Genomic DNA, 70,512 nt, shown 5'->3' with positions numbered 1-70,512 from the left:
CCTTTAGGTCACTGACTTAGTAAAACTCCTTCTACAGCTTCTCTTTGTATTAAAACAAATAAAAGATTATCTTTAATACAGTTTGGGTTGAATCTAAAAAAACAACAACACAATACTAAAAAAGTACTGGAATAAAGATAATTTCATCAGATCATAGATTGTTCCTCTCTGCTCAACACATCCTCTGAGTCATGAGCTGGACTGATTAGAGTAGGAGAAACAATACAATAATTGCATTAATCATCATATTTCAGATCATGTGTCCTGCGTGCTACAATGGTTTGTTGTTTTCATGAGTTGGGTTTAATCTTTATTTTCAATCTCACAATTATAATTTCTAAACTGTTTGTTTTGAGCAATACTAAAATTGACTCACATTAGACCATTACATAAGATTGTTGATCAGTTTAGTGTAGTGATACAGCCCAGTGGATCTCAAACTCAGGAGAGGAACCTATTGAAGGGGTCACAAGAAGACAAATGGGGTAATGTGAAAACCAACAATGGGGCACATCACAAATAGATGCCAAATGAGTCATGTGACCATGTACCCCGAGCAAACATTGTGCATGAGGCTAAAAGGTTAGGACACCACTGCTCTAACTGAATACCTGACAGTACTGATGGTGGTGAAAAGTGGACCTCTGCATGTTCTTTCCGTGTTAACCTTTACGAGTGACCTTAAGCTGCCCCTTCCTTTTTTGGAAGCCCTCGGAGCCATCAGCCTGAGTCATGTTCCTCTGTCAGTCCAGCTCTTGCTCCTTTAATCCCACTCATTACCTCAAACAGCAGTTCAACAACGAGTCTGTAGTCAGCTGCTGCATCTATTATGAGGTTAAACCACTTACCGTCCATATGGGAGGGAACAAGGGCATCTAACCTCAGCTGACACCCGTATGAAACAGCACTTTGCTTCACCAAAGACCTAAATCAACACAGGGTAAACAAAATCTGGTGTTTAATGCAGGGGGAGATCAACAGCAGATAGCCGGGGCCACATAACCACATGGGTTGGGAAGAATACAGCCATTTTTTAAAGTTTGAGTGTTAGAATTGCTTTTATCAGCCAAGGGAGGCCTAATTAACTTCTTGCTACTAAGTGAAGAGAAGGATAGACACTGTTGGATGTTGTCGATTGGTATAACATTGTCTATTTAGATGCAAAAAGTCGGTTTGATTGTTAAAAAAACAATGTATTTGTATTTACAAACTTGCCTTCTCATTCCATCGCTTTTAAAATCGCTTGTAACAAAGACCAGAGTACTGCAGTGAATATTTACTGCCCTCCACAGGCCACAGACTATCATTGCACCCAATTACAAAACATGACTCAACATTTTCTACAGACCATTATTGAGTCATCAATCACGGCTACAGTCTCACAGTGCACTACAAAAACTGCAAAGCACTTGATTCAAGATTCCAGAGAGGCGAAACAAATGCTACATTTATTTTTATTTTTGATATTAAAAAAATCTTATTTACAATCATAGATATGGGAATCTTTTAAGATAATATTTTGTGGTCACATTTTAGTTCAGACGTGTTTTTTTCAGCTTGGCGTTGTCGGCTGCTGCTTTGCGTTTACGTGACGGAGTGCCTGGAGTTTCTTCAGTGGAAGCTTCTGTCAGGAAGTACAGCTCGATGGGCGGGGTGGGTTCCTGTGTCATAGGTGCATAAAACAAACCTTTAACATTGAATCTGCTCTTGACAGATGTCATTCACACGCATACATGTCAAACTTAAAAAAGAGGAATTTCAATTAAATCTGTTCCATTTTTTTTAACTGCTTTCAATAGATGAATAAAACTTACTTGGGGCTAATATTTACAAAGCTAATATAACCACCACGGCCCCTGGTAGACCCCCACACACACAACAACAACACAGACTATGCTATAACACCCCCTGTTGTGAAATTTCATTACATGTCACTTGTTAGACGCTTTTATCCAAAGCGACTTACATACTCCTAATAGCTCCTGTGGGCCATCCCCACAGGAGCTATTCGGGGTGAAGTGTCTTGCCAGGCACTGGAATATAAGCCGCAGGTGTTTTAATGTTTCATTACCATATGTAAGGGTTCGTGCACAGAGGGGATTGTCGGGAAAGAGATGGCTGTTTGAGGAAGCTCCCATTTATTAACATTTCAACAAACAAGTTGCATATTTGCATAACGTATTCAAGTGTTACCATTTAGTGCAATAGTAGCTACAGAACATGTGCTGTGTAAACTGTACTGTATCACATAGCGTTTCAGACACACAAACTTTTCAACTTTCAAACTTAAACGGTGCGCTCCCAGCGCACGTACCGGCAGTGATCTACAGCAGTGGTTTTCAACCAGTGGTACGGGGACAAACTGTCTCGCTCTCGTAATGTCTGTCTGTCTTGCTCTCGTTCTGTCTCTCGTACCACTCTCGGTTCCACTTTTACTTTTGCGCGCTACCTGTCTCACTCTTTTCCGGCCTCCAGCTTTTCCTGCTGGAACCCGCCGCTTAAAGGTGGGGGTCCGCGGACCGGCCATAGAGCCCATAGAGTTAAAGGTGTTGGCCGTTAGCTGTAAAAATCCATAGATTAGCCGCACCGTTATATAAGCCGCAGCGTCGAAAAATGGGAAAAAAGGCGCGGCTTATAGTCCGAAAATTACGTTACTTAAGTTGTTACATATACATAAATATTAGGATAAAGGGAGGCAAACCTAGAAATACTCCGCTTCAAAAGCTCCACTCACCTGCATGAGGTAGTCTGCGATGTACTCGGGCTTTAGGCATGTGACCCCCTGCGAGGTAGCCTCTGACACGTCCACTCGGAAGTCTCCGGGCTTCAGCCGACTGAAGTCTGCGAACAGGTGGGTGGTCTCCTTGTACAGGGACGGGGAGGGACTCGGCAGGACCTGGGGAGAGGAATTACACGAGTACGAGGGTCTTTACTATGCATACCTTTTGGCTAGACAAAGATTCTCTGAAAAAGGGCCACAGTTCACAAGATACTGTCAAAAAAACATCTATTTTTTTTTTAGAGACAGCCACCTTTGCCCTGCCAGACTGCAGTAACCGCCTGAAGCCTGATTCTCTGCTCTGATCGATGTTCAGCATGACCGTCCATCCACTGAAGGCTCCCTGAAGTAAAAGAACACATAGTATATTTTACCACTCGAGTAGTAGATGATACATTATTTATGTCGGCAGGACTGTTTTGTTAGCTTTCTGTGTGAGTACCTCCTGCTCTGAGCGCCCTTGCAGGGTTTTTCTCCAGCGCATGGCAGCAAACGCCAGCCTCCTCTGCTGCGAGGTGATGGAGGGCAACGCATCCAGGATGGAGCTGCTGCCCCACTCATACTCATCCTCCTGCAACACACACATAGAGAAATGTCAAATATTTAGGATTATACACTGTAGTAATAATTGAAATGAAGAAAAATGTGGTTGTGCAGCTAATGGAAAAAGAGCATGTCCTAGTTTCAGGAAAATACGAATGTTAATTGATACAGTTTTAATCTCTTATATGCTAGAATTGGAGCTGGCTATTAAAATACTTGTTAAATAGGAGAGGTGATTGGACTGCAGAGCTCCTCATTACTTCAAAGTCTACTTTTTTTAAAATATATATATATTAAACACAAGGTCATGTTAGAAAACTTAATGTACCTATTTCAGACCATTGTATGCTCAATGTTGATACCAATTTCAAGATAAGATCACAGACAATTTTCTCTCAAAAGCTTTGTTTTTGGAACATAAATGAAAACACTTGTGGTCAGTTTATAGGACAGACAGGCTGACATGCTACACATTAACCCAACCACAACAATACTGTAATTGCAATGTGAATAAAACCACTACAAAAGTGTTAATAGTTGTCTGCTAGAGGCACTGATACAGAAATCTTCAGATCCCGACCTGGATGAAGCGATCAACGGAGCGGCAGGCCTCCAGGTACGAGCGGTGCAGGATCCATTTCCCAGCCGCCATCGCTGCCAGGTACTTCTCATTCCTCAGAGGAGTCCCTACGATGATGTGTGAGCAGCTGGGGTCGAAGGCCTGCTTGTCCAGGACTACACCGCCTACAAGACCAGACGGAGCAATGTGAGAAAGCATCTAAGATAAGACAAACTGTATGTATTATAAATGTATAAATAGCTGTATGTCAAAGTGCCGAGTCAGACATTCATCCAAACTGCTGAGTCATTGTAAGCTGGTGTGAGTCAAACATATCCCTTTTCCTTTTTAAAAAGGTAGAATCCAACACATGTTCTACTGTTTTATGCAATCAATGTGTCCCTTGATATGTAACGTTTCTCTTTGTTATTGAGCATTTTGGTTGAAAACACTGTTTCAGTAAAACCTACATTTATGAGGCAATGGTTTATTTGAGAAATCTGATCTCACAGCAGGAAACATCAGCAGGAGGAAAAAGTCCCATGGCCTGCAAGCAGATCCTGCTTTTTATTCATCAAGGATGATCTCCTCTGACTTCATGCCTGTGATGTGTGATGAAACACTGTCAGAGCTCTAATTAGGTGGAGGACTTACCAAGCTCCTCTATGAGGTGACTGTAGTCGATGCGCTCCTGAGGGCTGAGGGAGGAAAGCTGGAATCTGGGTGGCTGCTTCTCTTCCTCCTGAGAGACAAAGGACCTTTCAACACCAGCAGCTTGTTATAGAGATACTTCCACTTCTTGTTGATATGTAAATATGGATCTTCACCTGTGGCTCTGGCGCTACTGGAGGGTTGGCGAGAGGGAAGGCGATGCTGGGGGCTTTAGGAGTGAGGATGTCCATTTCTGGTTCCTCTAATGGAGGTGTGGTGACTCTCTGGCCCATGTGCTGGTCGATGACATCACAAGCAGCTGGGAGAGGATACAATGATTTCTATCTTTAGATGCAGTCAAATAATAATAATAATAATAATAATAATAATAATAATACATGAGACTTGTATAGCGCTTTTCTAGAAACTCAAAGACGCTTTGACAGAGAATAAAAAAAAACAAAAAAACAACAAAACAAAGAAAAGTACAAAAAGAGATAAACAAAACAGAAAATAGGGGGGGGGGGTCGGTGGTTGAATGCAGTGTTGAACAGGTGGGTTTTGAGTGATGTTTTGAATGCTGTGAGGGAGGGAGAATCTCTGATGGATAGGGGTAGGGAGTTCAAACCAATATATCTTTAGTAACAAGATCATTCTCTACAGGAGTCGGTTGCACTAGCTTTTGTTAGATCTCCTTGTTAACAGCCCTTACATGTAAGATGTTAATACGTTGCTATACAACATTCATAGCATATCCAATCAAAAGTAATAACACATGTAGAACAGGTCTCTGTAGCATCACAAGCTGTAACATACATTTAAAAAACAAAATGTAGGAAGCCAAATAATGTTTAACTTTACTGCTAATCCTTTGTTTATATATATATACATATATACATACACATACATACACATACTGTATATACAGCATACATTAAAATAGAACATTAACCAAGCCGCATGATTTTGACATTAAAGCACAACATTCTAAAAAAGCATTACGATAAGGTGTCACGTCAAACATATTTCCTATTTCATTTCATTTCTGCTACTTCTGGATCCAAACTGGTCGTATGTAAGCAGGCGTCACGCAACATTACCTGTCATTTGGTTTAGTTATCAATGTTACAATTAGACCTGGTACCTGTAACTACAAGTGATCTCAATTCACAGTGTAAATGTCCACTTACAGTAGACGGCACACGTTTCTAACTAGGTTTAAACTTTGAAAAAAGACTTGATGTAAGAGGCTTTTGATTGCTTACCCATCTCCACCAGCTCAGAGTCCGTCATGGAGTCCCTGAGCACAGAGACGTGTTCTGCAGGGGGAGGAGGGGGAGGTGCGAGAGGCTCAGAGTATTGGGAGGGACTCCCAGGCCACTGCAAATTATCCGCCAGCTTGGCCCTCTCCTCCCGTGCTGTAGGGTCATCCCAAACGATCTGTTCACTCTGAGATGGCTCCGTGTTTATGTCCATAGCTGCTTCTCTGGAGACCCTGAAAACAGGACAAAGTGAGGTGTATTCATTTGGACGAGGAAGTGTGTGAATGGATTTTATAGCACAACAACAACAGCTGTTAATGATGTTATAAATTGCTGACGTTTGAACCCCTTCTTACCTCAGAGCTTCCAGGGTACGTCGGCTGCCGCAGCGTCCAAACCGATCAGGAGTCTGGGGGCCCGAGTCGGACCCTCCTGATCCCACCCTGCTGAGTCTGACTGATGTCCGCCTCCCTGTCGTCAGCTTGGTGGCCGACATGATCTCCTGGAGCTGCTTTTGAAGGTTCACCCTCATTTCTAGAGTCTCTGAAATATCTGGACACAAGATGATAATCACCCACAGGAATCATCATGTCAATGGAAAACAAATGGTTGGTTCCATCAAAATGTGCAAGAAGCTTTGTGAGAATAAAGCTGAATAAGAACACCCACCAGTTCTTTCTGTATTATCATTCATCTCGTCTTGATTTACGCTTCCATCACTTACGCGGCGTAATGGTGTGGTCTCTTCTGGGGCAATGTGTTCACTCTGAGGGTCATTTCATAAAAATAAAAAAAAAGGTAATTAAACGGGCAAACAGAGTAATTTCACCTCTGCACTTCTTCATTAGATTACACTAAAAGATAGAATATCGATTCCCAGCAAAACATTAACCTTTCCTGAACCTTAAAACAATATTTAGCGATCATTAAACAAATGACAAGGAATTGGCTAAAAGATAATAACTTTATCAACTCACAATGGAAGAACCTAGTGAATGAAATCTATGGACAACTAGAATTAGAAACCAAATGCATTTCTTTGAGGAAAGATGGGGAAATGGGTTGAGTATAGAACACTATAATGAAGATTTATAAGGACCATGAGGTAAGAATTGACAATGAATCTGTACCCGAGTATTAATATTATATCCATCCTTCTATTTGTATTATTATTTCATTCCGGATATGCTAACTGTTATGTAGTTAATTTATGTATCTATATGTGTTTATTTTGTTATGTTTGCTTCGTGATTTTTAAAAAAAAATGCAAATAAAACATAAAAAAACAACATTTAAGGCCCCAGACTTGAATTGACACATTTAAACCCACCTTGTTGTCTTTGGCCTCAGTGATGTCTTGGAGTTGTGGTCTTGTGAAAGGTGGAGACCTCTGAGAGTTGTTGGGCACCTGGCTGAGGGTCAGGCTCATCTTGGGGTTGTAGGTGAACGGATACAGAGACTCTGCGACATGCCTCTGCTCCTCAGCACACTGAACAGGAGGACCAATCAGAAAACAGAAGTTTATCAAAGCAGCAACAATAATTAATTAAATGAATCAGCGAGGGGAAACATAGCCTCAACTGCGATCTGTTTGCAAAATGATCACATCAAAGCTGTTTTTGATTAAGTATTCTGCTTTTGTTTATGGGATGATAATTATTGGCCCCTGGTGAAATGTGCTTAGTGAATTTAAATGGTAACGTAGAAAGCATCGCCTACAACCATGGAAATAACATCCTAAATGAAATTAAGTGTATCTTGACATCAGTTTATGCATCTTCTTGAGAGTACAAGACCTGAGGACTCGACTTCAATCGTTTTCCATAATCCTTTCCTTAGTTTGAAAGAACTGGCTTATCTCTTCTTTTTTTTAAATGTATTGCAGCTTAGTGAATTGAAGACCATGATATGAAATGCCTGTCTGTAGATTTTTGCGTGATCTGACTGTTCAAGGTGTTCTCTGCCTTTTTCCAAGTGCCTACTGAGAGCACCCTCTAGATCAGTGTTTCTCAAACTTGTTCATACCAAGGACCACTTAACCAATAAAAAAAACACTCACGGACCACCTGGCTCCACAAATATCCAAAACCAATAGGCCTGCTTACCACTCCAACAGTATATAACAAATTACAGCCTAATAATGACAGCTTAACCTTCTCTATATCGCCTCGTTCACACATGAAATCAACAATACAAATACAACTACGGATTATATAAGTATTTAAAATGCTCAGGTTTTACACCTCTTGTGAAATGTAGACTACATTTATTACGAGTTTATTTCCGAGCCAACAGACTCACAGATCGTTGGCTACTGAGAGATATGCAAAATACAACGCATGTAGTACGACACAAACCTCCGCTGTGGATTTTCAAAACCAAAACACAGTAAAACTATGGTCGCAGGCCCAAGTTGAACTCTCTGAGGTCCAAGCCATATTTTCATGTTAGGCTCCTCTGGGCTTTTTTTGTAAAAATGCTATTAAAACAAGTAATAGGATAGGAAATATATTTTTCAGGCAATAATGGCAGGTGTTTTTACTTCTCAAATGTTTTTTTATTTTATTATAAACTGCATTTGAAAACTGGCCTTTTTCCCCATCTTCTGTGACTTTCTAAACTAAATGATGAATCAATTAAACTCACAAAACTACCAATCACGAGTTCCAAATCTAAATCCTCTTAAGCTGTGAATGTATAAACTGCTTAACAAATATGTGTGAATATAGTTGTATGCAGTGCATTTAAGAGAAATGAATTCACTTAGGATGATGTTTATATTTGCTGCAGGGAAACGTACCGCCTCCAGCCAGTACTGGGAGACCACGTGCAGTCCTCTCTCCTTCACTCCTCTGTATTCCCGGGTGTTGTCCCCCACTCGGCCCTGGTAGATGTAGTGTGTCACTGTCTCGTCACAAGCCCACCTGAAAACAAGTCGAAAGAGATGGATATTTGAATCTGGGTTCATTTAAATGAGAATAATGATCAGACCCATCAATATTACTGAACACTTGGGCCCATAAGGATTGTCTTATTTAATACTTGAATTCTTTTTTAACCCATCCTCTTTATGTTTATAAAAAGGTGTCAAATACCTGAAGTCAGCTCCGAGCGAGGCAGCGATGGCGTTGAGCTCTCCCTGCATTTTGCTCAGCTTCTTTCCCACACAGATCACAACACCAGCCAGAGGACCAGGTTCCTTTTCTGGGACCTTAGAAACAATTGAAATAATACGTTTGTTTGTACGCCATGTCGAGAGTATATAGGTTAGTCTCATTTTCTGCAATGAGTGAGAGGTTGGCAAACAGGCATATTGTGTTTTTATGTATTTCAGTTTACCTGCTTCTCAGTGGTTTTGGTAAATACGGGGCTGGCAGAAATGGCTTGCATATCTGACGCCATGGTTCGGGAGCTATTGGCAAGAGCCACCTTCAGGTTCCTGTTGATGACATCAGTCAGCGGAGTGTCCACCCTCTCTCCTGGTTTGGATCTCCCCCCTGGAGTCTCCAATGCTCCTAGTGCATCCTGAACAAAGAAGAAGTCCTTGATTGAGTATATGATGATCTCATTGCTACAACCCTTTCGCATAAAGAAAAAAGCACTTTCTACTCTGTGGATTCCTACCTTAACGTTGAAAGAGGGCCTGAACAGCTGGTCTCTGCTGAGGAAGCGGGAGGGGGTGTCCAGCTGCAGAGAGGGTTCCTTCTGAAGCGGGTTCCTTCGGCCGCCTTCCTTGCTGTGTTTGGGGGTGCTGATGTCAACTTTGGGCATCATCTCGTCCAACACGGAGCGGAACCCTTTGCTCTTGAAGCGAGCCAAATCCAGCGGGGTAACGGCCTTACCGCTCTGGACACCCAGCAAAGGGATCTCTGGGGACAAACATGCTGGGGGGGGCATGCTTGGCTTCTGGGACCCACCGACAAAACTCTCATCATCCCTCTCTGTAGAAGAAGAACATAAAATGATTGTCATAACAAAGGAAACAATGAAACAGTCGGCCTTAAGTTATACAAAGTCTAAGTGCTGAAAAATCTAAACAAAATTGAATATTGTCCCACATCAATATTAGATCATTAAGTTGTGTTACTTAAAAACACCTTGCAGAATCCAAATGATCATACCAGTAAGTCATTGGAATTGTATTAACGAATACAAATAATACATGCATTTAAATCCAGATTCAAGCTTTATTCAAGACTCTTTTCTAACCCGGTGAGGGTGGCAGGTCAACTAGGAACCTCCCCTCCTCTGCCCTCCTGCCGGTCCGAGCAGATTCCAGTAACCAGTACATGGTGACGGCTGGAAACCCCCATTTCTTCGCTGCCTGGTACTTTGTGCCTTCAGGGGTCTGCAGCACTAGATGGGAGCTGGCCAGCATGCCTTTCTTCTGATTGGCCAGGCGCACAAAGTAATCTTGGACACTGCAGGAGGGAGGGAATAAAAGAAGAAGATTTAACAATAGGCATGGAGGAAGGAATCGTAAAATGTATTAGAGAGAGAGAAATATATTGGGTTCCAAAAACTTCTGCATATATTTAGCTAACTCAATATAATTGTACTTTGCTCCCAGGTGCTTGGCCAGCTCCACCAAGGACTCCCTCTCTGCTCCTGTGAACTGGCTGACAGACAGAACACAATCTTTGAGAGGAAGCCGTCCGTCCATCACAGGAACAGCTGTGAACAAAGGATTGGAGGACAGCGGCAGAACACTCTCCTTTTCCACACACATGGCCTAAAGATGTACAAAAGCAAAGCATACATGAAGACTAAAGAACAATACAACATGAATTGTGTAAGTCTGCAACAAAATCATATTTTCCCAGAGCTCAGGTCTTTTGCAAACATTAGACCTAAACTCAAATATATTCACTTGTGATTTCAAATTCTATTTTCATACAATGTATGAACTAGATGTAAGCAGCAAACCCTCACATTTGACAAGCTGCAACCAGAAAAGGTTTAGTATTTGATCCTGATAAATCTACCTAAACAATAAACGGATTATTAAAAAGTGTGGATTTTCTGTCAATACATTAATTGCCTGACTCATGTTGCCCCCAAAAACGAGAAAAGCAACACAAAAAAAAACCTTGATTAAAAGAAGATTAACAAAAAACAAACATGGACCCCCTTTGTTAGACCAGCTGACAAATCAACAGATGGCACTATAATTACTAATCATCTGAAGCCTTGCTCCCTACATAGATATTATTAAAACAGTATAACATGGATCTTACCAGCCAGGTATCAGTGACCACCTCGTCCACTGTGGCCTCCACTGAACAGCCCAGCAGTGGGACCACGGCGTAGTCTGCCACCACACGTGTTCGGCCAATCAGAGCTCTTCCTCCGTTTTCTGTCACCATGACAGAGAGCTGGGCCTCGGCCTCAGCGCCAAAGCCCACGAGAAGGAAACATTTCCCAGAGAACAGTCCCGCCTCGCTGGCTTCATGCAGGGTGGAGTCGGGCTCTGGTCCTCTGCTGTGGTTGGGTGCCCAATGATCAGCAGACATACTGATGGACTTCCTGCCGGTGCCCTCTGCTGGTGGGTGCATGTCCACTGGAGGATGAAAGGAAATTGAAATTAGCGCATTTGTATAAAATGATCCTATAAATCTCTAAATGGTGTCCAATTAAGCTAAGCTAACTCTTTGACTACAGACTAGGGATGGGAACGATTAATCGAATATTCGAAATGATTCAGGAATTCGAATATCAGTTATGAGTATTTTTTTTTTTGGGAGGGGTGCCTCAGTTTATTACATATTATCAAATGGAATAATTCAATGTATACGACAGTGCCATAGCTAAGTGTGTTAGGTCTAAAGGTGTGTTTTGCTCCGCTCACCGGTCCCTCACAGCGGGCAGACCTGCAGGTGCTGATCGCTCTCTCGCGTCCGGTTATACTTCACTCCCCCCCCCCCCCTCGCTAAGGACGGTACAGAAAACTCGGTGTCCTGGCGAAGGAATACCTTGCTATACCCGCAACCTCCGTTCCAGCTGAGAGGGTCTTCTCTACAGCTGGCCTGATCGTGAATCGCCTCCGCACCCGCCTCTCCCTTCATTCTTACACAAGAATGAGTATTGAATAGCTGCATTCTGTGCATAGGCCCTGTTATAGGTTGTTGATCTCTGTTGTAATAGGGTTACGTTACCCTAACCCGTTATGTTGTTCGTGTATGATCCCTCTTTAATTTAAAAACCAAGTTATGTTTTAAGAATGAAAGCTGTAGGCCTGTCAACTGTTCAAACTGTGATCACCAGTTTAATACATTTGACACGGTTTCTATACTTATTTGAACATTTATTTATTTATTTTTAAAAATTAAAAAAACATTTTTTTTATAGGATATGCACATTTCGGTTAATCGGTTAACCATTTTTTGGGGTTGAATATTCAAATACACATTTGCTTTCAAATTCCCATCCCTACTACAGACACGTACCTACTGTAGGGTCATCATCCATGTACTGAGAGAGCAGATCTTCCTCTGCTCTTGTTTGCCTGGGTGTGCTGGGACTTGCTGCAAGGGGACCGGTTGAGAAACGGGAGGGGGGGATGTGATGGGCAGGAACGGATACAGAAGGTGTAGAGGGAGGCAGACAGTCTGGGTGGAGGTAGCTCGCTTCTGGGAGTAGACTGCCTTTAGTATAACTGTCCAGCAGCCACTGCACTGTTACTACATGCGGCCTGGAGAGTAACGTACACACACACAAAATCCTTTTAATGATTAAATATAGTGCAAACCTCTTACATTGCAACAGTACTCTTTAAGCAGGGTTGTGTGTAATTGACTTAGTTAGAAGATATTTGTGGCATTTTTGCATTTGTTTAATAGTGCACTAAAGAAACACAGTAAAAACAGAAGAGAGGTGATAGAATGAGGTGTTAGGCTTGATTAGGCAGGTGACGTCATTGTTGTCATTCTAATAAATGTATATTTTCAGAACTCATTACAATTCTAAAAATCTCTACTAGTAGACACATTTTTTCACCATTATTGAGACGTCACATTTATAATGTCTAGCTACAATATTTTCACTTCATTGGAGGAAACTCAATCCAAGCGGTTTGTTTCAATGCCAGGATTACATCAAATGGGAAATTCTAGCTGGAGTAATCATGATGTATATGTTTTTAGGGAATTCATTATTTCATTTACATATCGACGTAACCTTGGGCAAGATACTTAACCCCAGGTTAAGCCCAATGACGTGGCAAATCTTATATCAATGTGTGTGAATATCAGTCCCTTGAGCAGATAGCATCTTGCACCTATATCAATCCAGTACATAGTTCAGCACTTTTTTTAAGTTCTGTGTGTTGAAAGGTCAAAACAGAAAAAATCCCAGAAATCTATTAAGTGAGGACGCAAAAAATACAATGTAAGCTTTGCAGTTCTGACCTGTGTGTTGCCTTGGCCAGAAACACCTTGAAGTCCTGGTCCAGGTCTCCCATGACCACATGTGTGAGATCCTCACTGGGCTGGTTGAAGCGCAGACCTCCTGCAGCATTCACAAGACGCCGCAGCTTCTCCAGTTTCTTCCCCGGCAGGCCGCACAGATACAGCTGCACAACATTCAACAAATGAGAAATAAGACCACAACTTTTGTCTTTCACATTATCAAGAAATTAAAATGGGTTGAAAGGAAATCCACCCATATTTAAAGGAGTATTCTTGTTGTTTACCTTACAGCCGTCCAGTATATCATCAGCCGGGCATACGGTGAGATCCAGAGTATCTATGGGGTCAGGACCTTCCAGGCGGCTGAAGGTGGCGTTGGTGAGGGCTGTGTCATTTATTGTCATGCTAGCATTGACAGAGATGTGGCTCAAACCCAACAGAGATGAACCTTCTGGAGAAAAAAATAGGGTTCTTTATGATACAGGTCACATACCTACACTCCTTATCAGACCATGAGGAATTACTATTTTTTTTAAATACAGTAAACCACAAACAAGTGCATGTCACTTAGTGGCTCACCCTCCTTCTTGTTGCTGCCAGTGGGGGTGGACGTGTGTGGTCGAGTGGTCTTTGACGCGTTACGGTCCACAGTGTACCTGCTCTCATCTTGACAAAAGCCCTTTTCTTTGCTGTCAAACAGCCAGTCTAGAGACACGCAATACACGTTCCACTTCCTCGCACACTCATATTTCTGACCTGCAAACACACATAAAGACACCAGTGTTACTAGTAGCAACAACCAAAGCACACGCAACGATATAGCCAGGTTGATTATTGTTAACGTTGAACAATGACTAAATAAAAATGTCCTTCCAACTGAATCTTGTTTTAAAATGTTGGCAAAAAGTAAAACATTGTGCTGGTATTGCTGCCAACTTACCTGATGGCTCGCTAACGATAAGGTGTGTACACTCATTCATTTTCAGCTGACCGGTGTAGTTGGCCCCGTGCTGATCACATAGTCGCTGCACCTCTTTCCGCTCCGTGCTGGAGAGGCCTGTCACACACACAGTGCAGCCGCGCAGCACAGGGCACAGATAGTCCTCTATGGGTAGGTCTGTATACCTGAAAAGACTGAAGGAGGCAGAACAGTGTGTTAATCACCACCCAAAGCCCAGTATTTGTCATATCATTATTATTTTACCATAAAATTCTCACAATACCATATAACTATTGTATAATTTGATTGCACTTATTTCGGTTGCATTGACTGGAGAACCTTCTTTTCTTTTTTTTAGATAAATTAACAAAAATCAGTTTTATATATTTCGACAGTAGATGTTGGAACAGGAATGTCAATATTGATTAGAGTACATACCTGTCTTGAGATTTTTCCCAGCAGGCTTTGACCCAAGTGGGCAGCAGGATGGGTTTAGCCAGGCTGGCAGCTACCAGGTATTTCTTACTACCCACCTCTCCTGCTATGAGGTGTGTTACAGATACATTTAGATCAAGATAGACCCGTCCTCCCATGAGTTGCACCAGATCCATCACCTCTGTCTATAGAGAGAGACAGACACAAACAACATTGAAAACTTAACAAGACCCTGTCATATAGTTTTGTGTATGTGTTTGGGATCTCAAGATCTTTTTCAGACTTTCACTATTGACAGCAAACAACTGAAAATAATGTCTTTGATGGTTTTTTAAGATTTTATCACAATAGTAGTTGCTGCTTTCATTAAGATAACCGTTTTTTCTACTAGCTCTATTCTGTGTTCCCTCATTATTTATGGGATTACATGTTCATAATATCACCTACAAAAGGCAGATAGAAGCTGAGACAGAGATAATATATTCCCACATCACCAGTATTTTCAAAAAGTTAAAGGGCAGATCTCCCCCCATTTGTATGAAATCCTTCAAATTATATCCCTAATCTTTTTTTTCCAGATGTGTGGATCGTGGATGTTTAAATCATTGACAAACTTGCTGATGTCATTGTCATTTATAGGACTGCAGATTTAAAAGGAACAACAATCTGTAAAGGCTAAGTAAGCCAACCCGTGTTGCTTTATCCAGGCTGGTGCAGGAAATAGTGATGTCAGCCATGGCCATGTTGTAGATGGGCTTCTCCGCTTTGGGGACACAATGCTGCAGCTTCAGGCAGTACAGCACCACCAGTGGACTTACTATACGACAGCCAAGCTACAAAACAAATAACAAAGTGTGACAAAAATAAGAACTACTTGACATATAATGGTTCTGCTAATTCGTATTAAATACAGGGTACCGGGTTACTTAGATGTATTAAATATTGGGTTAGACCTTTTTGCAATGCAGAAAGGATGGGGTGGTGAAACTGCTGAAGACAAACAGAGACTTGTCCTTTTGGTCCATTTGTAAAACAGCATCTTCATCGATTCTTTTTAAGTACTTGTCAGACTGCAGCTTCAGAATGGCCTTTGTAAAGATGAGGAAAATACCATAATTCACGGTAAGCAAAGAGACAGCAAAACAGTGGAAACAATGTAATTATCAATAAAAGATTTGAGAATGGAGTTTACCTCATAAGCCTTGACAGCATACTCTGTTTGGTGTGTTTTGCTCTCCACAAACTTCACAATGAAGACTTCCTTGTCTCCTTTGGACATGGTGAACTGAATAAGAAACTGACTTGACGTTAATATTGGATAAAATAATTTAGCAGTAACATTAGCCGGAATATGCTCTTACTAAATGTGTATAAATACTATACTGGCAGTCAATTGGTACAACGTTATATGTTTAGCATACTAGCAAGCTAGCTTACTTACCTTCTCTTATCAGAAAACGAAAGAGCCAGTATTGATACTCTGACACTAACTATTGTGTTCGCAAACGTGTCATTTGAGTACTAGCTTAACGTCAGTATGGCTTGTCAACAAGAAACTCATCGAAATATAATCTAACGGTGACAAATTATCCAACGCTAACGCTACTTTAAACATAGCCTGCCCTTACAATGGATGTTTAAAGACAACGCATTAACCTTCTCGAAGGGAACTGGTTAGCTAACATTCAAACACGCATATAACGTAAACAATGCTGTACAATTAATAATTAGACATTATCATAAACGAACGGTTATAATTATCCACAGTATTTAACACACTTATAAAAACTTTGTAATAATTTAATCATAGCAGCTTAGTAAACTTTACAAAAATCCTCTGTTGTTGTCATTCGCGCCAACGGCGAAACTTCCGGTGTTACCTTATAATTCAACCGTGTGGAGTGGAACTAGTGTTCAAAAGATCCGTAGGAACTAAATATGTATCGTTTGATAAATATTGTACAAATAGACAAGACGCTAAACCAACACAATTATACAATAGTTTAAAACAGTTATCAAAATAATAAAAGCCAAAAATGTCAAACCAAATTAATAAATGTACTAACTTAATAGATATTAAAAACAATACTCTACGAGAGTCCTCTCCTGTCAGAGAGGCTCAGTGAACTTACTAAAGGACTCTCTGTAGATAGTTATCTCAGTGGGTCTCAAACGGTTTGGTCACGATTAATATAAACAATTATTTCCGAGCCACATGTTTATATAATCATTATAGTTATAAAAAAATAAGAGAATAAATGAAAAACAGGTATGAAATACTATATGACAGTAAAAAAAGAATAAAGTTTAAAAGGGGAGCGAACATACTATAAAAATACAACTTTACCGCTGCTTACACCTTATGTGCCGTGAGCTGACTATCGAGCCTTCATTGTAACAGTCGCGGGTACACTGTGTATTTGCGTGGGGATTGTTGCAGTAGAACATGCCACTGTAGCGACCTGTACATTAATGGGAAACCCTAAATGTTTGAGCACCCTCTATGAAACGTCAAGCTACCCCCCACAGCACCCCAAAATAAATCTCTGGCGCCGCCACTGAGCCTGCAACCCCGTTTTGAAGAAATATGCAGTGCAAAACAGGCTCATTGCAGCCACTAATGCTGTGATAAGAGACACTTTTTGGCCAAATATCAGCATTTTCTTTCTTTTCATTTTTTTGCAGATTGCAAAGTGGCAAAGTAGTATAATGTATTGTTCTAGCAAAGGGATTGCACAATTGTAGTATTATGTATATATTTGTTTTGACCAGACTTATGGAGCATTGTTTTATTATCACTGTTCTAGCAAAGTGATTTTTTTTTTAAAGGAATGCTCAAGTTCATGTATGTATTTTGTATTTGATGTATTTTAATAAACGTTAACTTGGCCCATTACGTGACTATTGTTACGTGTTGTGAGGCCCTACTTTTTTTCCCCTCCAAAGCCTGACAGAAAAAGTTTGAGAACCACTGCATTAACCTAAATAAGAGCCATGTTTACACTAGTTTTTTCTAAAATAATACTTATCGCAGGCTTTTAGGGGGAAGAAAACATATTATAATATATATAGGCTAACCTACTTATAGTAATTAGGTAATATATCTTTTAAATTATACATTAAAATATTTTTAAACATTTAAATCTTAAGTTAATGGTTTGTCCATTCAAGTTTTAATTGTCCTCAGTCATCCACATTGAACATTAAACATCCGTTTATAATAAAGATTGAACTCAAGAGAATTGTCTCTTGAAATAAATATGGCTCCTTAGCATATACATACAAGGCATACTAAAACACATGTTTTAAGATAACTTATTAGGAATATTACTTATTGTAATGTATTGTTTCTAACCTGTTACTTCGACAATTACAAATGTGAACACAAAAGAATAACACTGTGGGTTCCCTTTTATTCTTAAAATTTTATGTACAAGTGCGACAGATTTTTTTTTTTTTTTTGAATGTACATTCAATATAGAAATTATATACGTAATATTACATTGAACATTTCACAAATTGCACTAGTCTTTCACAGATTCATAATCAGTCACTGTCATTCGTAATGTCTTAGCAGAAGCTCATTTCCGGTGGTTATTATTCACTTATAAATATTCTAGTGCTTTTTGCTTTCTGAGGGGGAAGGAGAATTACTTTAAAAAATGTGAGGCAGAAAGTGTAGCCTTCAGAGAGAGAGCAGAATGAACTATGAATTAAGTTTGGAGGAATAAGAGGCTGGACCTTTGGAGAGTAGATTTGTGTCAACTTTGTAAGAGTGGATCGAACTGGACCTGACCAAACCAGACAAGACGTCAGCATCACTCAAGGCAGAGAAATCATACACACATGATTTAGATTTTCCATTTGAGAACCCATTATACAGACTAGTAAATGCCATGTTAATGTAAGAGGTGGATAGGTCCTGTGCACAAATGCGTCTCAAACAAGGCCAAGCATCCTTTGATCATAATTTAGGGTAAGTATAGCCAATTAGGATATGACAAAGAGGATTAAGATAATAGAGAAGAGACAGTTAACCTAGAATACGCCTCAGTCTCCCTATGTCTTTCTCATGGGGAAAAAAAAAATCTGGAGTAAAAAATATATTCATACAAAAAGTAAACTCTTTTGCGTGTCATTGGAAGAAACAAGAAAAGAAGCACAGAAACAAAACAAATGTGGTCATCAGTTAAAACAATTTCAAAAGTGTTCATGAAGACTTGAGTGCCCTTTGCAAGGGGAGAGGAGAGTGATTCTGGAGGAGGTGTTGCAGAGATTTTGGTGACGGTCAATGACGGCCTGCTCTCCTCCGGCTTTCTCTCTCTCCGTCCCCTCGTCGGGGAGCTGGACAGTCCTTCTCTGAGCTGCGTCCGTGTAGCTGCAGGGCAGTCTGGGTGCCTGAGCGTGACTGTGAGGTGTGTCCATCAGCTTTGGTCTCCACTGTCGTTGTCCACAGGGGGTGGGACGTTGGGCATTACCGTTGTTCCAGTTCCTGCTGTAAGGTAGCCTGCTACTCCTGGACCTACAGGTGACAGGAAGAGAGATTCAGTGCAGGTGTGACCTGGAGGGATAGCTAATGGTTAGCTACAATGATGTTCTTAAGACTACTCTATGTATGGAGAAGTGGTCACTACATTGACTCAATGTCAGTTCTGTTAATTTCCTGGAACTTGAGTTGATGGATATGAGCTGGTGGATGGAGATGGAAGGGAAGGTGTTAGGGAATTACATTTAGTACTGAATATGGAAAGGTGGGAATGGAAAATGAAGTGTGGGTCAAGATGGAGGTAAAGAGGCAAGGGATGGCAGTAGGTCAAGGTCTACCTGCATCAGAGCAAGAGAGAGGAGGGCTGTGAGGGCCCAGCTTAGGAGTCTAGAGCCCACCTCGCAGTGGGCTACTGGCGGCCAGGAGAGAAGGAGTGGATACCCCTGAGGAGGAAACGTGGAGGATAAACAGGACAGGGAGGGCAGAGCCAGGAAGTTATAGGTTGTGGAGACAGAAAGGGTCTCTGGGTTTAAGTGAGGAGGCAGCCACAAGGTCGTTTTTAGGATAAAGCAAAGCATTAAGGCTCAACATCAGCTCAGAGCAAGGCAGTAGAGACTTACCTTTTAGACACTGACAGAAAAATCTATTTAACAGCCAAGCTTGTTAATCAAATGTAAGGTGTTGTGAGTGTGCTGAGTGTTTTAATATCAGGCAAAGTAAATGGAAATACTTTACCGGTCAGGTAGCCTGCGGTCTGAGACTCTGAGATGAATAGATCGTGTTTCTGGTCTTTGAAGGCACTCCACACTGAGGACTTGGCAAGAATCTCATTCACCTGCAGAGCAGCGATTGGCAAAGAGGTAAATAAGATTAAGAAACAGCATGATGTCAATTCAACAATTAGCAGCACTAATTGTCCAGTACTTTTATTTAATAATCCTGCTGTTCATGTACTCCTATCATACCTGTTCTCCATACTGCAGACTGCGAGTCATGGACTTGAGAGCCTTTACTATCTGAGCCTTTGTAGCGGAGGGGTTATCCAACGTCTCCAAGCCGATTCCTTCCAGGAGCCTCAGGAGGTACGGGACCAGCTCCACTCTGAGAGCCTGTTCATTCATAAAATACATTATTCATTCATTTTAAACTGTCAAACATAACTGACCAAACAAAATAAATAAATAACAATGGTGGAGGGGTTTACCTGGGCCACTAGTTCTGTCTGCTCTTTCTGGAACATGCGGTTGAGAGCTTCACAAGCTAATCCAGCCATGTCTGCCCGGGCTTTCATCCCCGCCATGAGGGGGCCGATGGTCTCCAGAGCGGCCATAGAGCGTACACACAGCTACACAAAACAAGACAGCTGTGGTTAGCAATTTAAGTGCGCCATAGTACAGAAAGGAGACAAACTACACAATAAATTATTTGTTGGCAAATATTAAAGGTCACATGTCATGGCCATTTCCACTGATCATAATTCCTTTGTTGAGGTATACTAAAATAGAAAAATACTGTGCAATTTTCCAAACCCACATTGGTTTCGCACACAGCATCTCTGTAAAGTATGTGTATTCAGCAGTATTCACTTTCTCCACTAAACGGCTCGCTGCAGCTCCCCCCCTCCCCCCCTATTTGTGTTTGTCTCCTCACCTCATTGTCTGATAGAGCATGTATGAGGCGGATGGAGCTCTTGGGCACGGCGTTGTTCTTGTGGCTCAGTGATGCCAGGACGCGAGGCAGGTGTCCCAGAGGAGGAACCTGGTCAGCCAGCTGGCTCTGCGCGCTGAACAGACACACTGCTGCCATGGTAACTGTCTCCAGGGCCTCACCCTGTAAGAGACCAGAGATGACAGGAAGAAGGGAAATTGCAGGTGTAAGAAGTTGTAGAATCATCAAATACGGTTTGTGTTTCTCTGTAAAGTAACACATCTTACATTGGGGTTGTTTTTCTCCAGCAGCTCAGTCAGGGTCTCCAGGAGGGACACCAGGAACTCTCGAGGCTTGCGCAGCACCCAGCCGGGCTGAGCAATAAAGATGCGCAGGAAGACTCCACCAACTTCTAGCTCGCCCTGCCCTGCTCCATAAGCCACTGTGAAGTCCTCAGGCAACTAAGCATACAAACAAAGAATGTAAGATCACAAAGAAAAATCACACACAACATATCAGGGATTTAATGTTAGTGATATATTATTGCACTTACTTTCCAGTTAACATCAGGATTATCCTTCTGCTGTTTAAAGTGGCTGGAAAATAAAAGAATATGAAAAAAAGATGATATTAAGCATCATATTGGACAGTTAGGGTACTCCAATATTTAAGACTTATCACACTTCAGACTACTCAGCTGGATACTTTTAAAATAAGGTATTGAATTGGGCATATATCATACTCAAGCATCATCTCCCGGACAGTTGTCGACACTTTCTCCCTTGAGTTGTCATTCCAGATGAGCTCAGGGTTCTCGTGCGTTCCCTCGAATATGTGCACTGCTGCCTCGGCGTTGTCTCGCATGGCGTCCATGAACACACCGGGAAGGAAACGGATCAGCGTCAGACGCACCTGGCAGAGAATAGAATACATGACGATGCAATATAACGCAAGGAGGACAGGACAGTTATTTATCTTTTTATTTCTTTCTATTTGTATTCGTCTAGTCTTACCTTTGGCCCCACTAGCTTATCTGAAGTCATCTTGGAGAAGAGCTCTGCAGTCTGTGTGCGTACTTGCGGATGTGTGCAGTTACAGAAGAGGTCAAGCAAGTAGATCAGAGCACCTGGAGAGCAAACAGATGAACATGAGCATCTGTTTGTGTAAAATCTACATAAATGTGGGACGGAAAAAAATATAATAACACTGACCTTTGGCCATAGCCTCTTTGACTATTTTTGTGTTGGAAGTCAGTGCATACAGGGTTTCCAGCACCATTTGCCTGCCTAAATTGTGATAAAAATACACATTTTAGTCCACAGACACTGCAATAAGTAAAAGGAGGCAACAAGGAGCACAGATTGCAAGCCGGTGACTTGTTTTCTGATTTAAAATGTTCTTACTGGAGGGGAGTGAGTGCAGCAGCAACAAAAGGTTGGACAACACCAGCGACTCAGCAATGTTGCTCACGCATTCTTGGTTTGACGTGACTGTATTCACAACCTGCAAAAGAAACCAGAATGAGTGAACTGCAAAGACACTAGGAACTACAGTTTTTAGACATCAGCAGGACTAAGATCCTGTACCTCCAAAACGAGCTGCTGTACTCTGCCCGCTCCGTGAACCCGCAACAAAGAGAAGAGCAGTTTGAAATGGCCGATGCACTCTGACTCCGAACCTGAAATCATACATAGATAACTGCTTAGAAAAAAACTTATGGTGAGACATCCCAGGCAAAAACATTGTTTTTCATACACAGACAAAGTGGAAGTTGAAGAAGGGTGATATCTCACCTGGGTTGTTCTTGATGACATTGCGGAGAGCCTCTAAAGCCATCTCAGCGAAACGCAGCCTCTCAGCATGCTGCTGCGACTCTACCTTATTACTCTGACTCATGGCCAGCAGAGTGTGGAGGTACTGAGCCTGAGAGCCCACGTAGTCCAGAAGACTGGCTGCAAATACTTTAGGGAACTGGAGAAAAGAGACATGGGAACACATTATAGCATTATTAAAGCTTTAAAGTCCATTTGAAAGGATAAATAAACCAAATAGACAATAAAATGGGACAAATAAAAGACACTTAAAACAAGCTTTTAGTCAACACTGCGGTCAATATGCATAGAAATCAGACAATAAACAATCAATAAAAGCAACTTAAATGTTTTTATTGTACTATCTTGTTGTTACACTCACCTCAAGAGGATAAGTTGGTTGTTCATTGTAGACCCGGACAAATATCTCCCCGACTATCAGCTCCTTGCTGTGATCAGTGAACAGAAACTCTGCTCCAAAGCTTTTATCATTCTCTCCCTATAAACAGACCATAGACAAAAACATGAATAACTACTTTTTTTTTACTTTGACAAAGTGTATGAATAATATCTATATACTAATATAAAGGTATGGTTTTATATGATGTTCATACCCTCTTGATGTTCCCCTCCTGTTGAATCTCCAGGAACTCCAGCAGCTCGGCTCGTGTTCCGTTGTTCCAGATCAGATACGGGTTCTCTGAGTTGCTATTCAGCAGCTTCAAGACCTACAAGCACAACATGTGGCGCTCAGCATGGTGTTGGGGATTATGAATGTAAAACATTGACCTCCACCTGCGCAACATACCTCAGCAGGAGATCCTGTTCCCAGCTTCCTTGAGATGTACGGTGACAGCATGGCTGCTAAGCTCTTGCGGATGGTGGGGTTCTCCGGAGGGGTTCCCTCGATGCCATTAGTCTCTGAAACAGGATTGTCCCCATCAGTGGTGGGGGGGGGCTGGGCGTAGCCTCCCAGACGGCTGAGGGCCACCATGCTGAGCTTGGCCAGGCTGTTAGCGACCTCCTGCTGGTTTGAGTCCTGGCTGGTCTGCACGCCGCTCTCCTCCAGGGTGTAGTCGTAGTTGAAGAGGCGGACCAGCAGGTGCCAGAGCACGCCGGCATGGTACAGGTGTGTCTGCAGGAAGTAATCCACCGCGAAGGAGCTCACGCACTGTACAGCCAGGGCGGCGGTTTTTGGGAGACCCTGAGAGGAAACAAAGGGGAGAACATTAAAAAGCTGAAACTAACATCCTAGGTGTAGCATTCACATATATTTCTAAATAACTTGCAAAAACTGCGACCACAAACAAGAAATAAGGATGACTGCAACAGGTAATGGCGGAAAAATAAAGCTTATTTATTTTACTCGTAGACAACTTTATGGATAAATTATTAAAATACTTGAATGGATGAATTGGTTGTGCAGATAATGCACTTTCAGTATGTTTTTTTTATCTTTAGTCAAGCAAAAGAGGAAATCCTTAATGGATACAAAATAATCGTGTCAATGTCAAATAGACATCGTGGTTGCGGGTCCTCACCTTTCCATAGAACAAGATGTGACAGAGGTCCCTGATGATATTTGGCATTTCCACAATCTTTTCCCTGCATTCCTCAAACTGGGCTGCTACACTGTAGCACTTGCAGATGTGCCCGCACACCTGTGGCACAAGTATTGAAAACAAGTTATAAGCAATAGAGCACTCATCTCTGAAAAGGAATGTCCCTACAGGTTAATAATGGGTCATTTACCAGAACAGCCATGTCATCATGCTTGCTGGATGCTGTCAATACACCAACACATCGAGAGAGAGCCTCCAGCAACACCTGATTTGAAAAAAGGAAACAATACATTTTTTATTTAAATCACATTTCCTCACAATGTTTCATTTAGATTGGTTGATATTTAATGATTTGTGTGTATACCTCTATGCCGCTGTCTCGGCGCAGCTCCTCTGCATTCAGAGCCGAGCAGTTGACGGTGTGGAAGGCCAGTTCAGCAGCAGCCGGGAGGAGAGGGGAGGTTTTGGAGAAGAGTTGCTCATCCTCTGTTTCCATGGTAATTGTTTTGATGAGCATGGGGTAACCCGCGTATTTGTAAGGTTCCAGCTCTGTTTAGAGACAATAATAAGGGTGTTCATTAAAAATCTCTAACCACAATGACACACATTCACTCCTATTCAACCTATCTGCATACCTTGTTTGTGCCGGTTGAACAGGATGCTCTGAGCTTTGAGGATGAGGATGATGTTTTCTGGGTCGGGGCCGTCCAGGATTCGGGCAGACTTTGTGCAAAGGAACTCGTAGGCTTTGTTGACTTTCTCAAACATGTCCTGAAAGATTTGAAAAAAATAAATATGTGGATGTAGCTACCGTATGTAGACCCTTGCAAATGAATCATGTCAGTAATGATTGAAGTACTTACTCTGCCCTCGGGGTTCTTGTCTGGATGGTACTTCTGCGCCAGCCTGAAGTAAGCTTTCCTGATTTTACTCTCCTCGTGCCTGACAAAAAAAATTACAACTTTTTTTTTAGTCCAAGTGTTTCAATCCACATAATTCAACAACAGCATCTACATTTGTTGTTACTAAACAATTAAGATAATTTAGGATAAAAGACTAATCAAAGTGGACTCACGGTCCCTGTCCTTTGGGGAGGTTGAGGACTTCAAATGCATCATCTACAGACATAGAGGGAGGCTTTTTCTCCACCTCCCTCTTCCAGGCTTCAAGAGTGTCTTTTAGCAGCTTCACCTGAAGGATTAACAGAGGGGGATCATAGTTTTAAAGAAGCCTTTTTTAGACAAGCAGGACTTTGATAAGGATGTAGAAGCTTGAATAAATGAGAACAATTAGGAACATACCGCATCTCGAATGGGCCAGTTGGGGAAGCGGATAGTGTCACACAGATGCCTGAGGTAGTAGATGTTGCAGAAGAGCTCGTTGTCCAGCTGAGGGAAGTTGACCACTGGGATGGGGCAGTACTGGTAGAGAGCCCGCGTGTTGCTCTGCAGCCTGGGGCTGAAGTCAGCTATGTGTCCAGCTATCTTTTCAATCATCAACCGTCTGAAACAGAGAGTTAAAACACAAACTAATGACATTTCTTTAAACCACAAGTTGACTTTAACTGCTGCACTTCTAAATATCTTCTACATTGACTTTCAAAAGACACTAATTGGACACAATAGAGACAGATCCCGACCTCATCTCGCTGCTCCAGATGGCTTCAGGGGTATCAAACTCTCCAAGGAATATCTCTGAGAAGCGCTCCGCCTCGTAGTTCTCCAGATAACACACCATGGCCTCGGGCAGCACCGGGCCCAGAACACTACGTTGGACTATGTCCGTACCCTTAGACTAATGGGAGAAACCACAGAGGTTAGATTCAAAATATACACTCAGTACATTATTATGTTAAAATGTTTGAAAATAAGTCGGATTGACCTCCTCTGATTTGAAGGCTTGTTTCAGATGAGTGTACTTCAGGAACCTTTAAGAAACAAAGGAATGTCTCTCGGTCAATATCATCATTGCATATTACTAGTGCTGATGTCTTTCTTATTTTATAATGCATCGACATTACTCAAAAGAGGTTTTCTAGACGCCAAGAAACAAAAAGCCAATTGAATAATTAGGATTATAAAGGAAAAGCACACATTTAACTGGCAGTCATCATGAGTCTATGACAGTTCTAAATATAGACAAAATATCTCAAAAAAGACCTTTTAAACATTAGCTTTTTAGCGCTGATGTGTGTGTTTTCACCTTGCTACAGGAAGCACGTTGGAGCCTGTGTACATCATGATGAAGAAGAAGATCCCAGTAAGATAGAGGCGCTGCAGATTGGGGTTGTCCTGCATCACCAGGTACAGAACGTTAGCCACCTTTTCCACCAGGATTGGGTCAAAGGTCAGGAGCAGCTGGAGTAGACAAAGAAATACATTGAGATAATCAACATGGAGTTCTATTCAATTAAGATACAACAAGTGGAAACGACAACTTTGTCAAGATGGAAAAAAAGCTTTGATTACTATGAAGATACCTGAACAATGTGAGGGAGGCAAGCATTGTCACTGATCATCCTCTTGATCTTAGGCAAAGGTCGGATAATGGCATTATCTTGGTCCCTGAGAAAGAAACAGGTATAGTCACAGGTCAAAGTTAAAATAAAAAAATCAATAAGCAAACTACAATACTTAGTAGAATGCTATTGCTTTTTATGATACCATACAAGAGACATTTCCAAAAAGGAGAAGAGGTTTTTTCTAGATACCCCAAAAGAGTTGTCTGCTCTACACACCTGCTGGGGTAGTACGAACACATGGTGATGAGCATGTTAAGGATAAGTGTAGCCAGGTCGGACTCGTTCATCACCGCCTGTCCGGTGGCCAGGAGGCACCACTTTAGCTGTGGGATGGCCTGCAGGGGGCGCCAGCCGTCCATCCCCTGAGCCCAGCAGCGTGTCTTCGCTGTCAGGACTCCTGTGCTCCAGAACTCCTGCATCTGGAGAAGTTAAACAAAAAATACAGATGAGTATGGGGTGGTTTCTGTAAAAAAAAGTACCTGCTAAAGACCAATCAAATGAAAATAACATATCAATAACTGAAGAATGCAATGAATATATTTTTTAAGAGGGACATTTCTATCTATGCGTTATCATATTTTGCTACGCCGGTCTTAGCAGGACTTCAAATAACATTTGAGAAATGCCTGTGCTTGACAGATGCCATACCTCCTCAAAACTGAATGGTCCCCTTCTTTCTTTGTCTGCGTTCCCAAAGTACCACTCTTTCTCACTCTCCCTCTTCATGTCTGGTGATGCCTCCAGAACGTTGCTCTGTGGAAATAAAAAACGCCCTCAGTTGGACACGCCGCACAGATTAAATAAGTCTAGCGTCATGTGTAATTTACTGAATCAAAAGAGACATTATTTTCATATAATATCAGAAGCCATGTTTTTACCTGGAGGGGTACAGTAGCTCTGCTGGTATGCAGATGAGCCATGGTGAGCAGATCCACCAATATACGCACTCCATTTGAGTCCATCACCTCCTTCACATTTTTCTGCAGATCAAAAAATGAATTATTGACAGAGAGATTGAAAGGTGGGTTGAATAAAAAGGCAATTAAAAAAAAAGGCACTGTTGCTCTTAATAGCTTACCTTGTTCAGAATGAGTTTGTTGAGGAAGATGATGATTCTGTCTCTTTCCAGTTTGTCTGTGCACTATAACAACAAAAGTGTATTTTAGATTTGCGGATTCATTCAAAGACATTTAACAAATCAGATCCTGCTGTTCCAGTTTGTACTTACTCGATCCAGCATGCCCACAATGTATTTAGTGTCTGTGAAGGGGCCGATCTCCTCAAAGCACTTTGCGTAGACTATAGCGAGCGCCTGCAGGCACAGGCACTTCATGGATACTTTGGGTGTGAGCAGAAAGCGGTGGTAGAGTTCATTGAAGAACTCGTATCTGAGAACAAAGAGAGGGAGAAGCATGAATCATCTATTTGGATTCTGAACTGACTGAACATAATAGTGCAGTAGGTTGTTGTTTTGTAGTCTTACGATCTCTTGATGGCATTTGATTCGTCATTTTCATCCTCCTCAAGCAGCAGACGCAGGTAATAATCCCCGATCTTTATCTCATCTGAAAGGCACTCGTATTTCACCTGCACATAAAAACATATAATGTGAGCAAAGTGTGTCTTTATATGTATTCGTTTAAGAAATAACACTGTCTTTCTTTGTGGGATTCAAGTATCACTGGTGGGGCCTAAAACTCTAGTGTGTTAAAGATGTTATTGGTTATAATCAAATCATTGCCCAGGCAACAGTGAGTAAAAGATCCCATCCGAGCACAAACCTCAAACTCCTGGTGGTTCCAGGAGATGACGGTGGCACTGCCGAGCTCACGGTCCACGCTGAAGGAGCGCATCTCCCCCTCCAGAGCGTCCCGCAGCTCCTCTCTCGTCCTCAGGTTCCAGATGAGGTTAGACCGTGCGTGGTCGTGCTGGAATCTTGAGAAGAGGCATTTAGATTTGGAAGGCTCAAAGGCCAAAGAAAGTGTACCCAAGCCAAACAGGTGTAAAGTCAAAATAAAGAAGATGCGGCAACAGCGTTTTGGAAGTCTCTTTAGCATACAGAGGCACATCCCTAATTGCATAGACTCTGCACTCTTGAGTATAATCAAATCAGGACGAGCACCACAAAAGTTATCCAGACAATGGGGTCTCAACATAGCTGGATTATGGCTTGGTGTCTTTATTGGGACATGTTGTACCTGTAGTAGAAAAGCTCCCAGTTGACTTCAATCTTTATCCTCTGGCGTCTCTTCCTCAGGATGACAGGCTTTTGGTTTGGGTTCTGAAATCAAAAAGGAAAGACTGAAGCTTAAGGAGCTGTGTCAAGTCAGTCCATCATTCTCAATAGCATTCAAAATGTGTCATTTTTAAATAATAGTATGACAGAGTAGTGATATTAAGATGGCAGCAATATGAGCAAAAGGTTAAACGATGATACCAAAAATGAGATGATGGGGAGACAAATGTAACACAAATGTTGTAGAGAATGGAGAAAAGGTATTAGAAACAATACGACATAAAACCCCCCAAAAAAACAATGACATCAACGAACCAACATAGAAAACAAGGATATAAAACATAAAAAAAACAAAGTGGGATCCCAAAACTGGGTGTGCTCTGTAATTCTTACTGGGCGAGGCGGTTATGATAAGGTTTCTCATAGAGCTGTTAACTTCTCAAGCATTATAACTTCTAATTGCCTTATTATTAGCAGCATTTCTCTTTTGTGGCAGAAGGCAAGAAGTCCAATTTCCTGCACAATCAAATATGGTGTATAGTGTAATATACTGTATGGTTCCAAAGGTGGTACAGTATGCTTGCATTTATAATAGCAACCTTCATGTCTCAACAAAGAGAGGGATGAGTGTCTCTTTTCGCTGAGACAAAGTAAATGATAGGTAATCTGAACATGTCCTATATTGACTGACATATTCAGATGTGTGATTTTATGTCTAGTTTATAATGCGTTAATAACTTCTTATTTGTTTACATCTATTTAAAGACTTGTACAAATTCCTTGTAAATGATAATAGGTCATCGCCCGGCTGAATTTAAAAACACACCCAATGTGTCACTTGAAGATGGAAAAATGGCTTGGTCAAGAGAAAGAAGATGGAAAAACACAGCATGGATCCCATTGGTCAGTCCTACTTACCAGGTTATTTCTGTCCTGCTGCATTGTCATTGACAGCAGAGAAACAAGACAAGGGGAGGGTGGGGCAGATACAACACAGAGAGGTTATTGTTCCTCGGATCAAACAGAGATCAATAGTAACAAAAGGGTGACAGGTCACTGGAATACAGACATACAAATACATTATAAAATCATTCAGATGTATTAGCTGATGATGCTAAAAGATTCATATTTGTTTCAAGACTAGCTTTATGAATTGCTAACAACAAATATGTGATGCAAACATTGATGGCGATTTGGCAAAATTCAGTGAAAGCAAGCCAATCATATTATGTAGTTGATCAGCCAATATGAGCCACTCAAAACAAAAGTTGAGGAAAGGAAGCTCGGTGACATTCAGATGAAGCAAGTTTGGGGGTTATAGCTTTTTTTTTAAAGTAAACACACATTTTCACTTTTGTTAAAACTTCAATGAGCAGGCGGTATTAGTCCATGGTTTTAGTAAACAGTTGTAAAATGAAATCGCAAACCTCAACCCACCCACAACTTTCTGTAAAAATGACCAACAGCGGTTCAATCTGAAAAGCCTTACATCGACTATTTGCAACTTTCCTAACAGAGGTTTTTTTTTAAAAGAAGGGTGACCTTAGAGTTTAAATACTACATGGTCACGCAGCTTTGTTACAGCTTAGGGCAATTTATTATCAAGACATTTTTAATGCCACTCAGAACAAAAAATGAAAACAAACTTAAGAATAACTCTGGACATGGATTTCCACTGCCTTTAATACATATGGTTGCGAGTTTTATTATTTATTTAATTTAAATACCTGAACAACAAAACACATAAAGGTTTTAGTCATGCTGCAAAAACGTTGTTAAATAGCAAGTTTTCATTGACCTTGCACTTTCCCATGTTGTCGCTAGTTAGCAGAAAGTGCATAATGGCCCACAAACAATCCTGCTATCCTGATCTGCATGAAATGTTGATATAGTTTTAATAGATGTGATTTATTAATTCAAAATTATGTCAAAAAAATAATAATAAAATGTCTTGAAATCTTAAGACTCGGATTGTTTGATACCAATAAAACAATCAGAGTATTTTAAGTTGAATAAATTCAACTTTTAAGGATCTGTGGGAACCCTGTCCCATTCAGACATTCCTGCGATAGAAAGTCTTAGCTAAAGAAAACAATTATGTTAAACATGTATGAAAAATGTGCACAAGCATTTTGAACAGCAGATATGCTGTTGAAGAAAAATCTAACGTGATTATATCATGACAAAAGCAGTTTCCGAAAGGTCAGGCACCTCTGCATGCAAAATAACAGCGGCAGCTCTGAAAAGTGAGTTATTTAGTTTGCCTCTGGATACGGCAGCACTGTCTCAGCATCAGCCAAAAGGAGTATCAGTTAAAGACATCTGAGCAGAAACATCAGCAGCAGCAGCTTGTCTTTTAGAAATCAGCCCCTTAGCGATTTTGCAAACTAAAATATATCCTCACCTCCTTCTGAGCGATGCCCATCTTATCTCTCCAGTGCATAAACACTATGTCAGCTTTCTCCTTGGCAAACTTCTCCACCTCTTTGGCTGCTTTGCCGGCTAACCGCTGCCAGTCGGGCACCTTGTTTCGATTTAGCTGGTCCTGTGAGAAAGAAATAAAAAAACGACATTAAGAGAGGGCAAATATAGTCGTATATTCACACTGAAAAGATGTAAGAACGGGATGTGTTTATTCAGATACCGTGGCAATTTTCAAGTTATCCCGGATGTGCATCCTGTCCATATCTTTTTCTGGGACGGGGTCAGGACTGTCGAGGTAAGCAAGCAGGCCTGTTGGCTGAGAGCACACAAGACAAAGCAAAAAGGGTTAACACTTAAACAGGGTGCCTCTGCCGCAAGAGAAAATCATTGGCTCACATTCTGGTACTTTGCCTGCATCAGACTAGTTTGTAGCATACCAGTATTCTTTTAAGCAGGTTCATGGCAACAGAGTTTTCTGCCGTCCAAAGTCCCACCAGGTGACGACTCAACTGCCTGAGGAAGAAAAGAATAGAAGAAGCTGATTTATTTTGCTATGTGTTTTATAGAAGAAAAATATTTGTTGTACGAAACTGTACATGGAGAGAATTATTAAACTATTATTAAACTATCTACAATAACCAACAGATAAAAAATGACTTCATAATGGTGCGAGAGTGTTTGGAATCTATTGAGGTTGGACCTGTTTGTAAGCATCCGCTGGTCAGCGCTGATAGTGAACAGAGAATTGTGCAGATGCCTTGGAAGAGCCCCTTCACTCAGAGCCAGGTCCTGCATCTTGCTGGCTATTTCCTTGTCTCCTTCCTACGTATAACACACACAGGTTGGTAATCATCTCAAAGCATGAACACATAAAAACATTCAGGTTCAAAAGGACATATTTGTCCACCAAACACACAGAAAGTCTTACCTCAATAATGGCCTTCATCACCAGGCCTGCTCCCTTCACTATCGCCATAGAGGGATGCTAGAGATAAGGACAACACAATTGACCACACAGGCATCTACTGAATTTATATCAGTCATATTATAGTTAGGCCAGAAGGGTTTTGATTCACACAAGTCAATTACCTGGAATAGTTTGAACAACGTGCGTCCATCAGAGGCAACCATCTCCAGCAGCATGTCGAACTGCTGCCCCTCGGTGGTCTCGCTGTAGGGGGCGCACAGGGCAAATGTTAAGAAGTCCAGTAAGGAGCTGATGACCAGAGCTCCTGTTCCATGGTCCTGAAAAAAAAAGAATTAAAAAAAGAAACAAGGGTTAATATTTTGCATACAAGAAATTAGGAGCTTTATGAAACTGCACTTAATGACTTTTGTACAACCACTTCTAAATTCCTTAATTTTCTATCTAGCTTTCAGACAGTAAAAAGAACAGTACCACATTAGTGATGAACTTTTCCAGAAGGTTCTCCAGGAACTTCTTGGAGGACAGCAGAGAGGCTTTGTTCAGCTGCTCCTGCCTCAGGTCATAGTCGTCGTGCATCGGCTGCAGAGAAACATGAACGAGAAGGTCTCAGGCGAACGGCACGATGAAAGAAAAGCGGCTGATATGTACTGTGTGTTTGCAGTTGTCTGATGTCTAGATATTCAGGTTATACTTACACACATGAGGGCACAGAGCATGTCTACAGCAGCATGTGTCACACCGTTGTTGTTCCTTTTTAAAGCTTTAACTGTTTTTACTCCCAATTTTTCTCTGAACCTGGAACACACATACATGCATTCAGAGATTTACTAACAGCACTAAAAGTAGGCATAAGTAGACAGAAATATAAAAACATACAAATACGGTGTTATTTAAAAGAGGTCTGGGGTTGGATACACAAATAATTCATTGCTTCAGAAGTGGTTTGCTGTGTCAGATCTTCTATTTAACTTTAAGTGTAGCAATATAAAAGAGAGGATTTCCTCTCAAAAATAAACCATTTATGTTTTTTAAGTGATCTGTGTCTTGTGGTTTTTAAGGGAAACACCAAGCTACTCTAGCAATGGATCTTTCTGTAAAACCAATTCTCATTTGCTTCACAGGAACAAATAATAAACAGTAAATACAGTTCCTCTCATACATCTCAGTGACCCAGAAAGACGTCAGGGTTCTCAGATTGTGATGTACGGAAATCTAAAAAGAGAGAATGGGCAAAGCAGATACTGGGAACGAAATGGACGAAGTATGAGATGTCGAGAGAGGAAGGTCAAGACAAAGAGCGGCAGACAGCTGGACTACTGAGCACAGGGAAGTGACATAACCTCTTGTCTGAAGTGCCTGTCTAGAAGCGTGAGATGAAAGCAGATCAAAGATAAAAGAGGCTGATCGACAGACAGCTGGGAAAGACGTTAGAAAAGAACAAGAAGGATCAGTAACAGAGACAGGCAAAAGGGCAGACTGAGATGTATGGATTCATATTTACGTTGCATCTGTGACTCCAGACCCTTGACCAGACCTTGGAATGACAGAGCATGCCTGTTACCAGCAGCTCAACAGAAAAATGCACTTTAAAGAAATAACCGCAGGTGAAGAGTGACAACGGCTGCGCTCTTACTTGGGAAGCTGGGTGAAGGCCTGGAAGCCGGCCTTGGAGGCCACCAGGCGGCGGATGGCCTGGAATTGGCTCTCCAGCTCGGCGTTCACCGTGGGCAGCTCCATCTCCTGGGATAAAAGAGCCAGGATAGCGTTGCTGATGAGCTTCTCTTTGTTTTCAGAGAAAAGACCCTGGAGAGAGAATAAACAGTTTAGTGTGGATCCTACTTATAAATAAACATAAATCACTTGAATTAAACACACTCACATCTTGGGTTACTGCATGCAGCACTCCACTGTACGATATGTTGGCGTTGAATCTATACACTGCATCTGCAAAGATCCCATCTAAAAGAGAAATGGGGGATAGAACAATTAAAAAAAGAATAAAGACTAAGAGCCTCTGCGAAAAACTGTTAGCACCAGGTGAACCCTGTTTATAACCCATGTACTAGCATTTTATACAAGTAACCATCTCGTTTTATACATTTGTAAAGATACAAACAACAGTGAAACTCTGTATATTATCCAAGTTGTAACCGTTCTGATGGCATTTCCATAATACTCAAAAACTATTTTAGGCGTCTATAACCATCTTGATTTAAAAATGTTCTGCTGCATAATAAAAATGTTGCTTGTGGTTTCCAAAAAGAGCAATGACGTATGTTCTCTCTTAGAACAGATGTAACATTTTTTACTGCAGACGGCCAGAATAATCTTTAAGGATTCTGAAAATACCTTCAAAACAACAGTTGCCATTTTTAGACAACCTTCTGGGTTTTTCAGAGGTCGCTTGGTATTTGTTTTAAAATAAATGTATATATCTGTGACTCAAATGTTAGGGAAATAGTTGAGGCAGGCACAGCAGTGCTTCAAAGTACATGCGAATAATGACCATGCTAGCATGCTGATGTTTATCATCATTAGCTTCTCAATACAAAGAACACACGAGGAGCCTAAAGGGTTTGTCATTCATATGTTGTCTACTACTTGCACCTTATGAAGCTAATTCAAATGAATGAATCTCATGAGAATAAGGGCTCGGACTCACTAGGAGGTGCTGCCAGGAATTTGAGATGCAAACTCTCCACCTCCTCGTCCACGGGCATGCTCAGTAGGCCCCATCTCTGCCCTCGCTGCGTGGGGGCCATCTTGACGCACACGTCCCGGTTGCCTGATGCGCGGACTCCATCAAGCAGGCTGGCTAAGAGGGAGTCCCTACAGACGCAAATACAAATAGACTCAGCTAAATGCATTATAAATGATGCTGTGTGATGGAGGACGAGCAGTGAGCACACAGTAAGAAAGATATAGTTGCTATGCAGCACACACAGAAGCATATTACTCATTTTGTAAATAAGGAGAAACGTTTTAACAAATCCTCAGGGCCCATTGCGTCACTACATACATAAAGACAGGTGTGTACTTCTGCGTACCTTTCTGTGGAGGAAAACTTTCTGATCTGACCTCGGATGAATTCCACTGTAAACACCTGAGGGTTGTCTACGTCACAGATGAGAGCAAACACCTGAAGGGAGATGAGACAAGAGGACAGGAGTGAGAGAAAAAAGGTAGGAGGAGGGGAGAGTTTAGTCATTTCACAGACTCAAGTGCTTTCATCCCAGCTGTTAACTTGATGTAGTTCATACATAATGAATCAAAGGCAAGCAGTTCAATGGACATTTATCTTCACAGGAGTGCAACGAGAGAGAACAAAATGCTAAGTGTAAACATTTCAGCCTGAAATTGTAACGATTGGTGTTGCTTTCGTTTCCTAGTGCTCACCTCTCCAAAGGGTTTGATGGTGACTATGTTGTAGGAAGCCGGGTCTCTCTCCACTAGACAAGTCTCTGTCAGGGCCAGGATGCGCTTAACAGGCTCCTAATGGAGGACATCGTCAAACTTAAAAAACATATTGAATGTTGCTTCAAAAAAGAAAATTATAAAAGCAGATACTATCAAGATCTAATTCATCAAAGCATTAGGCATCACAAAGCATCAGTTGATAACCAAAGGATCATTCATATTACATTGGAAGTAAACACAGCGTGACTTATTTGCTTCTGTGTCATTATGCAAGAAGTGAATTCGCAGAGGAAAGAAACCAGAGAATGGTTCAAAGCTAAAACCTTTCACAGCTTTATTTGACACATTTATTACTCAAATTTAGATTTTTAGATTTAGTTTTAAAGATCCATAAATGTGTTGATTAAATAAACCCCCCCATACAGCACTACGAGGTAAAAGCAGAAGCAGGATGTTCTAACCCGGTGTCGAGAGGTGATCTTCTGCACCACGAACTCGGCCAGTGAAGTGATGCTCTCGTCCGAGCTGTACTTCCCCAACCTGTCCGTCACAAAGTCCTCGAACGTCAACGCCTCCTTCCTCAGTCGTAGGGTCATTCCAATGAAGTTCCCAGCATGCTCGATGGCGCAGCGGATGATGTCATCCCGTTGCTCGGAGGCAAAAAGATGCTGAGAGCAAGGGGGAAAGGAAATATGAAGACAACATTCACACTTAAGCATATTACACACTGAGGAAAAAAACCCTATGAATGCATACCAGCCTGCTGAAGCCTCCATAAATGATGCAGAACCCCCCCTGGTAGTCAGAGAGCTCCACGAAGCCCTCCACATTACGATAGTCGTAGGAACACAGCACCCGATTGGTTTGCGGGTCGATCTGGTCGATGCCCCCCGGTGTCACCTCTAAACTTACTGCCTTCCGTGTGTCACTCCAGTGGTGCTTGTAGCAGTTGTAACGCTGTGAGAGGTCACACATGGTAGATAACATTTATTTGGGGGTCAAGACATACGAACATGTATTATTTGATTTGATAGATTACAGTACTTACCCTGCCAGTTATTTTTCCCTCTGAAAACTCTGTTCTGAATCTCTGTGAGTAAGAAAAACAAAGACATAGAAGGCATTAGGTTTAAGTGCCTATTTACACAGCATGCTCTTATATCATCCCTGTTGTACTTATGTTTAATTTTCCTGCAGGGAAAATAAATCCCATCCTCCCTTCTGTTGAGCACAATGAGCCTTCTCTCTTTACAGCAACAAAACTAATCTGCTGATTCACATTTATGATCAAAACCAACAGGGAGTCCTGTGATGTGCAAGCAGCGCATTCCAAAACACTGTATAATACATTTATTTTAGACAGTACAGCAAAATGTGCAGCTGTGACGCACACTAAACAGCGTGGATCAGCCACTTCAAAACACCCCTGCTGAGACCCTTCAAATAGATATGTGCATGACGTTTGCTTGGTCATTGTGACTGAAGGCAGTGAAGTAATAAGTGTTTGTCCTCACCAGAGCTTCTGTGAGCAGCTCTGTCCGGTGCTCCGTAGAGAACTTGAGCGTTTCAGACTTCTTGCCGCTGCCTTTGCGGAATGTAAGGTTGAACTCTGTTCCCTGGCCTTTCCCCACAGGGCCGATGCCACAGATGTCCCCGTAAGGCCACTGGTAAAACAGACAGCAACAACACAGAGATAAACATGTTAATAGACACACATACAGTACACAGGCAGATTCAACATGAAAAAAAACGTTTCATTACATTACATGTCATTTGTTAGACGCTTTTATCCAAAGCGACTTACATACATTCAGTTATGTGGACAATCCCCACAGGAGCAATTTGAGGTGAAGTGTCTTGCCCAGGGACACAACGACATGCTGACTGCAGTGGGACTCCAACTTGCTATCCCCTGATTTGAAGTGCAGCACACTTTCCACTGAGCCACAGCCTTTCACAAATGCTTTATAAAACGTTATATGTTCTGTAAGGGGATGCATTAGGTTTACATTCATGTATTTGTTTATAACTTCTCCCCTATGCACCAATAAGTGAAATCTGTTGTACGAACAGATAATGAATAACAGAATACCAAATCCAAGCTCTTTATAGGAACAGTGATATTTGCTGACAAATACTGTTCATTATTAAAAAAACAATCCAATCTCTTGTGTCTATAATAAAACGCTTATCAAATACTGCTTTTCAAAGATAAGCAGGGTCATTTTTTTTAATGTTTTCGTTTGTTACGTATGTTTAGGTCATGGTAGTACACAAAGAAAAAGTATTTACAATCAAAATAAACACTATTTACATGTGTTATGACCATTATTAGCAAGGAGAAGAAAATATTTGTATTTGGCCTGCTCATATACTCCCTTACAAAAAGCACTTGGTGTAGTAATTCCTTTAAAACAACCATGACGCGTGAACGGATGATTCAGGATTTGCTGTTCAGCCATTTTCTTGACTGCGGGGGTTATGGCTGTGGTTTAGAGAGTAATGGGTATTGATTTAGTATATGTTTCAAGTTCTTATCATCGTTGAGACATGCTGCTGTAATGTGTGCACAGCAGTGCTGAAAGATGGGAATATTTAAAGGCTGAGCAAAATAATTGTTTCAGCTTTTAGCAATGGAACATTGTGCTTCAAATGGATTTTCAATAGTCACATGGGACCAAGATCAGCATATCCCACAAGCGCCTGTGAGGCACTGATAGCGACAGTGAAGAAAAAGCTCCTGAAGGACACCGGAGTTCCTGTTCCCCAGCCTGCACACACACTGACCTGATTTGTTACTTCTAGCGTGGCCGGGTTGTAAGTGGTAATGCCATGCGTCCCCACTGAGAAGACTCGCTTGTACCTGGAACACAGAGACAGGATGAGTCAGAAACAAAGCCACAAACCACACATGGCAGCAGCAAGTACAACAGGCGGGCAGTCGCTTAACATCAGTGAACGTGGGATAGGAAGCTGAATGTGTGACAGTCTTTCAAAGATGGGTTTCCTGAACAGATGCAGCGAGAACAGATAACTTGTGATCTCAAGATGTACAATGTCTCTGACATCTGCAGGACGAGGGGAGAAGGAAAGAGATAAGAAGCTCCTATTATTTAGGCTTTCTGAGGTTTTGTGTGCTGAGATAAAATCCAGGCAGGTGAAAATAGAATAACAAAATCTATAACTGCCCATTTAAAAGCTTCTATCTAGACAATTGGATAGGAAAGAATTCAAACATGTAGGCGTAACTCTTATCAGCATAGTCTAATAACAATAATACATCATATTAATAAAAGGGCTATTCCCAGTGCTTAAAGATGCCTTACAACACAATACAACAAAAGCAGTCCTGAGCTAAGAAGAAGAAGGTGGGTGGGTTAGAGGATTATAGGTTGAAAGACATGTAATACCAGATGATTTCAGAATAATGAACTTTTACTCAAGAAATGAAATATTCTTTGTATGTAATTGAATCCACATTTGGCCTCTGTGACTTTAAAATAAAGGGTCGTCACTTATCGTATGTCAACTGTTTGTTAATGAGTCACTCTGAAACATCCTACACTTTGTCAAATAGTAGGAAGGAAGTGTGAAATTAGTTCAATGTTGCCAATGTTTCCGCCTACTATGCTGAGTAAATGTGCGTGTGTGTGTGTGTGTGTGTGTGTGTGTGTGTGTGTGTGTGTGTGTGTGTGTGTGTGTGTGTGTGTGTGTGTGTAGTTGATTGCTGTGGGGTGTGCCAACACCATCAGTTGTGAATTGTTGCCAAATTCATATCATTCTGTTTGAAAATGGGTCATTTGTTATGCATTTTTGCGAGGATCAAGTGAGTTTAAGTGTTGAAAGTAAGGGTTTATTGTATTTAGTATACATGCATGCTTAACTATTGTATGGACAACATTTTTTAGCACCTCCATAGCAATTTTCGTCTGAACAGTGAACATGCTGACTTGGCTTCTTTCTTTCCTGCACATCCTCACTGGCCTGGATAACATTAAGAGGTCTGGTGAAGTAACCCACTAGTCCTATCAAAAGGAACTTAAATTGAGAGGTTATTTCTTCATGATGCATTTTGACTTGTATACAGATTCAATAAATTACATAAACAGAGAGGTCAGGCAGCGGCCTGAGACAGGGCCAAAGTGGAATATGACTTTCAGGCTCTTCCCGCAGTCAGTGTACTTCCTTTTTTCGCTATTAGACAAATGTCACGTCCTTTTTGTGTACGTTCGTCATTAAAAAGTACAAGCAATTCTGTCCAAACCATCCACTCCCACAATGCTCTAGGTTCCGTCTTGTTTGGCCACAAAGTCTGAAGCCCTGACTGATCTCAGGTCTCTCTACAGTACATGTCTCGACCTTGCTGCTAAGTGCCTGGCTAAACTGGGTGTCAGCACAAAATGTGTTTATTATTCATTCTCTGCGTTCATTTTCCCCCCTTCCCCTTTAATTCTGTCTCAGTACAAAGGCAATGTTCAAACATCGATGGCTGTGTGTTTGTTTAAAAGGCTAACAATGCATCACCAAGGGCCTCATTTATAAAGCCTTGCGTAGGATTCACATGGGAAGGTTGCTTATGTAGGACAAAGCAAATGTATACGCACAGACCTTTTCAGATTCATAAAACACTGCGTATCGGCGTAGGACTTGCGTGCGGCACGTCCTATGCCGGTTTCCCTTTATAAATCACAATCAACTCGAAATGCGGCGCAGCTTTTGCGGGCTTCACGTAACGCCCATGTTTGCCTATAAATAGTCAAAGAAACGGCCCGTATTAATATTCATTTTGACTGACTGCATGGAGAAGATCGCAGGAATTGACGACAGAACAGCTAAAAAAGACATCTCACACCGTGTCATATTTTGGTTCTTTTGGGAAGGTGGAGACAAATCACATTGTTTGGTGGATGCAGTTTGAACCAGAGTAGGAGCATGGAGGTCGGATCGTCACCAAAATAAATAAATAAGTGGTCCGAAAAAAGTTAATGACAAAATACACATAACCTTCCTCAGGCAGTGTGTCAGTGTGTTTGCGCCGGGGACAGGAGACCCCCCCCCATAAGAAAGTATCGGGGGATCCCTGCTGGAGTGGAGTCAATTACCGGTAATTAGAGATGTCCCGATCCGATCACGTGATCGGGGATCGGAGCCGATCACGTGATTGGGGATCGGAGCCGATCACGTGATTTTCAAAGATCGGAATCGGGAGAAAAAAATCGGGGATCGGGATTTTTTAAATTTTTAAATTTAAATACTTTTTTTGTTTTTTTTTATTCAATGTTACAAAACAAAAATGACCATGTTCAAGTCTTAAAGTCATCCTGAGGCCTTAGTTTTGGTTTCAAATGACACAACATCATGTATGTGTTGCTTCTTTGGGGCTTGTTTCCATAGACCTGGTTGCTTATTTCTCTCAAATCTGGCAACAGAGTGGGCAGGGCGCAGTGTCTAATTGTAGCAGTAAGCTAACGAGTACTGAAAGCTTTATTTTGTTTTGATCCAATGCTGCACAACTGAACTGATCCAATGCTGCTGTGAAAAAAATAAGCTATATCCATGTTGGATAGAATATCCAATTTAAATAAAAAAATAACCTTAAGGGACAACTTGAATGCTTTTTTTCCTTTTAATGCATTGCATAAAGATCGGATCGGGAAAAATCGGTATCGGCAAATTGTCAAAATCAAATGATCGGAATCGGATCGGGAGCAAAAAAAGGTGATCGGGACATCCCTACCGGTAATGTTTATTTTTTGATTTGGTGGTTTGTGTTCCAGCTGTCATCAGCTGTGCGCAGCGTCTCCAATGCAGCCTGTCCTTCTGCATACCGCATCATTTATGAGAATACATGTCATAACATTAAGACAACATATTCGAGGTGGTTTTAAATAACATATCCGTATATATTTATTTCTCCAAGTTAGGTTTTTGTGTGCACTGAGGAGTCTCAAACAGGCATTTGTTTAGTCATTTTAAGATTGGCTTTAATCAATGTTTTCAAATGAATTCTTCATATATGATAAATGAGGTAACATTTTATTTACGCCATCTTTTGAGCGTACGCACCGTTTATAAATGAGGCCCCTGATGTTTATACTGTACGTCTCTTCCTTTGTGATGCAAAATATGGTTTTTGGATATTGTGAAGTGCAGAGGAGTTGGACCCTTGTCCAATAGACACATTAGTCAAATCAACCTGCTAAAACAATGCCTACATTAGCACTCTTTATTACACATACTAACCCTAGGAATTGAAATAACCTTATGAGTGTTTTTACTTCAACTAATGACTTGACATTGCAGCCGACTATTTGAAAACTCATGCTTCTGTGGTTAAGATTTTCATTCATACGAAGATATGAAAATCAGAGTACACCACAGATATAGTTTGTAAATAAGGTTACTCTTCATTCAGTTTGACTGTCTTTAGAGCTTTTCCTTCCTCTCACGGGTTTCATAATGCATCACATTAAGCTACTTCCTGTATCCGAATAAACCCCCTTAACAACTGCCTCTCCTCTTTTAACAACCTTTCTCACAGAGAACACTGAGCTGAAGATTCATTGGACAACATAAAAGAAAGCTAGGACAAACACAACGTAATCCTCCGAATAAGACTCAACAAACATTAGTTTTAGAGATGCAAAGAGGAGGAGAGCAGAATGAGAAAAACAGACCCTGTACTATATCGGAAACAACTGACAGGATCTAAAATACACAAAGAACAAAGTATAGTACACATCCCATGTATGGGGGTGTGTACAACTGCATAGCTGCAGCATCTGTAGCACCAAGGCTTCCTTAATGTTTGGGAACAACATAGAGACTTACGGCCCGTCTACACTACAGGCATGAACAAATCTTGGAGCTGGGCGTGTCTGAAGCTTGGTGATTTTTTGCGAGCAACCAATCACATGAATCTCCCGCCCCCGACATACAAAGCAATAGCAATGTTAAAACGAAGTAAACTGGATATAAACTCTCCAAACAGGCGAAAAAACGACCAGTTTCACCCACTGTCTCTGCCACCTCCCTCCATGCCTGGTTCCTCCGGTTTGTATCCCGGTAAATAGTTCCGGTCGTAAAGAACCGGGTGATTTGCTACCGTAATATCTCGTTTGGAATACGAGGAAATGAACTGCGGTCTGGCTCTCCCAGCTTGCACGCGGTTTGATTGGCTGCGCTTGTACTGGCGGGATTTGCATAAACGGGATTTCATTGGCTGATGCCAAGCATCGAGCCTCAAAAGTTGAACATTGTTCAACTTTTGATGCCGATAGATGCTCGTGATGCTTGCAAAGCCATGCCATGTTCCCCACAATGCAGTTCGGCGAAGATTCAAAATCTTCTACGTCACCCCATTCAAGTGAATGGGCGAAGCGTTGAAAGCATTTTTTGATGCCTGTAGTGTAGACGTACTGTTATGAATGCATTCAAAGAAGATTCAAAAGAGATTGCTATTAGCATATTCATGCTCTGAGAAAGCATAGTGAAGTGCTGAGTTTGAAAACCCTCGAGTGACTGAAAACTTTGAGAAGACTCATTTGTGTCAAAAACCGTGAAATGCCTTTCATTAGGACACAAATCTAATAATCTACAAGTCACAAGACTTGGAAAAAACATAATCATGGGCACAGATGGAGGGGAAAATACTGCTGCAATAAAGAATTACATTTTATAATTGTAACTATTGTAGAAAAATATTTGACCTGATTTGAGGATAGATCTACCCAGATATTCAAGGATTTCACCATTTATTATATCAACATAAACACTAGGGACATCAATTGGGGAAGCAACGACTTATGTATTTTTTCAACTCCATCCAGAACAGATGAGCAATTCTCTCCGTCTGCCGACCAATCTGCCCAGTAGTCCAATTATTTAACATGTGACAAAAATAAGTTTGATCATTTGTGTCAAACTGCCAACTATGAGATGAAGCCAGAGTCATTTTTGTACATGCAAGTTAGTGTAAAAACTGAAAAATCTGCATTCATAGTTCATGTCCTTGATATAGTGTTGGCACATCAAGTGATGCTGAATCCTGTCTAATAAGCACTTTTTATATATGGCTAAGGGGCGTGCTAATTACAGATGCATCTAATTACAGTTTACCTTTGGGATCATGATCTGTATTCAGAGTGAAGGGCTGTGCACCTCCCATCTGTGATACAGTACCAGTTTATAGGGGAACTATCATGCAAAATGCACTTTTGTACGTCTTTTATACATGAATATGTGTCCCCGGTGTGTCAGGGAACTCACCAAGTGTCAGAAAACACAACCCTCTCTATTTTCCTCCATACCCAAATCTCTAAAAAAAGGGGCTGCAACGGATCTGATACAGACTGATCCAGATTTGAACACTGTCCTGACGTCAGGACGGTGGCGCTACGGCTATTGGTCAATTCTCCACCTATCAGGGGAATGTGGGGTTGGGCCACGGCCGGCTCGAAAGCGCTGGAGACGCTGTAGTACATATGCTAGGCCTGTAAGTGGCGCTGTAGTCTGCCACAAAAGCAGCGAAGAAGACTTCACTTGCATGGTTGCCATGGTTGCCCTTCTGTTTATTCTCCGCTGTGGCTCTTTTTCTCCCTCCCCGAGGCAAGCGTTTGCTCCTCCTGGTTTAAAACAAATGAATAATGACTCTATATAATCATATGTAAGGGATAATGTGCAGCGACGCGGTCATTTTGGGGAAAAGAACACCGTCAGGCTGATCAGGAGCCCGATGCGAAGCGGAGGGATCTAGATCGGCATGAAGGCACACTATGCAATGTGCAATGTGCACATTATCCCGCTTATTACATGGCCACATTCTCAACAAAGTAACAACATGACTCCCATTTTTAATTGAATTGCTTTTATGGATTTAGAAAATGATTTTATTGATTTAAAAAATAGTCGTATTGATTTAAATTGACATGCATCCGCTAAGAAAATAGTCCGTTGTTACTGTTTGAACTAACGTAGCAACGGCAGGAACTGCTTCGATAGTGTTTTTGAGGAGCTTTTTGATTACAGATTTGAAAACATCGTTGCTTGCTTTAAAAGTAGCACAATTCATTATGTCAAACCTTGGGAAGTATCTAGATATCCCTGCCCTAATGCCAAAGTAACTGGCAACTGAATATGTGTCGCCGTTTGATGTCTATGTCTGGACCGCTGCGTAAAAAGGAGGGTTTCTGCCCCGTTACTTCTCTTCTTACTTCTATAAGAATAAAACACGGAGGACGGAGATCTCTTTTTCTCCTCCTTTTCTGAGAGCCCAGCAGCTGATCTCAGAGCACGCTCCCCTCTCCTGCAGGGGGGTGTGGTCAGCTGCAGCTAACAGAATCAGCCCCCTGCAAAAACAGTGCTGGAAAGAGCGAAATGAGGCATGGCTAAAATGCAGGATCGTTTTGGTATTTTGAAAAAAAAACGATATTTATATACTTTATATAGCTATGGCCCTACAATATATTGTTCAAATATAGCATGATAGGTCCACTTTAAGTGTGCTTCAAATATGTTTTCTTCGTAAGTTTTTGCTTTGTTTTTAGACTAAAAAGGTTGGTTATAAATCAAATTAGATCATGGTTTCCAGGATTCACAGGTGACAAAGAAGCCCACAATATCTTAGGTTGTTATATAGTAAGAACTGTTGCCTCCTAAAACTGTGTGACTCGTGCCCTTTTCATACAGAAGAAGGGCATAGGATGCAGTTCCTCTGAATTGTATTTGACAGATTCATGACACAACTGTCAAAAGTGAATCCCCTGATGTCAACATTTGTACATTGATGTCTTCAACTGTAGTTACGCTTCACTGAGATTTCACAGAATTGCATTTCAGAAGCAACAAATTAAGTTTCATTTTCCCCTGCTCACTCCCTCTCATATAGTCGTCTGCGTCTTCTCATCTTTCTCTTTCTCTCTTAGGGGTGACAGTTGAATGACATTCAAATTCAGTTTTCATCCCTGATAGAGGCGTGTTCGACAAAACCGGGCAGAGAGCAACCCACTTTCAAGTCGGTAGGAGGGTCATGGAAATCTGTCTTTCCATTCAGACCAATCATAAATGGGGGTTTAAAGTGCGCCACTGTGTCGCTCTGACTCGGCCTCCCCTGTATCCACCACACATACATCAACACTGGTCTATGTCGGACCCTTCAGGAAGCATTAGCAGGATGAAGCCTCGATGATGGCTAATGCTCTGCAGCCCTGCTTCAGTTACCAAAGTCAATGGCAGTCCTTAATGGCACAAAGACATTTAGAGAGCAGGTACTGGTAATGTGATGCCACCGGCTCAAACTGAACATCTCCATCTTTTAGCATGAGGGACACCAAAGTATTTACATCAAGTCACATAGTATGTAATTTAACTATAATCTATCAAATGAAAACAAATACCTTTTGCCTTAGATGATCATGGACATAGGGTTAGGGTTAGCTTACAGCATAAATAAACTTTGCTGCCCTTATTTTTCCTTTATTGTACTCTACCAGTTTACATCATGTTCTTTTCAGTAACTAAAACAAATGAAAAGTGATTTCCTTTTATTAGTGGTGTCAATTGATTGAAATCATAATCTTAGGTTAATGATGATTAATTACAAGTTTCAAATAAACGCACTACAAACTGCTAAGGGAAATAGGAGGATTTGTAAATGTATTATAATATCTGAGCTTAGTTCATGATTTTTGAATTATTGGCATGATGTCTGATTACTTTCCAACACTAAGCTAAAACAACACAGAGAGCCGCTGTGATTGCACCCTCTATATATGTACACACTACACAGCGCATACGCTTGTATGGCAGTATTCCTGCTGTCACATCCATATATTTTTGCAAGCATTATCTTTTCCTTTATTGCTAACCTCTCCCAATCCTGTGCGACTTCAACAAATTGCCTTTACTTCATTTTCACCACATCCATAGCGAAGGTCTTTCAAAATAGTTGGTGATTTATATTCTGTCAAACCACTAGTTGCAGCTGTAGTTTTGTTTATTTCCTCTCAACAAAAAAACAAGTTGCCCCCTATGGTAACAATTATGTGAGTATTGAGAGTAAGAGTAATATTGTGAAAAACAGTTTCATGTTTTGGTGTCCATAAAACACATGAACCATCTCGCTGTGTTTACTGTCAGTATCTGTGTCTTTGGGTCACATTTCAGAAGACATGCAGCTCTACAAAACACAGCTCATTAGTGCTGATCAGGGTCTGCAGACCTCCTATCCCTGTCTAAGATAAGGAATGTCAACAAAATGGAAGAACTGCATCAGGATTTTAAGTGAAGAAGACAAACAAAGTGATGAAGGGAAGACTTTAGGTCAATGTTGCGTTGTAAATCAATACAAAAGAGAGGTAGTAGACAAGGTTCAAGCCCTGAAATGGCACCAGCTCTGAAAAGGAATCAGTGGGCTTATAAAAACATTTTATGGGTCTTACTTTCCCCTCCAGGAGTGTTTGGTGGTGTAGAAGCAGGCCATGTCTTTATTTTCTTTGACGACATTCATCTTTTCACGGGACCTACAAAACAGACGAAAAGTTATAAGGATTAGGGTAAAATAAAAACATAAATAAATATCTTTAAAATGACTTGAAAGGAAATGTTACATTTTTAAATTACACAAAAGAGGGAGAGGATGATTTCCAGTTAAAGTCACTAAATAACCTGCAGCTTCACAGGTCTTCAATACATCGAGTTTATGTAACATGCGTTCCAATATACTGCCACACACACTTCACACAGACATTCAACATTTTGCAGCTTGAAGAGAGAGACTCCCACATGACATTCCATCGACTACAGAACTAATACAGAGAAAATAGCGATTATTCAACGTCCGAGTAGTCCATGTGTATTGCAGCGCTCCATGACTGACTGATTCTAAAATACCATTAGCTTAGCTATTAACCGTAGGATCAATGCAGCTGGTAGCACATGACTTCCAAATGATTATAAACCACTCTTTGATATGTTTTGATTTACTCAGACGAAGAGGAAAACTGATAAGGAACTACTGCGATATAATTTGCTCAGACAAAACCGAGGACTTTCACTCCAGTCAGATTTGATGAATACAGAAATAACACAACAGTACACCAGCTGAGCTTGTGTCAATACAATCTGGTGCAGAGCCAGAGTGGCCTATTGATCACTTCAGATACACAGGGGTTAGACCATGTCTCAGTGTTTTGGCCTCACAAATCCTCACACCTGGATAATGGATAAACTAAAATCCATGTTATTGATACTAAAACCAAACCGAGTGTCCTTCTCCAATTAGCACAAACCATCATTAGGATCGTTATAAGAGTGATTGTTTGTCAAAGATGGTTTCAAACAAAGCAGTAAAAAACAAGATTAAAGCAAATTCCTCTCCTATCCTTAGTGCAGTATTTTGCTGGCGGCTGCACTGTGACATGAGGAACCTGTGTCAGCACTCTGCCAGGATCCTGGAAAAAAATCGGACTCCAGTTTTCCTTCCTCTCCATTTCTGTGTGCGGCTGAATCAAGGGACAGCAGGTCCACCAACACTGGACTTGGACCTTTAAAAATTAGCCAGTGTCTGGGTCTCAATAATTGATGCCTGTGCATGAGAAACAAAGCTGCAAGGAAACGTCAAGAGCCAAGTTTTGCATCAAGAGTTTTTTTTTTTTTCTGACACACATTCACGGAGCTGCATAATTAATTTAATCCAGAGCGGGGGGCTGATGGAATGCACAATAGGAGATGTTAACAGCAAGCAGTGCACAGCATGCTCTTTGCTTCTGCAGAGGGCAGTGCCGTTTCTAATACATTACTGGGTTGAAAGCGTTTTGTGAGGACTGAGGAGTTTAAAAGTCAAGCCAGATTCCAGGATTTAGTCATGTGATTACTCCTCCCACTTCTTCCTGCCTGTATGCAGATCAATAGCAATTTAATGATGGGCTATCCTTGAGCAAAAAATAGAAGACAAAAGAGGAAAGGAAACAAGAGAATAACACTCAATGAAAATGGAACCAGACCCAAAGCAAAGCACACACCATTTACATGAAAACTTGTTCAAGACAGGACTCCCAACTTTTCATCAACATTAGCAAACATGGCTTTTGAAATGGGATCTGAACAACTGTAAGCAGACTATCAACCATATTACTGGTTAGTTACCAAAAAACAGACTACAGACGCAAGTTAAACTCTAAGTTCCACGACAATTAACCATGTAATACTGTGTTAACAACTCCTTTGCTCTCCTTTGCTATTTCATTCTGTTTTCTTCCATGTTTCTCACAGCTGTGAAGAAAAAAAAGAGTTGAATCAGCATTTTCCTTTGAAAAGCACAATAAAAATGATATGTAAACTGCATCAGCACCAGTGTGGGTACAAGGGTCAAATGATCATCTGTTATTACATCATTATATGGGCCTAACTTTTTCTTACATCTCCAGTTAATACCAAGTTGAACATAAACCATGTCTGAACTGACAGCACAATAGAAGCACAATCTATAGGATTTTTTGACATAGCCAGAAGCATTAAGCAAATATCATTCTGGTTTCTGCAATGTGGTTTTCTTCTTAAACGCTGTTTCTGCACTTAAGACGTGTTGCAATGTCCTCCTCTTATTTGCCAATTATGTGAATCATCTCCATGTCAACTTGCACTTACTCTGCTTCATCTTGTATGGCTCTATAAGGATTTAATGAACAACTTGCTTGCAGTTTGTTTACACGTGACAAGAGATATAAACATATAGGTTACACAAAATGCGTTGAAAAAGCTGTCCGTGATTCTTAAATCCATTTGATTTGGAGTGCTGGATCCCGATCTGTCAAGTAAATCCATGACAAACAGAATTAACGTTACCTGGCTTTCAAACGCTTAGCCAAAGTATCCTTCATTGCAGCGGGCCTACACGGTTAACTGGCTAAAAACAAGAACGACAGCACATTATATAGATGTCGATAGTGCTGCTCCTCCTCACAAGAATAAAAGATAACCCAGAGACTATTGTTATCAGCGTTTGTTTGCTAAATGCAAAAAAGGGGCTGTGGCAGGCTAATGTTGGGTTAGCCTCAAGCTAGCGGCTACCTAGCACTGTACTCGGGTTTGGCAGAAGAGCTAGCTAGTCGCATTAGCAGCGGGGTTCAATCAAGCAAACATGGAGAAGATGGCTTGAAGACAGTGGCAGGTGCAAACGGTTGCAATTACCTGTAAATTCGCTAACGGGTAATTGTCGAAGCCGTCCCTCAGCCCCCCACCCTCCTCCGAGTGCGGGTGGTGCTTCTCAGTTTTCCCACTTTGGTGCTGAAGGTGCTCAGTTACGCCGTATTCCCCCCAACAGGGCTCAGGACGCTGCCATATTCCTGATACCAAGAGAGTGCTACTGCGCAAGCGTGAGGCCTGCCTGTCATGCGGCTGTCAGCTGATTGGTTTGTCTCGACGCGGAATTATCGAGAAGCCGACCCGAGATCAGTTCTTCTCAATTTCCTTCCATGTTTGTATTGATACATACAGCCGACAACTGACCTCGGAGCAGTGAATTGAGCGGGGCTTGTGCTGACTTGGTTATATAGAGAATCTTTAGTTTCCATTTGTAAGGAGTGAATAAGCGACCATTTAATAAGCCAGATACATCATCCTGAATGTATTAACCATGCTCCAAACACTCAAATATAGACTCTTACTAACTAATAGTTCGATTTTGACAGTCACTTTGCTTAGAGTAAATGTCTAAATGCCTTTTGTTGAATTGATCTAAACTAAATAACTCCTTACCTTCTCCTATTTTTACATGTGCATTTATCTGCATATAACACTTATTGTTAGCTTACAGTATATTGCCAAATAAAACCCTTAAAGTGCAGGTTTCCAGTTCCGGGGGCCTGCTAAATACAAACAGAGACCTGGAAAAATAAAGATTATTGTGCCATCTAGGGACAAAGTACTACCAATGCAGCAATACTTCCTATTATTATAACAGTGAGCACAAGTTAGGCCTAGATGAAAATTGAGACCAGAACAAAAATTATCTGGCCACACATTTACTGGCACAAAGTGTCATATCGCTTTGATATGAAATGGCAACTTGAAAAAATAAACACCTGCATACACATAAGCACTTTTATAATAATGTTTTTTTCATGTCATATCATTCTTATACAACAGTTTACTTTAGATGCATCTATTACAACGCATGGTTGTAGGTGCCTACAATGTTTTAATGAAATGCTTCACATTGCTTCATTGTTTATTAAACATTACATTTGTCAATACATTGATTTATTTTAACACCTTTGCTTTGCAATGATCTTCAGTATTGTACAATCTAATATATTTGAGAGTTTGCTAGTTCCTAGGAGGAGGTCTAACTGACCACTGTGGACAGGCAGCCCCAGGGACTCCTAGGGCCAAAAACTGAAAAGAGTAGCCTAATCTCTGACCCTTCAGAATATGGTTTCAAGGTGTCTAGTACCTGTTTCAAAATGTAAGTGACTCACCGCGATTGAAGGTAAAGGGGAAACATCTTGGTCCCTGTGTCTGACTGATGTTGCACAGTGAAGCAGGGCAACACTGAGTGGTCACATTCTGATGCATCTGATTAGGTGACCAACCATGTGCTGCCTGTTAGTCTGATTTAATTACAGATAAAGAGACATGAGGAAAGTTTCCTCTTTTTTTTCTTCTTAAAAAAACCTTCTTAACACAATAGATAGAGATGTCCTTTTGGTTTCAGTGATAAATAACAAGTAGCCATTCAATTTCTACTAAGTTTTCAATTGGCTCACGTGAAGACAGATTAGTTTTTAATGATGAAAAAGCAGCCATTATGAGTCCAATCAGTAGATTAGTTAAAACATGTATTGAAGAAGAATACTATCAACTGGATAATTGTATTTAAATTGGTAAATAAATACTGCCATATGCTTAATCTAGTAAACCAAACTTGTTGTTGTGGTGCTAGCAGCCATTAGGAATTTAAATAGATATATACATGCTCTATTAGGGCGGGCCATACCATTTTTCTTTTGTAAATCGATCGAGAGGGGTGTTCATATAACGTATTTTGCGTGTAGAACATAAATCTGAAGATATTTTTCAATTCTGATGATCCTAACCTACATCAATTTGCAGTTGAATATTATCTATTTTTCGATTATTTGCTATTCTTCTGGGAAAAAATACTAAATTGGGGGTCTTTTATTTTGAAATCAGGGCTTTTATTTTGAAGTCAGGGGTTTTATGTTCCTGTCTGAAGTGAAATGTACAGGAAATGAAACGTACTTGTCGCTGGTACTTGTGTATCAGTGTTTTCAGTGTGAACTAGTTGAAATGGCTCAAGTCCAAACAAGGGCAAAATCGACTTCTCATTTGAGTAATATTGTTGGCACTGGGCGAGAGCTGTTGGTGTCTGAACTGCCAACTGTGATCCTGAGGTATGGCATCTACTTGAGGGATCAAAGTAAAGATGATAGGAGGAACTACACAGTGTGGACCAGCTGGTGGGTGATATCTTCCCTGGTCTGATTGGTCAGTGGAGCAAAGCGAATGCTCTTTTCAAACCACCTGTTATAAATGAAAAGGTGACCATCATGTCCAAGCTCAAGGAGGTCTGGAATCAGGCAGTGAAGTGTTCCCTTGGGAAGGGCAAACTTGATGCCAAAGAGAGGTTCAGTGTGAAGTTAGACCAATTATTTGATATTTTGACTTGCAAGTGTCAGATTACCAGTTGTGAGAGGGGAGGCTGTGATGGCTGTGTGATCCAAGCCCACATTAACTGTTCCTGCAGCAGAGAGAAAAGGATTCCTTTAAAAGATCTTGCATACATCAAGGGACAGAAAGAGAAGGTTGGAAGTAAAGGACCCCACCAAATGGGGGTCCCTGATCTGCAGGAGCACAGACAGGTGAGGAAATTGGAAAGGCAGGGGATGGAAAACATGGCTGAGGAAAGGAGAAGGAGCAAGGAGGAAAATGCTGCATTGTTCTATGATTACCAATGAAACATGTTAGAAGATACAAAAGAAAAACAGTCATTGTTTACTTTAAAACATACTGTCATTGTTTTTATGTGACTGGTAAATGTACTCAACATTGTGGCAGTCAGTGTCAAATATGCCATCGTGTTTTGGAAAAACGTTTCATTTTAAGATCACAATCAAAAGCTTTTATGTCCCACTATTATGTCAAACAAGGACCCATTGCTAAAACATATACATGAATATATGAGATTATACATGTCATGGGTGCAACAGAAAAAAAGGAGATTTTCTCAGAGGAAGCTACTGATGAGGAGCAGAGGTCCATTAGTTCCATACTGCCATCTACTGCTTAATACTATAAAGTGACGAAGACAGAAAAAACATGCTTTAAAATAAATTATATTGACCTTCTTGCACTTATGACCTGTACAATTAATTACTTAATAATTCGAAATTAATGAATGACGGAGACTTTTACAAGAAATTAGACAAGATTTAATATTGCTTGATTTTTTTTTTTACAAAAACATGTTTTTACAAAACGTGTAATACATGTTTTTAATAAGTATGCACATTTCTTTTAGGATGTTTCATTAATATATATTATATTATAACAATCATTCAACCATAACTTTCATGTTGCACGCAATACGTAGCGCCGTTGAACGCACCCCTAGTAACCAAGGCAATGACGCTCTTCTCCGTTACCAAGGCATTCTCAAGGCAAACACTAGCTGGAAAGCTCGGCTAGCCAATCTGCCAGATAATCTTATAGCTATGATTTAACCTGGTTTAGCCTCCTCACTGAGTTGAACTATTACTACAAAATAGTTTAGTAGAACCCTCGACTCCACCACCTTTCCGTTTGCTTCTAGTCTGTTTGCTGCGTGGCCTACATTATAGGCTGAAACACCCATTTATCTTTTTATCACCAGTCTACAAGCTAAGCTAGTAACGTTAACATTAGCTGCACAGCCACCATGGTAAGTAGTTTCGTTCATTTGTGGTTATGGGGGTAGCCAGGCCACCTGTTTGCTTTTGGAAGTTAGCATGCTAAAGTTCTCGCTCTGTTTTATTAAATGACGGTTAGACAGTTAGCCCCAGAGTTAGCACACAGTATGGGCAAGCTCATGTGAATAGGCCGACACATATTAGCAGGGGGAAATCCTCTTCAAGATAGCTCATAAGCTAGTTTTGGTTTTCATTAGCTTCTCTCTCTGTCCATTGTACATCAGTGATGACAATCTATTCTCTGTCCATGTCTCCATGTAGGCTGAATTTGGGTTCAATGAACAGCATCAAAATGAAGTCATCAATTACATGCGATTTGCACGTTCAAAGAGGGTCTTGAGACTAAAGACTATTGACTCCTGCTTTGAGGAACTCAAAGATAGCAGGTAACTTGTCAACCTTAACTTTCTTTTATCATTGTTTTTATGTAAATCCCACTTCTAATTTAAAATATACAGTATATAACAACAGGTGGGTTGGAACTGTAATGTGTTTATGTTTCTCTCTGAAGGCTGGTGGAGGAAACCTTCACAGTGGACGAGGTGAAGGAGATGCTGGACGGGCTGCAGGTGGTGGTGCGTGGGGAGGTGGAGATGGAGCTGATCAACACAGCCCACACCAACGTGCTGCTGCTTAGGCAGCTCTTCTCACAGGCCGAGAAGTTCTACCTCCGACTGCAGAGTGATATCTCAGAGTTGGAGAACAGGTGAGCAGGGAGGAAGGAGACACATTCAGGTTCAAGATTCAACGGTTTTATTATCATGTGCACACTGCGCAGCTACAGTGTAGTTATGGCAATGAAAATCTTAGGTCCCGAGCTCTACAACAGTGCAACATATTATATAAAAGACATAAGACAATAAAATAATAATAATAATAATAAAAAATAAAAAATAGTGCAAATGAACAGAGTATGATAGATTTGAATAAAATAGAGCAGGTGAAACAGAATGTAAGATTAAATATTGTAATGTGAAATACAATTCATAATAATAATAATAATAATAAATGTAATCCTCCAACAGTGCAACATATTATATAAAGGACATACTGTAAGACAACAAAATAACAATAATAATACAAAAATAAAAATAGTGCAAATGAACAGAGTACGATAGATTTGAATAAAATTGTGCAGCTGAAAGAAACAGAATGTAAGGTTAAATATTGTAATGTGAAATACAATTATTAGTAATAATACATTTAATTTTTATAGTGCTTTTCCTGGTGCTCAAAGACGCTTTACATAAAATCAAAAACAGTACAAAGAAAAACAGAATTTAAAAACAAAATGAACTATAACTATTATGATAATAAATTAAATAAATTCTAAAGATGCAACCAGATGAATGCTTTGGTTTATGGACGCAAGAACACACAGAAAACATTTGTCTTAAGGTCAATATGATATTTACTTCCACAGTAGTATATGATGTTCTTATAGAGATATGATGTATTATACAGCGCCTTATAAGTCATGAAAAGAAAAAAGGAAATCTTATTCGCACTTGTTTGCACCTAAAATAATCCCATGCCTCATTCTTCCACATTAAATAAGCTGTGAAAAAGTTGAAATTAAAATAGTATGGAATGATGTTACAGTTCAAGGTCAAACAGAGTACCACACCAAGGTAAGAAGCGAGAAAGGCCCCTCTAAACATGTGATACACCTTCGAGTTCATGAGAAAAAACTACTTAATTTTAACCACTTCCTCCTGTTTAGGTTTAGATATCTCGCATGTTAGAGTTTATGCCACGCAAAAAGGTCATTGCCAAGCCACAAGCTCGCATACAAAATGTGAATTTAACCCTTTTTTTCCATTCCCTTTTTTGCAGCTACAGTGGGGCAAAAAGTATTTAGTCAGCCACCAATTGTGCAAGTTCTCCGACTTAAAAAGATGAGAGAGGCCTTTAATTTTCATCCTAGGTATACCTCAACTATGAGAGACAGAATGAGAAAAAAAAAAATCCAGAAAATCACATTGTCTGATTTTTAAAGAATTTATTTGCAAATTATGGTAGAAAATAAGTATTTGGTCAATAACAAACGTTCATCTCAATACTTTGTTATATACCCTTTGTTGGCAATGACAGAGGTCAAACGTTTTCTGTAAGTCTTCACAAGGTTTTCACAGACTGTTGCTGGTATTTTGGCCCATTCCTCCATGCAGACCTCCTCTAGAGCAGTGATGTTTTGGGGCTGTCGCTGGGCAACACAGACTTTTAACTCCCTCCAAAGATTTTCTATGGGGTTGAGATCTGGAGACTGGCTAGGCCACTCCAGGACCTTGAAATACTTCTTACGAAGCCAGTCCTTCGTTGCCCGGGCGGTGTGTTTGGGATCATTGTCATGCTGAAAGACCCAGCCACATTTCATCTTCAATGCCCTTGCTGATGGAAGGAGGTTGTCACTCAAAATCTCACGATACATGGCCCCATTCATTCTTTCCTTTACACGGATCAGTCGTCCTGGTCCCTTTGCAGAAAAACAGCCCCAAAGCATGATGTTTCCACCCCCATGTTTCACAGTAGGTGTTCTTTGGATGCAACTCAGCATTCTTTCTCCTCCAAACACGTCTAGTTGAGTTTTTACCAAAAAGTTCTATTTTGGTTTCATCTGACCATATGACATCCTCCCAATCCTCTTCTGGATCATCTAAATGCTCTCTAGCAAACTTCAGACGGGCCTGGACATGTACTGGCTTAAGCAGGGGGACACGTCTGGCACTGCAGGATTTGAGTCCCTGGCGGCGTAGTGTGTTACTGATGGTAGCCTTTGTTACTTTGGTCCCAGCTCTCTGCAGGTCATTGACTAGGTCCCCCCGTGTGGTTCTGGGATTTTTGCTCACCGTTCTTGTGATCATTTTGACCCCACGGGGTGAGATCTTGCGTGGAGCCCCAGATCGAGGGAGATTATCAGTGGTCTTGTATGTCTTCCATTTTCTAATAATTGCTCCCACAGTTGATTTCTTCACACCAAGCTGCTATTGCAGATTCAGTCTTCCCAGCCTGGTGCAGGTCTACAATTTTGTTTCTGGTGTCCTTTGACAGCTCTTTGGTCTTGGCCATAGTGGAGTTTGGAGTGTGACTGTTTGAGGTTGTGGACAGGTGTATTTTATACTGATAACGAGTTCAAACAGGTGCCATTAATACAGTTAACAAGTGGAGGACAGAGGAGGCTCTTAAAGAAGAAGTTACAGGTCTGTGAGAGCCAGAAATCTTGTTTGTTTGTAGGTGACCAAATACTTATTTTACAGAGGAATTTACCAATTAATTCCTAAAAAATCCTACAATGTGATTTCCTGGATTCTTTCCCCCCATTCTGTCTCTCATAGTTGAGGTATACCTAGGAAGAAAATTACAGACCTCTCATCTTTTTAAGTGGGAGAACTTGCACAATTGGTGGCTGACTAAATACTTTTTTGCCCCACTGTATGTTCATTCAGCCTGAAAACCACAATGCCAATTGAACCATATTAGAAAAGATCATATTTGAAAAATGTTCCAATTTAAAGGAATTTCTTTCTGCATTGCTTATCACCAATAGGGATAATTAGTCTTTTGTAATTTAGAAGAACTGACTATGTATCTGTTTCCTTTTCGAATACAATTAAATGATTTTATTTAGAAATTGTTACACATTTATTACAATAATTACAATTGAAAAGTTACTGCTGTTTCAGATGTTTGAGATTAAGTTTATTTTAAAAACACTCTTTTTCTTTTTTGCTATTAGAAGCTTATTAGCTGACAATAACCTAATAGGCTTTTTTTCAGGATCATTTATCATCCTTCTTGCTGCTGTAAGAAAGCAAGGATGCCAAAAGTGCCTCTTCATATTACAAGCCTGAACATAAAGCAATGCAGGCATGCACCTCATACCACTAATATAGATAGATCACGGTCAAACTGTTGTCGGAATGTACTTTGCACTTTTGGTGTATTTAAGCTTTTGGCACAGATAAAGTCAGGGCTTATATACCTGAATGATAACTAACAGATTTAGAAGAAATAAATCATTTCGGTATCTGTTTTAAAAATGTTGGCTTTGATATATAACTAATGTCAAACTAAAGCTTAGTCTTGTCATCATGATCCCTGTTTTGAAGGTGAAATTGAGGAAGCTTTTCCATGTTCCTCACCATCATCTGTTTTTATCTGAGTAAAAAAATCATAACATATTCATGGATGCAGCTTAACATGTTATTAACTTATGCTATTGTCCATTGTAATGCTCCACAGTACACACGTTTGAATGTCCTTGGATATTCAGATGAACTCAACCTAACTTTTGACCTGTATAACCTTTTACCTTGTCAACACACTGAGCATGTTATGGAACAGTCTTTTGTTTGTAACATGCACATGAGCCTCAAAGTGTTTTGTTTTTTCTCAGGGCTCAGCCATACGTGACTGATACGGTGTTTTAAGCAAGGAATACGCCCCGTGTCACGACCTACGTGTGTTCACCTGCTTTTTAAAAACCACATTTAAGCTTTTCGGAGTGCTGCTCTGTTCACCACAAACATATCTTATAGCTTAAGTGCCAAACTGTCATCTAAAACAAGGGTGTTTATTTTCCTTGCCAAAGCCATATAACTGCCATATAGTAGATTATTTCAATGTCTCAAAATACTGCAGTGGTGAGGTGACAGATGTGAGAGGAGATAGTACACTATTATCAGATCAGTTTTACTTAGTGTTGCTCACAAAATATATTTTTAACCTTTGTATTTTATAGACACATTCTTTATAATTATTCTTAAATCAGTATATAATATTTCAAGCTTTTTTGTATTCCTTTCTCTGTAATTTAAAAAAAAAATTCCACCCTTCAATTATTTTCTCTTCTCGTATAGGGATCTGTTAGAACAAGTGGCTGAATTTGAGAAGACTGACTTTAAAACCCCTGATAAGGTGAGTAATGTGCAGCTCATGTAGAGCGTCACACGGCACAGTCAATATAAAAGTTACCATTAATCATTTGTTCAAAGGATATTCAAACCCACATGGAATGCAGTAGCTAAAGAGCGTTCCTGTTCCCTTTTTTAGTCGTTTTATGACAGGCCGCCTGCCCTTCACACGTATCTGCGGTTTAAAAGTCACACATCAGTGTGGTTTCATGATATCAAATCAACTTTGTAATGCAACACTCTCATTGGTTTAACTTTTTCACACCTTTTTAAAAAAAAAAGACAACTACCAGATTTACATTTCTAAGAAAATCTAGATGTTTTTTTTTTACCGTTAGATCTTGTACAATAATAGGGAGGTATATTAAACTAAGAAATGAAAACCGATCTGTCATTTTTGCCATTAATTGTTTACTTTATTCCCAGAAAAACCAAGAAACAAGCAAACCTAAGCTAGCGCCACTCAATGAAGGTGGGGTGTCTGAACTTCTCAACAAGGTAAAGGAATGTATTTCATGAACTACAAATACAGATTGCTTATAGAAAGTTGTGCACTCCTTCATGCTTGTCTTAAATGTTTCTCAAGGAGATAGCCAGACTACAGGAGGAAAATGATAAACTGAAAACCAGGCTGCGGACTTTAGAATCCCAGGTATAGTCATTTTTCATAAATGTTTCACACACAGAGCATATTTTCTTATATTTGATCCACTAGTTAACATGAATTATCTGCTATATATGTATTCTCCCAGGCAACGAGTGCACTGGATGACAGAAGCAAGGCAGAGAGAGCTCTGAAAGACCTTCAGAAAGTGCAAGGTGAACAGCAGGTACTGTTGCGCTTTGGTTCGTAAAGTAGCCTAATCTTTTGTGTTTGCATTTCATTCATCAATTTTTTTCTCCCACCTTTTTATTTGTATTTGCTGCATCTGAATATTTGCTGTCATTTGGTTTTATCTGCTAACTTGGACCTGGAATGGTATGTACCAAGCGGACCAAAGTGTTGCTTTTCTTACTGTGGCTCAGCGTAGGAATAGATTCTGTAGTGATAGTGATAATTGATCTGAACTTATATGCTGTGTATTTTTCCTTTTTAAGTTTGCTGCTCGATCCCAGGAGATCGGTAGTCTGGAGGACACCGTGGCTGCTCTGAAGGTGGACTACGAAAAGTCTCTTAGTGCCAACTCTGTGTCCAATAAGAGTTTGCAGGAGAACCTGATCTCTGCCAAACACGACCTGCTGCGAGTGCAGGAGCAGCTGTCCCTGGCAGAGAAGGTACTTCAACTGCAGTGTTTATCTGCAGCTAAAATGCATCTTTAGTTAACAGATGGTGTCAAGTTTGGACCAATTGTGTCTGAGGCAGGTATATCACGTGTTATGATTGTGTTTGTTTTGCAGGAGTTGGACAAGAAGTTCCAGCAAACTGCAGCCTACCGCAACATGAAGGAGATCCTGACCAAGAAAAATGAGCAGATCAAAGAAATCAGAAAACGATTGCAGAAGTGAGTGTCATCATCATCCAGAATATTCAATTTCTGGCTGCTTGAAAAATGCAATTGGAAAAACTCTATTTCGAACATTTAAACAAAAGAAACAAACAAATAATAGTTGACATTTTAAACTTTCCGTAAGCAAAATACATAAAGATGATCCAAAATACATGAATATTTCATATCCAAAATGCACCAAGGAAGACCCCTTTACGATACAAAAACCAGAACTCAATTGGTGTGTAATAGAAAATATTTGGTAGCAATTTAAAAACACTATATGGCCCTTCATGATGAATCTCTTCTGTTCAGTACTTTTTACTATTAAAATGGTCAAAGATTTACGTAGATATTGATATAACTTTCTAATTTGTGACACTGTTATTGCTTTTCTGTTTCAGATATGAGCCCAGTGAATGAGTCCAGAGGATAAGACAGGACCAACATGTTTGAATGTGTTTCAGAGAAGAAATCATCCGTTCCATTGCTGGAAGACGAGAGACGGAAAAAAGCCTTTCCACAGGGAATCGCTCTATCCATGCTTAATCTGGCATCTTCAGTAGTTATTGGCTTTAGTGAATAGTGTGAGGTCGGCAGCACAACTTCTCACACCAATAAGGTCCTGATAAATGACAGCCTTCTTCAGCTGTGCTTTTTTTCTACGTCTCAGTTTTAGGAGCTCACTTACAGTTGCTAGCAGACTTCCCTCAGCGCTCTATGCAATTTCTACCACGTCCCTGTTTGAAGAGGCCTTGTCCATTTGCTGAATTTGACAGTTGCTCACTGTCTGCCTGAAGCGTTGCAGTCTTATCTTTCAGATGGTTAAAGGTGCTGTTTAGCTTTCTAGCACAGGGTAATTGATCAATATTTGCTGATTAGGTTTAATTATAGCAGCCCAATTTGTAGTTCAGTGAAATCAGTGTTCGGCTAAACCCAAGCCAGTTTGTTTATTGATAGTGACCACCTTCAAAGTAATGTCACATGCCCCATTTGGTCACCCCTGCTTTAATTTGTTACCTAAGACTTTAATTGCATTTCACTCAAAAGTATTTTCAATCATCTGACATTCTGTGAAAAGTCTGATTATCGAGAATAAACCAAAATGTCCTGCATTTATTTGTTCTGCTCTTGCATATTGAATGATGTGGATAGTGATCTAGAATGATTTCCCCTACTTCCCTGCACAAAGTCCATAGAATATTTTTGTCTCTTTAGCTGTGTACTTTTCGTATTGCTGTGGGTGATGGAATGTAAGAGAAAGATAATGAATATTTACATGATGTTCATGAAGTAATGCTCTTGTAGAGTATAATACATCTCCCCAAAACTACACTAGATGTGCATTTGTTTGTATTGTGCAAAGTATGGGGTAATAAAAGCTGTTAAATAAACGTGCTGTCATTTTTAGAGCTATCATCCTCTGGTCTTTTACCCCTTAGGTTCACAGTTTATTTTATCATATAAACATCCAGTGAATAACAATAAAATAGATTTTCCGAAGTTTAGCCTTATTTAAAAATTAAACTGTGACAATGATTAACAATATTAATGAATGAATGATGATACATTTAAGGGTTATTACATTTACTGTCTCTGTAACTTACTGATTCAACAAGGGGGCGCCAGATTGCAATAATACATTAATTATAACAATCCATGAAAGACAAAAAAACACAGCAGGACAATAATAATAAAACTGTACACTAACAGTCCAGTAAAACTTTAGACACACTAAGATTAAATTCAGTTGTGTAAAAGTAGACAGACTTTTTAAGGCTGCATGCATTCACTTCAGTAAGCAGAGATATAATCATGGCGTTAAGTAATATTAAGTGGTGGTGTTTGACTTCATGCTGAGAATGATCAATGTAGTTAAGTTTGGACGGATTGAACATCAGGAAATCAGAAAGGAACAAATGATTTTGAAATGCATCCTCAAACGGTTTGTTAACTTCAAACTCTAAATTAGGATGTCATTGTATCAAGTACATTGGCAAATTTTTTCAAATTCAACACATACAGTCACTTCATGTGTTCCTTCTGCTTGTTAAAGTGTGTATAGAAAGATTTTGGCCTCGGCTGTTTTAACTTGAGCAGATTGAGATTGTAGCACTACAAATGGTAAACAGCCAGCCAATCGTCAACCACCTTGTTGTTTTCAGTGAAACTCTTCAAGCCACAGTCTGTCCTGACTTAAACTTGGGTTGTTTTTTTTGCATCATGTGCAGGAGATGTGTGCATGACAAAGGGGCGGGGGCAAAGGGCACTAATGACAAAAACAATATTCTTTAAGATCCTTTTTGTTCTGCTGTCGAAACAGATACATTTCTTCCCCGCCTGTTGCTGTATCAAAAATAAAGATCATAGGGAAGATTTGCATTTTGTTGCATTTTTTTTGCTTGTAAATGTGAATTTACATTTGCATGTGTGCATGCATCTGTTTTTTCTATTAGTAGCACCTGAAGAGAAACTGTCATGGGAAAACTGCTGATATTTTCAGATAGGATGCAAATACTGAACAGTTGTCTATCAGTGCAAGAAATAAATCACTGCGAGCAGGTATACAGGAAGTGGTGACGAGGGCCTCTCGGTACCAAACTCAATCTCTCGCAATGCTGACAGCAGTGACGGTGACAGTACTTTCCCACAATATGGGGTGACTGTTAATACTTGTGAGAGTGATACACATTCACACTCGATTCCTGACTACTGACTTTCTGAAAAGGCATCATAGGGGTTTTCTCAGTTTCACTCGCACGACAAAATGCCTTTCAAATCACCAAGCAGACTTTTTGCTTGCAACAATAACACTCATTTCTTAATTTCAGGTGATGTCCAAAAGGCTGTACGTTGTTTAAAAACAGTGATGGTGGATTATTTTTAGCTTTATTCTTTCATTACAAATGCATATTGTGTGGCTCAAGCTACTATCATCCTGAGTTATAAAAGTTCCCTTAATATCAGTATCACACGGTTCAAAAGAGCATTGAGAGACTATACAGTATACAGAACGACTTTTGTTTATCATCTAATTTCTGAAAAACACGTTATCTTCCATAAAAATACACTTTTTAGTTTGTTATCAATAAAACTTCCCCATTTGGTGGCTGATGTTAGCTAGTAGAAACTTTAGGTTATATAGTGGACTTGGTATCAATAACTTAAACAGAAAGAAGAGGAGAGCATAATAGGACATATGGGTTCACCCTCAATTCTATTAACTTTATTAGCATGACCATAATGACATACAGTATTGCCAAAGCTTTGTAGCCTACTCTTTGTCAAGGAGCACCATAATAGAGTTATAGACAGTTTTGAAGTGAAAGCTGTGACTACAGGGGCTTTTTTGATGAGCAAGCACGGGAATCCTCTGGTGTTAAACCAAAGAAAGGGTCATACTGTAGGTCAATTTGGATTCCAAACGTCTAAACTAAAAGCCAGATGGCGCAGGCTGCTTTAGGTCTGCTGGCTAGCCTCCAAATATAAGGACAACATCAGTGTTGTTATAAATATTGCCAATGTATTATCTCCTCAGCTTTACCTGACCATTATCATGTCAGTCTTAGCATGAAGGAAAATCCAATAGAACTGAAATGGTCATATATTTGAAAAACAGGGCACATTTTTTATTAAAAGTTATATTACATTAAACGAAGTTTATAATGCAGTTACAGACAACCCCTTTTTCACTGGCAGTTATTTTTGTTTCAGGATTGGCCATTGAAACTCTCTGTAGCGGATCATGAGGACACACATGACTTCAAGATCACAAGTGCTTTTGTCATTCTGGTTTGTGGAGTAAAACCGAGGTCATTTAGCAGTTTTACTTAAAACCACTAGTTCAAAAAAACACTCTCTTCAAAGATTAAAAAAACACTGTCTCTCTTCAAAGATTAAAGGCCTAATCGTGGAGCTATTATCTTTAACTTGGGACCTGATGCAGCATTGTATGGTACGGAGCCCCCCAGGGGACAATAATTATTTAAAAATAATAATAATAATAATAATGTTTTGCGAGATATCGCAAAACCTTTGCGAGATCTCGCAAAACTTTTCATTTAGCTCACTGTACTTCCTGGTCAGTTCGGCTGCTACGGCAACACAGAAATCACAACAATGGAGTGGGTTCATCAATTTTACTTTGAGCTTGGCCTTAAATATAAAGATATAACATTAGTGCTTGGCAATAGGCACAGGTTTCACACTTGGACTGTATATATAAAGGGTTTCACACAAGTGAAGACACCTCAAGACAGAGAACACTCAGAGCGACGGGACATGCACGTCCCTCTGAGCTGAGTTATTGACAGATTCGAATTTCGCGGATCAATAACTCATGAACATAACGTTGTAAAAATACAAACAACATGACTCTATAATCATAGCAAGATAGACAACGAGCTACAGAGTCGTTTTTATCAGAACAGTTCGATACGCGCCGTCATCCGAGCTACACATCTAGATTTGGTCACAATCTGCAGCTGGAGGAGGGAGAGGAGTGCTTACGGACAGTCTACAAACTGCAACGGGGTTTTGCGAAATATCGCATAAGTATTGCGAGATCTCGCAAACTTTTTTTTTTTTTTTTTGTTCAATTTTTTTTTTTTTTTTCTCCATGTCCCCTAGGGGGCTCCGTAGCATTGTCTACTATTTTTGTCTGCAAGGGAATAAAGTTTGACTTGCTACTGAATATCACACACTGTGGTTTATATTCAGGGCTGCGCATGCGCAAAAGAGTACCGGGTCATTTGAAAAAAGGCGCATTTGCGTACCAACTTTGAGAGAAGGAGAGAGGAGAGAGGAGAGAGGAGAGAGGAGAGAGGAGAGAGAAAGATATTTGCGAGTTGCATATGAACTCAGGGCCGGCCCTTAGCACTGGCTAGATGTTCGCCTGAGGCGCCAGATCTGGGGAGGCGCTGCGCTGGCAGTTCTGGGAGGGGAAAAAAACATTTTTGAACGTTGGGACCTATGGTTGGGACTCATCCTAATTTTCGGCCTTGATGTAACAATATTCATAATTAAGTCAATGTAACACCCTTTTCACCCCGGTTACACGTTTCATTTGCCCTGTACGATGGGCGCTGTAAGTGATGAAAGTGGGGGATGTTGGCTTATCTGGCGCCCGCAGCTCACAGCCAAAATGCGAGTGAGCGAGGGAGAGAGAGAGAGAGAAGGGCGCACCTCCCGGTACCGGCGCTGTTGTTATTAGAATCTGATGCTAGCTGCTCTAACGGATATAAGAAGAAGATGTTTCTACAATAATGTGGAGGGAGAGTCCTCTCCAGTCAGACTGAGAGGCTGATAACTACAGCTCAGTGAGGTAAAGGACTCTGAGTGTTTAGATAGTTCACTTTAGTCTAAGTTAACACATATTTCCAAAGCACTCCTTTATAATTATTGGGATAAACAGGTTTTAAATCATTCCAATGTATACTACAGTAACCAAAAAATATCCTTTAAAACTGGAGAGATACAAAAAAATGCATAAATAAATAAATGTTAAGGTAAAATAATATATGAATGAACAACACAAATAAAATAAGTTACATTAATTTGTTATTGGCTATGGTAGGTTATTGGTTATGTTCACATACTTATTTGATTACATCCACTTGTCTAAGATGACAACAGATACTTTCCCAAAACCAGCTGTTGACTTGTGGATGCAAGCAGCTAATCGCTGACTCAACCAGAGAGAAAGTAGTTGGCCTACATCATCAGCTACCATGTATGACAGTCAGGAGGGTAGTGGTGACAGCTTGAAGGATTACTGGTCGTGCTAATGTTGTCTTGTTTTCACCTCTGCATGTGTGTTCTTTGTTCACCTCTGCACGTGTGTTCTTTGTTCACCTCTGCACGTGTGTTCTGTGTTCACCTCTGCATGTGTGTTCTGTGTTCACCTCTGCATGTGTGTTCTGTGTTCACCTCTGCACGTGTGTTCTGTGTTCACATTTGCATGTGTGTTCTGTGTCCACCTCTGCATGTGTGTTCTGTGTTCACCTCTGCATGTGTGTTCTGTGTTCACCTCTGCATGTGTGTTCAGTGCCGTGTGTCTGGCAAATAAGGTCAAGACCCCCTCAAAAGTTACGGTTTATTTCATTTTAAGGATGAGCACCAAGCAACATCTCCAGGTGCTCCTTTGAGAACCAGGGCAAAAAAGCTATGTGCACCCCTGTTTATATTCTCACACATCACTTATGCAGTTACTGAATTGAGTGAAACCTTATTCTACCACTCTCTTGAACATCTTGTTCCCACAAGGAAACACTCATCTGACAACCCTGACACAGTTGTTTCCGTCTGCTATACTGTGATCAATAACGAGAAAAGCAACCAGCATTTGGTAGAAATCTGAAAATCTGAAACGCTCTGCATTGGTAGTTCACAAGATGCAAGGAGAGAGATCTGTTCAGGAAGTGAAACTGTGAAATTAGCACCCCACAGCACTGCCCCATAAAAGTATGAAACCCACTCACAGGAAACACAACCAGAACTAATATAAGCACTTCCTTTGACCAAGATAATAGTTATGTCTTATTGTTGACTTTGTAAATCAGACTTAGTTCTCACTTTATTAAAATCCTACTCTTGGTTTCAAAGTGAGTTTGCTTGTTTTCACTATAAGCTTTGATTTGTTCCTAGGTCACACAATTGGTATGACATCTTTGACATGTTTGTCAGCTGTGTGACTATTTGTCACGTTATTCAATTCCCTTTACTCTTGGGCAACACCATTCGACTTGAGGTTCCCTTTCTTCATAGAAAGCACTTTTTTTTATAGGACATGTCACATAAATGCTTTTTAACTTGGAAGGAATTGACACTGGAATAATAGGTTGTGGTTTATATAGTATGGTGCGTTTGCAAAAAAAGCTCAGCAAGTGGCTTGTTAGCTTAGCTTAGAATACGACCTTTAATCGAAGTTTAAAAAGTGAAATATAATTCATGATGAAAATGACCTGTTTTTTGGGCATATTTCCTCACCACTGACTTGAAAGAGAAACTCTGTGAAAGTCAAAACCTTTAAAAATGACTTTCCTTACATGTTGACACTTGTTAAGACCATTTAAAAAGGAAATATGAGGCTTGGGTGGACACAGTGCTGAGCTTTAGACAGCTGGATTGCTATAACACAATAGGGCTTACAGTGCGTCTCAACATGCTACCTACTCCAGTTTTGATCTTCTCTTCACACCTCTTGGTTTTCAGTTTCATGAATCACTCATCGGTAGTGTTAAGTGCTCCACCTGTGTTTACACTTTTTTTTTTTTTTATCTGGCAACAACATGATAAAGTTAATCGGGCGTGGAAGGACTGTGGGTGCATAGTTTTGGTTCTCGTCTGATGGCTGTGTTAAAGTGGGCTTAGTGTAAAAGTCACAACTTCCCTGTGTCACATTGTCACTGTTGGATCATACAAGTTCCTTTTCAATTTGATATTTACTGTCATGGGGTAATGAAATATAAATCAACAATGGTCCTGTGCTTCTCTGCAGAGGGGATGGATGGATGGCTATATCAGCACGTGATCCTGTGGTTGAAGGGAAACCATATAAGCAGGTGACGATGAGTCTGGCTGGAAAGGTTACCATTCGTACTACCCAGACAAAGAAACAGCAGAGTTTGTTCTCCACATCTCATCACTGAGTGGGTAAGTGATTTGTTGTACTGTTAACATGCATCTATAAACTTAAGGGTTACTTTTCTCAATATGTTGATTTATTTTTGATATTTTTTACAGTTGAAAGGTTAAGGTGTGCTGTGTTGTCTTGTTTTCTGTAGATAACATGGAGGAGCTATTTACATCAAATACGCCCGCAGGAATTGATTATGCTGAAAGTGTAAGTATTCATTTGCTGTTATTTGTATGGCATGCCATGTTGTATAGAAAATGTCTATGTCTGTATGCCTGAGTAGATTAAAGAAGGTGACAGTGTTGGTGCTGACTATACTCAGCATCACATACAGGAACACATCTGTGTTTTATTGCATGTGTGTATCGAAGTTTGTGTTTAAAGTATTTTAAATTATATTCAAGTAGATTTTAAATACTGTTAAAAATTAAATGATATATTTAGCATTCTTGATGTTTATTTTATTTGAATGTTTTTACAGATCATGCTAAAGTAAGATTTTAAAGTATATTCAAGTAGATTTTAAATACTGTTAAAAATTAAACTCAGGTTGCTGTAAGAACAAATCCATGTCAATGCCATTCATTCATATAATATTTAGCATTCTTGATAATTATTTTTATTTGAATGTTTTTACAGATCATGCTCCAGTTTTTATTTAATATATATATTTATGTTGGAAGAGCCTGCGACTTAAGATTTGCATTGCCATATCTACACTGTACTGTGCATATGTCAGTTAAGCCTTTGCATATTTGAGGTAGATTTAAGCAGACTGAGGGATAAGCAAATGCCACATTCACAGCTGTATCAGCATACATTTTTCCATTGTCTCAGGAAACCTCAGCCTCGGCTTCACAAGACTGTTTTATCTCTGCCCTAAATCTAAACTTGAAGCTTTTGGGGTACTGTAGGCCCTCCTTTCTAGAGCCCCTCAGGATCATTCACCTTACCCAGGCTTGGTTAGCAGAAGGAAATTGTGCAGTGGTGTGGTTTCTTCTGCACAGACACAACACCTGCACCTGACAGAAGTTGTATCGCACGCTCTGGTTAGCATGTACGTCATCGACAGCGTTTGATGTCCCATCACTGTATCCCCACTATGTTGTGAAACCCTTGAGAGTTGGGTTACAAGGACATTGAGAAAAAAAATGCCTGACAGGAAATGAAAAAGGCATTGTATCTTTTGCACTAAGTCCTCTTTCATATTGCATTAGATAATCATTGTCTCTGTTTTTGATCGCAGGATACTTATGAGGATGACTATGGTTCAGATCCGACTGACAACCCAGGCGTTTGTGACAGAAGCTGGGTCAGGGAGTTTCGTGGGCAGTACGAGCCACCTCTCTTCTGGATGATCTTCATTCTTGGTGCCGTGGGTAATCTGGTGGTGGTTTGGATCTACACCACTGTACGCAACCGCCTGAAAACAATGACCGACGTGTACCTGCTGAACCTGGCTGTGGCTGACCTCCTCTTCCTGTGCATGCTGCCTTTCTGGGCTGTCGATGCCATTAAGGGCTGGGACTTTGGTGTTCCCCTCTGCAAAATGGTGTCAGCTGTCTACAAAATCAACTTCTTCAGCAGTATGCTCCTGCTCACCTGCATTAGTGTGGATCGGTATATTGCAATTGTGCAAGTCACCAAGGCCCACAACCTGAAGAAAAAAAAGAGGCTGTTCTACAGCAAACTTGCCTGCCTGGTTGTCTGGTTGCTTTCCATCCTCCTAGCCCTCCCTGAGTTTATCTTCGCCCAGGTGAATACCAACCGAAACGGGAATTTTTGTGATCTGCGTTACTCTGAAGATGAAAAAAACCAAACAAAAATCCTGGTTCTGTCCCTGCAGATCTGCATGGGATTCTTCCTTCCTCTTCTAATTATGTTATTTTGTTACTCTGTCATCGTTCGCACACTCCTGCAGGCCAAGAGCTTTGAGAAGCACAAGGCCTTACGTGTCATCTTTGTTGTGGTATTTGTGTTTGTTTTCTCTCAGCTACCTCACAATGGTATGCTAATAATGGAGGCCACGGAGGCAGCCAATACAACAATGACTGATTGTAAAATGTTAATCCGTTTTAATGTAGCTGGACAGATTGCCAAAAGCCTAGCGTTTTTCCATGCCTGCCTGAACCCATTCCTGTACGTCTTCATTGGAGTTCGCTTCAGACAGGACCTCCTGAGGATGGTAAAGATGTGTGCTGGCGGCCTGAGCAACGGAGGGCTCAGTAAGATACAGGCGGTACCTAAACGCCCCTCGATCATGTCTGACACTGAAACTACCCCGGCCCTTTCCATATAAAAGCCTATTCTCCCAAAACCTAAAACCTGAGAACTGAGCTTATTCAACATGATGTGTTTTTACTTATATCCTCACGCATTATTTGTTTCCAACAGAGAAATTATAACGTGTTCAACTTTAAAAGAAAAAGTGTTTGAGTTTACATTCATTACATTAATATTCTGGCAGTAACAACAATATTTTTCAGGAATCACTGTATAAACTGTATATTCTTGTAAATACTATTTTGTATTAGTGTTTGTAAACTGTTCATTAATTCATTTTTTTACTTGCTGCTGTGAAAATCATTATTTGTCAAAAAACTAAAATAAAAAATGAGAACAATTCTCAATCGTGCTTCAGTTTTCTTTATTGCTTTACTTTTCAGCACAGCACAAAAACAAGCGGGAAACAGGTCCACCTATAGTTTTAATACCGCAACCGAAAGTGTGAGTAGGCCTAAGTCATGACATCGGCAAATCATATCTACAATACATGGGAAAGCATTGATGTGCTTTCACTGGTGTAACGTTCACTAGAATGTGGCCAGTGCTATCCACAATGTTTTCGATCTGACTAAACGTCCTCCTGCTGACTGTCTGTGGCATCGTCTGTGCCCACACTT

General features: G+C 40.5%; 5 protein-coding genes across 15 annotated transcripts in view; 2 read left to right on the top strand and 3 right to left on the bottom strand.

Annotated features, from left to right (window-relative positions):
* The window catches only part of tmem108 (transmembrane protein 108), a 44,258-nt gene extending 42,958 nt beyond the window's left edge, over positions 1-1,300 (bottom strand). Inside the window, exon 1 of the mRNA XM_079661262.1 lies at positions 377-1,300. The gene's annotated coding sequence lies outside the window, so the exon portion shown is untranslated. The remainder of the gene's footprint in view (positions 1-376) is intronic.
* Positions 1,301-1,436: 136 nt separating this feature from the next.
* topbp1 (DNA topoisomerase II binding protein 1) lies at positions 1,437-16,449 on the bottom strand. Of its 3 annotated transcripts, none has more exons than XM_079661258.1 (28): positions 16,017-16,449; positions 15,768-15,872; positions 15,529-15,663; positions 15,265-15,408; positions 14,579-14,760; positions 14,141-14,334; positions 13,780-13,956; positions 13,485-13,651; positions 13,201-13,364; positions 12,241-12,485; positions 11,032-11,354; positions 10,354-10,526; positions 10,004-10,215; positions 9,419-9,735; positions 9,134-9,319; positions 8,890-9,005; positions 8,595-8,718; positions 7,125-7,283; positions 6,464-6,560; positions 6,151-6,346; positions 5,798-6,027; positions 4,709-4,851; positions 4,536-4,623; positions 3,903-4,066; positions 3,222-3,350; positions 3,033-3,122; positions 2,735-2,896; positions 1,437-1,661 (listed from the first exon to the last, which is right to left on the bottom strand). In XM_079661258.1, exons 2-28 carry the CDS (start codon positions 15,852-15,854, stop codon positions 1,533-1,535), a joined length of 4,533 nt encoding a protein of 1,510 aa, XP_079517384.1. In that variant the 5' UTR covers positions 15,855-15,872; positions 16,017-16,449; the 3' UTR covers positions 1,437-1,532. The 3 variants fall into 3 exon arrangements, with proteins under 3 accessions (XP_079517384.1, XP_079517385.1, XP_079517386.1); XM_079661259.1 differs by having other exon boundaries at positions 15,768-15,860; XM_079661260.1 differs by having other exon boundaries at positions 13,485-13,648; positions 15,768-16,449.
* A 1,519-nt stretch (positions 16,450-17,968) lies between these two features.
* On the bottom strand, positions 17,969-51,135 carry dnajc13 (DnaJ heat shock protein family (Hsp40) member C13; the record flags this gene model as incomplete). Of its 5 annotated transcripts, XM_079661968.1 has the most annotated exons (58): positions 17,969-19,097; positions 19,400-19,504; positions 19,797-19,896; positions 20,027-20,170; positions 20,266-20,406; positions 20,712-20,891; positions 20,996-21,169; positions 21,262-21,304; positions 21,451-21,620; positions 21,722-21,834; positions 21,920-21,994; positions 22,112-22,211; positions 22,295-22,386; positions 22,502-22,679; positions 22,902-23,018; positions 23,134-23,247; positions 23,328-23,723; positions 24,061-24,180; positions 24,272-24,346; positions 24,446-24,630; positions 24,717-24,852; positions 24,945-25,023; positions 25,157-25,272; positions 25,383-25,584; positions 25,721-25,875; positions 25,963-26,008; positions 26,284-26,438; positions 26,561-26,645; positions 26,819-27,021; positions 27,251-27,355; positions 27,481-27,582; positions 27,681-27,743; positions 27,831-27,990; positions 28,086-28,189; positions 28,384-28,537; positions 28,801-28,883; positions 29,757-29,774; positions 31,243-31,383; positions 31,483-31,578; positions 31,700-31,775; positions 31,963-32,084; positions 32,191-32,247; positions 32,352-32,507; positions 32,662-32,769; positions 32,886-32,985; positions 33,692-33,724; positions 33,824-33,993; positions 34,070-34,149; positions 34,853-35,019; positions 35,238-35,329; positions 35,587-35,682; positions 36,069-36,275; positions 36,364-36,564; positions 36,656-36,697; positions 37,122-37,271; positions 38,395-38,470; positions 47,046-47,126; positions 49,450-49,674. In XM_079661968.1, the coding sequence occupies 57 exons, from the start codon at positions 49,482-49,484 to the stop codon at positions 19,449-19,451; spliced, it is 6,825 nt and encodes a 2,274-aa protein (XP_079518094.1). In that variant the 3' UTR covers positions 17,969-19,097; positions 19,400-19,448. The 5 variants fall into 5 exon arrangements, with proteins under 5 accessions (XP_079518094.1, XP_079518091.1, XP_079518093.1 ...); XM_079661965.1 differs by lacking the exon at positions 19,400-19,504 and having other exon boundaries at positions 49,450-49,673; XM_079661967.1 differs by lacking the exons at positions 19,400-19,504; positions 33,692-33,724; positions 49,450-49,674 and adding an exon at positions 51,084-51,135.
* A 733-nt stretch (positions 51,136-51,868) lies between these two features.
* Positions 51,869-61,389, top strand: lztfl1 (leucine zipper transcription factor-like 1). Of its 5 annotated transcripts, none has more exons than XM_079661189.1 (10): positions 51,869-52,019; positions 53,835-53,959; positions 54,085-54,279; positions 58,433-58,490; positions 58,913-58,984; positions 59,073-59,138; positions 59,239-59,316; positions 59,585-59,761; positions 59,885-59,988; positions 60,378-61,389. In XM_079661189.1, exons 2-10 carry the CDS (start codon positions 53,883-53,885, stop codon positions 60,394-60,396), a joined length of 846 nt encoding a protein of 281 aa, XP_079517315.1. In that variant the 5' UTR covers positions 51,869-52,019; positions 53,835-53,882; the 3' UTR covers positions 60,397-61,389. The 5 variants fall into 5 exon arrangements, with proteins under 5 accessions (XP_079517315.1, XP_079517316.1, XP_079517313.1 ...); XM_079661190.1 differs by lacking the exon at positions 51,869-52,019 and adding an exon at positions 52,067-52,085; XM_079661187.1 differs by lacking the exon at positions 51,869-52,019 and adding an exon at positions 52,186-52,487 and having other exon boundaries at positions 59,603-59,761.
* A 5,923-nt stretch (positions 61,390-67,312) lies between these two features.
* Positions 67,313-70,239, top strand: LOC307026375 (C-C chemokine receptor type 9-like). Its single transcript, XM_079661719.1, has 3 exons — positions 67,313-67,626; positions 67,758-67,816; positions 68,856-70,239. Exons 2-3 carry the CDS (start codon positions 67,763-67,765, stop codon positions 69,906-69,908), a joined length of 1,107 nt encoding a protein of 368 aa, XP_079517845.1. The 5' UTR covers positions 67,313-67,626; positions 67,758-67,762; the 3' UTR covers positions 69,909-70,239.
* The last annotated feature ends 273 nt before the right edge of the window (positions 70,240-70,512 follow it).

This window comes from Notothenia rossii (genome assembly GCF_949606895.1).
Source record: "Notothenia rossii genome assembly, chromosome: 12".
Taxonomy (NCBI): Eukaryota; Metazoa; Chordata; class Actinopteri; order Perciformes; family Nototheniidae; genus Notothenia; species Notothenia rossii.
The sequence above is the reverse complement of the archived record's forward strand: the minus strand, read 5'-3'. Positions and strand labels throughout refer to the sequence as shown.

Bases quoted from the DNA above. Each gene is read 5' to 3' on its own strand.
- LOC307026375 (XM_079661719.1), top strand. From the start codon at position 67,763: ATGGAGGAGCTATTTACATCAAATACGCCCGCAGGAATTGATTATGCT. The intron at 67,817-68,855 runs GTAAGTATTCAT...TTTTGATCGCAG, and splicing joins GAATTGATTATGCTGAAAGT to GATACTTATGAGGATGACTA.
- topbp1 (XM_079661258.1), bottom strand. From the start codon at position 15,854: ATGTCCAAAGGAGACAAGGAAGTCTTCATTGTGAAGTTTGTGGAGAGC. The intron at 14,761-15,264 runs GTTGGCTTACTT...CTCTCTCTATAG, and splicing joins GCCTGGATAAAGCAACACGG to ACAGAGGTGATGGATCTGGT. The intron at 7,284-8,594 runs GTACGTTTCCCT...CCTCCTGTTCAG, and splicing joins CCCAGTACTGGCTGGAGGCG to TGTGCTGAGGAGCAGAGGCA.
- lztfl1 (XM_079661186.1), top strand. From the start codon at position 52,455: ATGGGGGTCCCTGATCTGCAGGAGCACAGACAG. The intron at 58,491-58,912 runs GTGAGTAATGTG...CTTTATTCCCAG, and splicing joins ACTTTAAAACCCCTGATAAG to AAAAACCAAGAAACAAGCAA. The intron at 59,317-59,584 runs GTACTGTTGCGC...TTCCTTTTTAAG, and splicing joins AAGTGCAAGGTGAACAGCAG to TTTGCTGCTCGATCCCAGGA.